Source organism: Hydra viridissima, unplaced genomic scaffold (assembly GCF_058129835.1).
Source record: "Hydra viridissima isolate aposymbiotic clone 2 unplaced genomic scaffold, HvirCarnegie_v1 scaffold_6, whole genome shotgun sequence".
Lineage (NCBI taxonomy): Eukaryota > Metazoa > Cnidaria > Hydrozoa > Anthoathecata > Hydridae > Hydra > Hydra viridissima.
In genome coordinates this window covers 16,184,301-16,256,389 of record NW_028324305.1, presented here as the reverse complement: position 1 = coordinate 16,256,389, position 72,089 = coordinate 16,184,301, and the positions used below count along the sequence as shown (strand labels likewise).

General features: G+C 33.5%; 5 protein-coding genes and 2 pseudogenes across 6 annotated transcripts in view; 2 read left to right on the top strand and 5 right to left on the bottom strand.

The window, feature by feature from the left end:
* The window catches only part of LOC149887266 (uncharacterized), a 1,287-nt gene extending 1,176 nt beyond the window's left edge, over positions 1 to 111 (bottom strand). Inside the window, exon 1 of the mRNA XM_090091498.1 lies at positions 1 to 111. This exon is cut by the window's left edge and continues 1,176 nt beyond it. Coding sequence (XP_089947624.1) covers positions 1 to 111 — 111 coding nt within the window.
* A 16,465-nt stretch (positions 112 to 16,576) lies between these two features.
* On the bottom strand, positions 16,577 to 19,107 carry LOC145188277 (uncharacterized; annotated as a pseudogene).
* A 2,513-nt stretch (positions 19,108 to 21,620) lies between these two features.
* Positions 21,621 to 23,106, bottom strand: LOC145192043 (uncharacterized). Its single transcript, XM_090089443.1, has 2 exons — positions 23,073 to 23,106; positions 21,621 to 23,001 (listed from the first exon to the last, which is right to left on the bottom strand). The coding sequence occupies exons 1-2, from the start codon at positions 23,089 to 23,091 to the stop codon at positions 21,623 to 21,625; spliced, it is 1,398 nt and encodes a 465-aa protein (XP_089945569.1). The 5' UTR covers positions 23,092 to 23,106; the 3' UTR covers positions 21,621 to 21,622.
* Positions 23,107 to 43,453: 20,347 nt separating this feature from the next.
* LOC149887265 (uncharacterized) lies at positions 43,454 to 44,615 on the bottom strand. 2 transcript variants are annotated; one of them, XM_090090998.1, is made up of 3 exons: positions 44,549 to 44,615; positions 44,087 to 44,416; positions 43,454 to 43,897 (listed from the first exon to the last, which is right to left on the bottom strand). In XM_090090998.1, exons 2-3 carry the CDS (start codon positions 44,404 to 44,406, stop codon positions 43,798 to 43,800), a joined length of 420 nt encoding a protein of 139 aa, XP_089947124.1. In that variant the 5' UTR covers positions 44,407 to 44,416; positions 44,549 to 44,615; the 3' UTR covers positions 43,454 to 43,797. The 2 variants fall into 2 exon arrangements, with proteins under 2 accessions (XP_089947124.1, XP_089947125.1); XM_090090999.1 differs by having other exon boundaries at positions 44,087 to 44,434; positions 44,549 to 44,585.
* A 4,367-nt stretch (positions 44,616 to 48,982) lies between these two features.
* On the top strand, positions 48,983 to 57,279 carry LOC145190108 (proteasome subunit beta type-3-like). Its single transcript, XM_090090406.1, has 6 exons — positions 48,983 to 49,130; positions 51,884 to 52,068; positions 55,901 to 56,008; positions 56,130 to 56,275; positions 56,662 to 56,788; positions 57,066 to 57,279. Exons 1-6 carry the CDS (start codon positions 49,128 to 49,130, stop codon positions 57,112 to 57,114), a joined length of 618 nt encoding a protein of 205 aa, XP_089946532.1. The 5' UTR covers positions 48,983 to 49,127; the 3' UTR covers positions 57,115 to 57,279.
* A 254-nt stretch (positions 57,280 to 57,533) lies between these two features.
* On the top strand, positions 57,534 to 61,590 carry LOC145190079 (uncharacterized). Its single transcript, XM_080066841.2, has 3 exons — positions 57,534 to 57,682; positions 57,992 to 58,894; positions 59,053 to 61,590. Exons 1-3 carry the CDS (start codon positions 57,613 to 57,615, stop codon positions 61,152 to 61,154), a joined length of 3,075 nt encoding a protein of 1,024 aa, XP_079922967.2. The 5' UTR covers positions 57,534 to 57,612; the 3' UTR covers positions 61,155 to 61,590.
* A 7,644-nt stretch (positions 61,591 to 69,234) lies between these two features.
* Positions 69,235 to 70,409, bottom strand: LOC149887264 (uncharacterized; annotated as a pseudogene).
* Positions 70,410 to 72,089: the final 1,680 nt, after the last annotated feature.

Below are 72,089 nucleotides of genomic sequence, written 5' to 3'. Positions count from 1 at the left end.
GGACGTGTTTAAATTGGTGCTGACCGGTTCATATTCGTGAAATTCATATCTCTCAAAATCTTCATCAATGATGTTTTCTTCTGTAATGTCTAAAACATCTAAATTTGCCATTTTTCTATATCAAAGAAAAAAAAATTTCATCTGCAAAGGCATCATGCGATTTTAAGTCCTCTTCCCAGTTTTACCAGGTCTTGGATTCGGATGGCGTTTTTCATGGACAGAGACCCTCCAAGAGAGGAATAATCGCTGCTCACCTTTGGAGGTCCGGCCATTCCGGAAATAATGTCTTTGCTTTTTTGAGTAAGCGGAACTTTTGAAACCTTTTGAGTATTAGATCCTTCATGGAAAATCTGAGAATTTTTAGGAGTTCCAGTCTTGGCATACACCTTTTCTAGCGCCTTTTTGCCTTGGTCGATAGCCACATCTTTCGCTGTCGCAATCGCCGAAGAAGTCAACTCTTTCCCTGCAGATTTGGCAGCTGTAATCGCCTCTCTTCCCAACTCGCTTTTTGCAATCTTGCCAGCCAAATTAGACGCTGCTCTTGACGCGCCCGATGCTGCTGCTCTTTTTAAAAAATGGCGCAACGTGTCCATGATTCCACTTCCTCCAACAACGTGTTTCTTAACATATCTGTTTCTGTAAATGATCATTTTTTAAATACGAGAAAAAAAATTATTTGCTCTCGATGGACTTCATTATCGATTTGTACTGGTTTTTGCTAATCACCTTTTGCCTCAACAGCTCATCGCAAATGCTCACAGCTTCATTTCTCGATCCCGTATTTCCAGCACGACAAGAAGCCACGCTCAATTCAAGCTTTTCCACCGACGCATTCGGATCGCTAGGAAGAACGATCACTCCTAAACCTTTTTTCATCTTGTATTCTTTTTCTATGCGATCTTTTTTCTTCTTGTACGCTTTTATTACTTGATCTTTAGTATAATTGTAATTCTCAATCCCACGACTATCTTTTTCTTTTTCAAGTTCCTCCCGGGCTTTTAGATAATTCTGTTTCAACAGTTTCTTTTTTTCTTTCCTTTCTTTTTCAGCAAGATTTTGATCAAGCATTTGAAGATCGTGACTAGTAGGAGCTGAAACAGGATCTTCAGCCATTTTGTGAGATTTCAGCTCATTTTCAATAGGGATGATGAGTTGATTGTATTTTTCAATCTCTGAAGCTCTTGGCTTGTTGTGTCTCGCATCAGGCTTTACAGCATCACTCTCTACTAAAATTTTCGAGTAATTAGCCACATCTTCTGCTGTCACGTCCTTTGAAACGTTTGGATTGGTCATGAGATTCCAAAGACCTTTTGTTCCTTCATACTTTTCACCTCCAACAATCATATCGTTGCCTTCAAACACCACTCCCATTTTGCCAATCATATATTGTCCATCGCTTTTGCTCAATTCAAACTTGTTCGTAAAGCTTCTTTTAAATTTTGCTCTTGTATCCAGATCAAACAAACTCCTCAAAGGATCATCACCCTCAGGAAGAATAGATGATTCTAAAAAAGGCTCGGGTTTAACCTCTTCGTTTTTAACCTCGCTTTTAACCTCGTTTTTAACCTCGTTTTTAACTTTGGATTTTATCTTTTTGAGCGTCTTCTCGTTGCTTTGAATAAGAGGTTTAAACAGCTTTCCCACATCCGTCTGAAACTTTGCATCTAAAATGTTGTCGTTGATGCTGTTCTGATAAATCCTCTTTCTTCTGTCATTAATCTCTCTCACAATTTCATCTCTTTTGTTCGCGTCTTGTATATTAAAAAAAGACATGGTTTTTAAAATACGATAGAAATTATTTTTTATATTTACGATTTTTTATAAAAATTGTTGAACGCTTTAATTGCGTCATCTCGACCTTTTTGGATCAAGTTCTCTTTAGCCAATTCATCTATTCCGTTTTTAGTTCTGGTTCGTATTTCCTCCGTCATAGTCTTAAACTTTTGAAGCTCGCCAAGAATCAACTGAAACTCTGAATCGCTTATTTTATTATCCATCAACGCTTTGGAAATGTGCTCGCTGATCGTGTTCAATTTTGACTCTGCCAGCACTTTTATCTTTTCGTGCTTCTCCGCTTTCAAAGCCATTCTTTTGTTCACTTGACCTCCGACAATCGATAAAAAACCCATTCCAATAGCCACCCCTTCACACGCAATCGCCGCTGGACTTGCAATAATTGTAGACAAAAGACCAATTCCAGTCGCACCCAATGCTATGCATAAACATTGCATCGTATTGTCCACATTCGAAATGATCCTGAAAACGCGATGATACTTTTTGCTGAGATGAACTCTCTTCATCCTCTCGTTGTCCATCTCTTTTTGGATTTCGCTTATTTTTTGAAGACGGTAAACGTGTCCATCATCCACTGGAGCTGATGGAAGAACTGGATATATTTCTTTATAACTGTTTAGATCCATTTTTTTATTAAGGAGAAATAAAAAAAATTTCTTCCCTGGATAGGACTCAAAAGAAATTCACGATGCAAAGGCTCTCTCCCTTTTTAATCACGACGTCCTTGTCACTTCTGTTATAAATTTCCATGAAGATGTTCTCTACAGACTCTGAAAAAAGCAAAAAGTGGTTGAAATAATTCAGCTTTAAATTTAGCTCATGCCTCAAATTCACCAAAGCAACACCTCTATCCACTTTAATCCCAAACATAAAAACAATCGTCTGTTTGGATAAACGGTTCAACTTAATGTCTCTTTGAGCAAATATTTCACATCTGGAACGACGACAAAGCCGTCTTGGAGGATGATCCAAATGATCGTTAAAATAAACGGTGCCTTTCAACTTGTTCTCGTCAATACAAATGATTCTTCTCATCTTTTTAACAGTAAAGGAAACTTTTTTCTCAATCTTTCTCTTCTCTCTTTTGCGATGTCCTCCTCTTCTTTTTTACATTTTTTAATGCTCATTATTTGCATAAAAATCTCAGATTTTTCATGGACATCAGGCATTCTTCATTTGTGCTGAAATTTATTTAGATCCTTTTATGCATAATAATAGGCTTGTCCGAGAAGAAGGTAAAAGCTTCCGGATTGACCGACTTGTGCGTCTCCAGAGTTGAGAGTGACGACGAGCCTTCTTCCGGCTGCGACACTGGGCATGGAGTCTGCTTCTCCGAAATTTCTGTAAAACGAAATGGTGGTGGTGGAACCGATGGAAGCATTGGATTGGTAAAGAAGTCCCGTCGATGTGTTGTTAAACGAGGTGATGTTTGATCCGTTCCACGAAGACAAGTAAAAATCTTCCAGTCCAGATGAGGAAAAAATGCATGTGCTGTCAGCGTCGTAACCAGGAAAGTAGGTGTAATTGTTGGTGTTGTAAGGAGTCCAAGGAGTAAGAACGGTGCCGTTTCCTGGAGGCAAATTTCCATCATACATTCTGACTCTGGATTCCCACCAGTTTCCAGAAGAGCCGATGATGTGCATCTTGATGTATTTGAGAAAGACTCCGTTTCCTTTCCCGTTGGTGTTCATCAAAACGTATTCGCTGCCATATGTTGTGTTTAAATATCGGAACGTCGTGCTGTGCAGCTTGTAAAGAGGGATGGAAGCAGGAATGGAAGCAAAAGTGGAAATGAACGGTTGAATCCAATACGTGATGGCTGAGGCATTTTTGTTGACCAGTTGAATGGAGACGTCGTTTCTGAAAGGCATATCCAACGTGAAATATCCTCCCAAGGAATTGGAGTTGAAAGCGTTGCATCCTTGCAAAGAGTTGACGTAAAACGATCCTCCGAGAGGGGAAAAAAGCAAATCGGTAACAAGTCCTGTTTGGTCCACTCCAATTCCGTCAGTCACTTCTGCATAATTTCCCACATTGATTTCTCCGTCTGTGAAGATTCGAATAAAAACTTGACCAGGAACATTGGTTCCAGAGATGCTGTATAAAGCCAGCCACAATCTTCTCAGCACTCCAGATTTTCCAGAAAACGAAAACACAGGAGCAGTCGTTACCGCTGCCAACGTCTGAGACTTAAAACCCAAACCCGTGAAACTGGATCCAGGAACGACACTGGTCAAACTCGATTTTTGCAACAATAAGTCGACGTAACTTTTTGTCACCCCATCTTGCGCGTTTGAAGGATCGAGCATATTGATCAGTTTGTGTGAATTCAAATCCAAGTCCGCTGTTCCCACTGATGTTCCACCGGCGTGCGTGTCCACGTAATTTTTGGTGGCTGAATCTGAGGATAAAGTGGGCTCGGCTAAATTGGTCAATTTGTGTGATGTCATGTTGACGTCTGTGTACAAAATATTGTTGTATGCCACTTTGGTGTCAACGTACGCTTTTGTCGCAGCATCGTGAGAAGTGGTCGGATCTTTCACATTGAGTAATTTGTGGTTGTTTAAATCCATGTCAGCAGTGATGGTGCTCGTTCCATCTGTTTTGATGAGCATGCTCGAGCTGACGTCCACGTAATTTTTAGTGGCAGCGTTGTGAAGATTGGTCGGCTCGTTCAAGTTGATCGCTTTGTGAAAACTCAAACCCAAGTCCGCGGTTCCCACAGTAGTTCCTCCTGACGCATGCGTGTCCACGTAATTTTTGGTGGCAGCATCGTGCGAAGTGGTCGGTTCTACCAGGTTGATGATTTTGTGAGAGTTGAAATCCAATTCTGCAATGATGGTGCTGTTTCCATCTGTCCTGACATACAGATCGCTTGAAAGAGAGGTTGAATAAGGGTTGTATAAATAACGACCCAATTCTGATCTACCAAATTTATCAATCATTTTTTATATGCCTCGGATTTTATTTTTTTGCCTTACCACAAGGTGTTAATAATGCTTTGAAAGTCGTTTCCTTCATCCCATTTTTTCAAGACGTAAAGACACAAGTGACCGCAATAAGAGGTATAACCAAACTGCACTTTTTCGCTGTTGTAATTAACAGGACTTTTTAAATAGTTTACAAGCTCAACAAGAGGTGGCTGAGCATATGAATCAAAGCTGTACTTCTTATCATTTTCTTTGTACCAGCACACCCAATGAAACCCTCCAGTGCTCGAATCACCCGTATTCACAATCCCACATTCTTTTCTTCTTGGTTTTTTCGGCAATGTGTCACTTTCAAAAACGCCTCGAAAGTTTTCTAATTTTAACTGTTTCGCAACTTTTTCCAATTGAAAGTTGGTCAAAGCCTCATTTGGCAATGTTATTCCTTCGACGTTGATCATTTTTAAATTCGTGCAAAATTTAAAAATTCGAAGAATTTCCATGGATCCTAGAGATCTAAAAAAGAATCTTTAAAATCTTACGCGTTAGCGTCGGCTCCGTTTTCCAGCAACAATTTAACAATTTCTTTGTCTTATAATTTAGAAGAAATGTGTAATGGAGTCTGACCGTTTTCATCACGCATGTTTGGGTCGGCTCCGTTTTTCAGCAACAATTTAACAATTTTTTTGTATCTTAATTTAGAAGAAATGTGTAATAGAGTCTGACCATTTTCATCACGCATGTTTGGGTCGACTCTTTGTTTCAAAAGGTCTAAAACCGAGCCGGCATATTTTTTTTTTAAGAAAATGATCATTGATTCATGTTTATATTTTTGTATTTGATAGTATGTCTCATCAAGCTCTGCTCCGTTTTCCACCAACAATTTAACCACTTCAAGATGACCTTTTTCAGAAGCTAAATGCAAAGGAGTCTTACCGTTTTCATCACGCATGTTTGAGTCGGCTCCGTTTTCCACCAACAATTTAACCACTTCAAGATCACCGTTTTTAGAGGCATAGTGTAACGACGTCCATTGATTTTTGTCATGAGCATCCACACTGGCTCCGTTTTTCACCAAAAATTCAACCACTTTAACATGGCCGTTTTGAGAGGCAATGAGTAACGGTGTCTCATCAAACCAACTAATTGCGTTAACATTGGCTCCTTTTTTCAACGACAATTTGACCACTTCAACACAACCTTCTTTAGATGCTATGTGTAATAGTTTGTCTTTTTCATTCGTCATCTTTTTATATGAAAAGAAAAATTCTTTATATCTTTTTTTATATTTCTTCATCAGATTCCATTTCACCTAAATCCAAATCACCCATAATGCTTTGAACCAAAACAGGAGCATTTTTAGTGATGACCACTTCTGGAAGCTTGACTTGAATGGACTCGATCTGTGATCCAATAAAAACGCCTTCAATTTTTAAAGACGCAATGACAAAGCACCTTTGACGAACATACTCTAATGGATCTGCCTTTACAAGCTTTTTGTTCTCCCTTTTACTAAACAAGGAAGTAATGTTCTTTTCTTTTCTATACAGCTTTCCGAAAAATATGGAAGATGAGCTTTCTGACTTTTTCTTTAAAATGGATAAATCATCAACCATTAACTTTTTAGTTTTTCCTCCTTTCTTCAACAAGGGTGCCTTAAGAATGACTTGCTCTCGAAGAAATTTTGTTATTTTTTCAGTCACCTCCATAAAATTTTCTTCTTCTGATCCCTTTTTATCGTCATGAGCAACAAAAGACATGGAATATCCAGTCAGCTCTTTTGTCTTTGGATCAAAACACTCAAACACACCCAAAGAATACAAAATGGGGGTTCTTAGAATAAAAGGACCTTTTCCATTGTCATACTCGTAATACAAAGGAATCTTTTGATACTGAATGGGTCTTGTGCCTGCGTAAATCTCCCCAGCTATTAATTTACTCTCGTCAAAATTCTCAATCGTCACGAAATTCATCTTTTTTAATGCGAAAGAAATTTTTTTAGATCATTTTTGGATCCGACGCTTTTTATTGCTCTTTGACTTTATTTATTTTTCTTCGAGCATACTCAAATACATCCTCCCGTTGCATGCCACTTTTTTCAAAACGAATCCCTCCACACTTTATTTTCAACTCCCATTCATCCATTCGACGAATAATGGTAAAATCTAAATCATTTTCGAAGCTGTAAATCTTGTAATGGTACTTTTCTTCATAAGGCGAATAATAATACGACTCCTCGTAATCATCCGTCTTAAGGTACTCATTTATAAAGGGCTCAAACAAAACCATTATCTTGTTCATTTTTTAATGGACCTGAAAATTTATTTTGTTGAGAAAATGACCAATGTCACTCGAAAGCAAACTGATCAATTCTCTGTTGTCTACCCACGAATTAAAGGAGTCTGGATATCCCAACCATTTGACCAATGATTTTTTATTCGTCTTGCGAACGATTTTTTCAATCCTGAATATATCCTGGTGCGTCTTTTGCATTTCCTGCTCATAAAAAGTACCTTGAATTTCTTCACCGTTAGCATCAGCGATTTTATACGTGGGCGGATCCGTATACTGAACTTTTGATACGGTAAAAACTTCTTCAGTCCATCTTGGCGTATACCCCTTTTCAAAATGAGACTTCTTTTTTGTGATTCGCACTTGATCACCCATAGAAAATTTTTGAGACGTTCTTTCCCTCTGTTTACCATTCAGGTTCATCCAGACCTTATTTTTATTCTTTTCATCGCTGGCTTCCACTGGTGTCATCTTGATGGAAGAGTGCTTTGTGTTGTTGTAATTTTCCACCATCTCATCCAAAACGTCAACGTATTTATTGGTATTGTTGGCTGAAAAATATTTAAACATCCTCTCTTTCATCGTTCTGTTCCATCGCTCGACGACGCAACTTTTTTCCTCGTTTTCAGTAGAGTACAATTGAACACTCAACGCTTTCACGTGCTTGTTGTAAAATTCTTTTCCTTTATCTACCCACAATTTGATGCACTTTCTTTCTTGGAATATCTTTTTCAACGCTTCAGCCACTTCAAGACCTGTTTTACTTTTTAACGGAAAAATCCATCCATACTTTGAAAACACGTCAATCACCATGAGCAAATATTTTACACCGTTGTTGAATTTTGAAAACGATTTCATATCGACCAAATCTGCAGCCCATATCTCATCAATGTCGTGCACAATCACCCTTCTTCTTTTAAAATGGTGAATGACAGGTTTATGAAGCTCCTCTGCAAGCTGGTCTGTCCATTTCAGAGGCATTTTTTTTTTTAGATCCTTCGGATCGCTTCGAATTTTTATATCCAACACTCAATCCAAATTTAGCTTTGGCTTTGATCACCGGTGTAATGAGCTTTCTCTCATTAATCTCTCTTTGAGTGGGTTTTGGAATGGAGTTCATTTCTTCAAGCATCATTTGATTAGCCACATTCCTGTTTTGTCGGTCGTTAAAATATTTATAAGCTAAATCATGGTGATACGCTGCATTGTCCACTCTGTCTACCGGCTTGCTTCACTCTTGATACATGTCCGTAGAAGTCAATCTCTTATCCAAATTAGTGCCAGGTCCTGCAAAGTTCATCCCAGGAATATGCATTTCTCCTGGAAATTTTGCCCATGGAAGCTTCACTTTGCTTGACAGCTTATTGATCGATTCGACCAAATCACCTCCTTTTGTTTCTTTAGCAATAAATTGACATTTGGTCGTTCCGCAAGAGTCGCAAGTCCCTTTCAACATAGGTCTATTGTTTTTTGTCATCTCCTTTTTCAAGTGAATGGTTTCAGTTTCTCTTTTGCATTTAACGCAGTACATTTTAAATACAAGAAAAATATTTTTTTATCTCAATATAAAATGGAAGTCATTGATTTGTCATGGAATATCGGAAAAACCAAAAGATACAACAACAAGCTTTTGCCAAGAAGCATTCGAGGAATCATCGTCGGAAAGTCCGGTTGCGGAAAAACAACCTTACTGCTCAATTTATTGCTTAGACCTGGATGGCTGGATTATAACCACTTGCAAGTCTTTGGCAAATCCCTTTTCCAACCCGAATACAAAATACTCAAAAAAGCCTTTGAGAAGAAACTACCAAAAGAACTCATTCTACAATTATTCAACATTCAAAGCCAAATTGAAGAGCTAAACTCCAGTCCTGAAGACGTCATTGATGAAATATCGAAAGAATGGGACGGAGAAACAGACATGGAATGCCAATTTTTCGTAAGTGAAGAAGACGTGCCTGAACCTGAATCCTTAAACTCAACCAAAAACAACTTGATGATCTTTGACGATTTGCAACTCACCAAACAAAACAAATGCGAAAAATATTACATCCGAGGAAGACACTCCAATGTGGACTGCTTTTACCTCTCTCAAAACTATTTCTTACTCCCAAGACAAACCATTAGAGAAAATGCCAACTTTATTTGCCTCTTTCCTCAGGACGATAAAAACATCAACCACATTTATCAAGATCACGTTTCCAGCGACATGAAAAAAGAAGAATTTAAAAAGTTTTGCAAGTATTGCTGCTCTCAACCTCACGGATTTGCTGTCATTGATTTGTCCTCCAAAAAAGACCATGGAAAGTACAGAAGCGGGTTGGACGATTTTTATTTTCCAAACGTATAAAAAACATGTCTGGATTTTATTTGCTTGCTAAATCTAAAAAAGATCTTCCCACCGTATCAAACAGCTCCATCAAAACATACTTTGAAAGACCTATCGAGCTGGATTTAAACAAACAGTACGAAATGGCTCTTGTAGGACTCGAAACCTATCGAAGCTATCCCAACATCACCTCTAGAAATAACGTTTTCAGATACAGCCCAAACGCTGGATCGAACAGTTACACCATCTACATTCAAGAAGGATCCTACGAAATCAACCAGCTCAACGAGTACCTTCAAAATGAAATGCAAAAGCAAACAGGAAACTTGTACAGAGTAGACGGAGTCACCATTACAGCAAACGAGTCTTCGTTAAAAGCCGTATTAAAATTTGGAAAGCCTACAGCAACGACAAAATACTGGGTTGATTTCAACGTCAATAACAGCATAGGTTCGCTCCTCGGATTCGATAGAAACTAATACATCTACGTCGAAAAAAAAGAAGACCCTGTCGACCCTAATAAAGTCACAAGCGTCATCGACACTTACGAGTCTGAAAACATCGTGAGAATTGAAGAAACTGCAGTCATTCGAGTCACCAACGACATTATCGGCTCGTCTTATTTAGACGGAAGAACAACAAACGACATTTACTCCTTTTACCCACAAGTTGAACCCGGAACCAAAATTGTTGAAAAACCTTTTCACTTGATTTACCTTCCCATCGTTGTCAGCAAAATTTCAAGAATGGAAACACAAATCGTTGATCAAGATGATCACTTGATCGATTTTAGAGGAGAAGACATCATTGTCAGATACCACATCAGAGAAAAAATCTCATCCACTCTACACGATCTTTTCTCCGGAAGCGCTTTCAGTCGATGAAAAAAAATTTCCTTTTCTATTAAAAATGTATCAAAAGATCAGTCTCAACATTTCGAAAGGTCAAGCCGACAAAATTAAAAAAGCGTTGCATGATAAAACTGCAACCAGTATAAAACTCACTCATCAAGACTTGAACGGCGAACATGTTCTTGCTGTCACGCAAACCCAACTCAACCAAATTGCAAAAGCCTATAAAGCTGGAAAAGGCGTCACCCTCAAACTCAGCAAAAAACAACTCATGCACAACGCAAAAGTAGAAGGTGGATTCATCGGTGCCCTTTTATCTTTACTAGGTATGATCGGAAGTACCATCGCCACAAAAGTCGTCCCTGCTATTGCCACTGGACTACTCTCTGGTGTTGGAGCATCTGCCGGTTCTGCCATGGTCGACAAAATCGCTGGACGCGGTATCGTTTACTTAAGAAAAGACGGAAAAGGACTAAAAATATCCAGATTAGGATCAGGTATATACCTAAACCATTGGAATGGAAACACTCAAGGCGATGGGCTTTACATCAAGAATAAAAAAGCATACGATCGTATTGGCTCTGAAGAAGAAGAACAATTCTCCGGTCTTGGCTTACTGCTCGGTCCCAATTCACCCTTCAATAGCATACCCATTTTAGGCTCCATTTTGTAAAGAATTCATCAAAGAAATTTTTTATCCAACAAGAATAAAGAATTTACCGTAGGATCATAGAAAATACACCTTTATCATTCCTATTTCTCCTTCAGACGAAATCATTAACGTCTCTCCCACATACACATCCAACACGCTCGAAAAAGAAACGATTTTTGAAACCCGATACAACTGATCAGACTTACGCACCAAATCCAATTTCTTATCGTCGCTGTCTTCTCCAAACTTAAAACTCTCACTAATAACACCGCTTGTCTCCATTGAAAATATCAACATCCCTTTCTCTAAACACACTCTAAATTCCGATGTCGGCTTTACCATCTTACACATTTCGCTAAACCTACTAGCCGAAACTCTTCTCTTTGACCAAAAAGAATAGCGCTCACTCAAACTCACGTTTTGAACGCTTTCCGTCGCCACCTTAATATTATACGCAAACTGGTCTAAAGTTCTCACGGCGATTTCCAAACTTCCCGCACTCAAAATCGACAAAGTCAACTAGCTTCCATTTTTCACCGTTTTAAACACCTTGCTCACATAACTCTCAACACCTACATGCAACGATTCCTCAAATTCAAACACGTACTCATCAAAACGATCTGAAAAAAGATTCACCTCAAACATTAAATTTATCGTTGTTTTTGTTCTCACACTTATACCTTCTTTACTTATTCGCAAACACACCATCCTCATATTTTTGAACAAAAGATCAAACAACGCTTTCACTTCACCTGCATTCTTTGTTCGCGCTATAAATATTTTTTAAGAAGAAAAGAAATTTTTAAATCACATCTTAAGAAAATTGAATTAACTTCTTAAAAAAATTTAGTTTATTTGAAACAATGGAAATTCTTCGAATTTTTAGGCATCTTAAAAGGTACACAAATAACATGATTATTTTTATACTTCTTATCATAAGAATTTTAAAAAAGATGCCATCTTCGATAATCAACACACCCAATATATAACGGTATCAATGTCCCAGGATCCGCAAATATATACTACTTTTGACATTTTTTTAAAAAAAGCAACAGAAAGAATTTATTAGATGGCTATAGTTATTTATAACTACATTTAACAGTTGTATATAATATTCCTTAAGATTGCTTCTTGAACAATTTTGTTTAAAACAATAAAGAACAAAGTAATAATAGAAATTGAAAAAGATAAAAAATTGTTTACTGATATTGATAATACTGGACTTTCCCATAAATTATAACTATTGGATTTCCATAAAATATAATTATGGAGGCTCCAGGGCACTAAAGAGAATTATGTAAGCTTTTCATAAAATTAAAGTTGGTGGTTTACTGTATTTTTGATAACGGTTTAGCCTGCATCTTTTTGGATCAGGATGTTTTGCTAACAAACGTAGGGCTATCCAAGAAGTGCTCTACCGCGTCCTCGCCGCGACATAAGAAAGGACCCTAGTTTGCCCGTTACTCCTTACTCTCACGAAGCAATAGCTGAAAGGAACCTGCTTTGAAACCAAGCGGGTCAAGCTCTTTTCTGAGTCGGCGGAAACGCCTTCTACGGGCACGTTCAGGCACTTGAAATTGGCATAGATAATGAGAGACACCCGCGTCTGCTTGTGCTTGGTGGTAAAACCGGACATACTTTTACCAGCCTCCGGCAACATTGTCCTCAGATGTTTCTACCCTATCCCTAGGCAGTCAATTTGGTTGGCTTTCAGAAGATCAGCTCTTGAGAACGCATGCAGACATTGATAACAAGAGTGCTTTAAGTCTTGATGTTTACTCATGTAATGACACATTCATCCTAGGTCCTTGATCCAAACATAATAAGCTTTTTTCTGGATCAGTCTTATCTACTTTGAGTAAAAGGTCAATTGCAAAGCCTTCCTGCTTGCTGAGATGGATTGAGTATAACTCACTTTTTCAATCGAAGACATTGACCGAGAGCGCCAGGTTCAGACGCTCAAGTTTTGAGAGATCGCTGACCTTCACCGGAATATCAATATCAGTAAAGTCCAACTCTCCCAGATAAGGGAATGCGGTAAAAGTAAAAGTCGGGAGTGACGAGAGCATCGGTGTTAAGCATGTCTACTACTGTTTATCTGTATTACTAACGCTAGTATATGTTTTAGGTCTTGTTAAGATTCAGTAGTAAACAATAATCGGTATTGTTCGGTATGAAAAAAAGTTTTGCCGCTTTGTTCTATTATATATTTTATTTCAAACTGAATATATTCTGAAATCGATTTCAAGGTCTGGAATACAGACCTTGAAATCGATTTCAGAATTAAGAATATCTTCTTCAACTTTCCATTTTTTAATTGTTACTCTTGAGATATTTTCTTTAATGTAAACAAGCTTTTCCACTGTTTCTGACTTTAGAAGAGTTTTTTGCAACAGACAATATTTCCAGCTTGAAAATATATATAAATATATATATATATTTGAATCTCGTTATAACAATCCTCAAATTAATTAAAATTAATTTTTAAAAACTTTCTTTTAATACAGTACAATCTCTCTAATTCGAATCTCCATAATTCGAAAACCTCCGTAATTCGATTTAATGCAAAGTCACCGTAAAATGCGTTTAAGAAAAATCAACTTTCTATAATTCGAAAATCTGTCTAATTTGAACTTTTATTTTTCCCCATTAAATTCGAATTAGAGAGATTCTACTATATAACGTTTAATAAAAATTTTAATAACTATTTTTGATAAAATGGGGAATTAATGCTTAATAAACTTTTTAATGTGACGGTAGTAGAATGAAATGCCGAAATATATCTCGGTAGTGACGGTAGTTAAATTTTTTTTTGAAAGTACGGTATTGTAAACAAAAAAATATTGTCGGTGGTAAAAACGCGGTATTTAATGAGGGTTCGAAAGTTCAGTAGCACTACCGCTATACCTTACTCCCAGATGCCACTTATACTTGGTATTGCAGTCAGTGTGGGAGTCTGCTGGATGTTTTGTGGATAGGATAGCCCACTAGAAGCATCTATTATCCATATTCTTGATAATAATTACGGAGCGATTGGAATGTAAGGAGGCGAATTTATTGAGAATTGGCATAGCCTCACTCTTGAGTTAAATAGTCTGCTTTGCATCATTTTCTATCCGACCGTCACCATTAGCACCGTCGTAGACATTCGCAAGACCATGGGCTTTCTTTTCAATTTCGGCCACGAGTATGAGCGAAACATTCCGCCCATCTTCCTCAATCTCATTTTCCATCACCTCGCCGACACGTGGTGCTTTATCATTCAGGAAAGTTTTTAAATAAAGAGAATTAAAGGCATTTCTAGTTGGCTGTCTACGTTGTTTGTGGAGTGCCATATCTATTGTTAACTGGTTTTATGGTTGTATTCAACATGTGAATATATGTAGAATATAGAATTCAGTTTGTGGGTCATACCTCTTGGTAGAACTTGTGTTTCTTGTCTTCTTCAGTGCAATACCATTAAAAAATGGTTGAAGCCGTTTATAACAAATATAGCCAGAGATTTGAAATAACAATGCGAAATCCATGAAGATTAGAGCCAGCATGATTTTTCTTTTTGGTATAATAATAATAAACAAACAATTTAGTTGCAAATTATTTTTGCCGATCCCATTTTTAAAAGTAATATCAAAGATTGCAAAAAATTTGTTAGATGGGAAATCTTTTTGTTCCACGTTTTTGTAACATTCGAGAAATAGTTGGGAATTGTTCATTTGTGCTATTTAGTAAAGCCTTAAGAACATGGTTCAAACCTGATCCAAGGCAAAGTTGAATTTGAATATTAGTTGGTATGGTTTCACACTTGATAAATTCATATTCTCGCCTCTGACGAGAAAATGCTTTAAAGCGAAATAAGTTTATATGTAAAAAAAAGGTCTTTTTTTTGTTTTTAATTTTTTTTTGAGTTTTTGTTTTAAAGGTAAGTTTGAGCAAATCAAAACATTAAGGAACCCTAAAAAAAGTAATGTTTTCACCATACACATTAAAATTTGAAAAAAAAATCAACATAGCGACAAAATAGACGAAAAGGTAAATTTTTAGGTTACAAATGCTTAAAACAGAACTATATTTAAGGTTGTTAAAGTGACTTTATAATAGAAACAATGATTTTCAGAGAACTTTAAAGGGTATTGTTTTTGTTTATTCAGAACTGTACTGCAACAGTTTCCGTTTAGTAGTAACGACCTCGATATATTCGTGGGAGGATTTACATACAATTCTCCTTTCATGTTTTTTAGAGCGCTGTTCGGTTCAAGAGTTAATATACTGCGTTTGTAATCGAATAATCATTTTTTCTGTAAAGAAATCTTTCACTAGAGTTACAGTCATAATTAAAGTCCTCCTTATAATGTGCAATTTAAAAGGATATATTGGTTGTAATAATACTTGCTGAATTCAATGATAACGGAACAGTATAAAAATAGTAAGATTTCAAAAAAGAGGAAACTGAAACTTAATCATTAGTTGTTCATTAAGAGTCTGGGTTTTAATCAAGGAGGACATTAACAGTTTTATAGGTAGCCTTACACGCCACATAAAACACAAGAAATGTTGTTTCGTGGAAATTTATAGTAAAACTATAACTGAAAGATTACAGAAAATATTGTATGGCGACATTTGGAATAATAGTGTTGTTATCGACTTCGACTAAATCGACTAAAAGTCGACTAGTCGAAAGTCGAAATTAGTCGACTTTGAAAATTCGAACAGTCGATTTAATCGACTAAGGGTATACTACTAATCGACTAAAAGTCGATTTAGTAGGGCAATTATCCTAAAAACTATATTTCAATTTTTTCACTTGATTTAATTTTATCAATCTCTAATATTATTATGATGCTGGTCAATTAGTAAAGAGATATTTTATAATTTGTTTATCTTGTAAAGATAAGTTATTTATAAAGATTGAGCCATGCGTAAGAACCAGCACTTCATTAATGTTCCCTTTTTTCTCATTATAGTAACCAGTTGATGCTTTTTAAAACAAAATTTTAAGTAATGTGTTATGGTATTCAATTAAGGATGCGAAAACATTTTACAAATCTGCCATCCCAAAAAAAGTTTAGCCGCCCCATCTGCTCCGACCTTTTCTTTATTAATAAAACTTTTTGTCAATTTTTTGCTTTAATTGTTGTGAAAAATGATAAATAATGCTCATCTGAGTTTGTTTTTTTTTAACTTTGTGATTGTAATTTCCGTTTTACTTTGTTTGATTAATCGATTTTAATTCATTTAAAAGATTAGATGGCTAGCAGTAACAGTATCGAAAACAGTCAAAATGATTAATCTCGAAAAGTGACTTTCTGGAATAACATCGAAATTGAGAATAAGATTGAAATTGTAAAAAAAGGAGTTGTATCGAAAACCCGAAAAACAGAATAATCTCGAAATTGTGAAAAAAGGAATAATATCGAAATGGGACTTTTCGGAATAATATCGAAAAAGAGAATACATCGAAGTTGTTAAAAATGGAATAGTATCGAAAATCAGAAAAGCAGAATAATCTCAAAATAGTTCAAAAGAGAATAATACGAAAAGGGACTTACCGGATTAATATCGAAATTGTAAAAAAAGGAATAGTATCGAAAATTTAAAAAACGGAATTAGATCAAAATTGTGAAAAAAGGAACAATATCGAAAACGAACTTTCCGGAATAATATCGAAATTGTGAAAAAATTACGTTATGATTGTTTTTTATCCTAGGCGGAGTAAGAGTAATTGGGAATAATTTAACACCGTTTTTATATAATAAATTTATTCTAATAAATTTGAACAATTGTGTGACATTCTAGTGTTCAAAATGTAGGCAAAGGGGAAACTTTTACTGAATCATTGAAAAGGTTCAATTATGGATGATATTGGTCCTCGGCAAGTGGGACAATGAGGTGTATTGCTTTCCTGGACTTGTTGAATGCATGGCTGACAAAACAAAAAATGTCTGCAAGGCATTACCAATGCATTTCTTTTATTGACGGTGCAAATAATGCACTTCGGTGACTCTGTTGAAGTGGAAGTTGGTAAAGGAAGATTCTCACCAAGCTCGTCCATTGAGTTTTCATCCAAAGCACTAAAATTGTTTAAATACTTCAAATAAAATTTTCCATATTTCATAGAAAAAGACAGATTATCAAACAAAGTTAAGTTGATTAATTTGGTAAAAAAGTTAAAGAAGGTTGATAAATAAAAAGTGTTTTACAAAAACTTGGAAAATTATCTTACATAGCTTTGAAGTTTTGAAAGAGATATGATACTGTTGATAGGGATCTCTCAGTTGTCCAAACTCCGTCTCGAAGGTTTTTCTTAAAACAACGCATTTTTTCAATTGCGTTATAGTCGCGTTGGTCACGGCGGACTGGCTGATTGCAGGCAAGCTGTTGAAGCTTTTGAATTGTATGCACTATTACATGCTGATTAAGCAATTCCATAAACTGCCAAAATCCTCTATGTTGATTACCCATATTTGTTTTCAGACGTCTATTGAGACCTTCTGCATTGTTATTGGTTTTGTGATTCAAGCCATAAACACTGAATCCTTCTGGGTTCACTATATTGAGCCAATACCTCTCAAAATACCTTTTAAAAGCAAGTAGTTTGCTTTTGATTTCGCCACTAAATGTTGCAATCTCAATAACTCGAGATCCCCAAGCAACCAAGATCTTGTTTGCAGGAAGGAGACAAAGTGCCATAACTTTTCGTGCCCACTTCTTTATTTGAATTTGGTGGCGGTATTCCTTTGAAGACCAAGAATTGCTAATTGCTTGGTGATTGCATTTTCAAAATGAAACTTAAAGATAAGGATTTAAAGGAGATCATTAATTGATAACAAACTATGAGAAACTTTGATAATTTGGAAACTGGGACAAAGTAATAACAAATTAATAACTTATAGCTGCAACCATTCACCATACTTTCACTCCAAGTTGTTCTTAGAGCATTCTGTACTCCTCGTTCAAAATCTGACATAATGATGGCTGGAGAAAAAATCTAAAACTTCTTTTATTTTGGAAAAACCAAGCTTATATACAGCCTCTGATTTGGATGTCATTAAAGCACATACAGCTGGAACAGATGTGCCCCAAATGTGAGGGTTATCAGAATCAAAACTCATCTGATCCTCATCTGGAATTGGATCTTCAAGCACTGCTGAATACTCAACAGAAAATATCAAGAGCTGACACCACTTGCTTTCCTCCATGCGTGGTGTCATGCTGGAAGTACAATAGTTGTAACTTTAACTTACAACTGTAAATAAAAGTGTTCTACCTTACGTTTTTAGTATATCACTTTTTTCGTCTAGGGGCTGTCCATTAATTACATCAACAAAACAGAGGAGGGTTCTGAACTTTTTTGGCAATTGTTGATAAAGGTGAGGGGAGGAGGTCAAATAAAGTTGACGTCAACTATGTTACTTTATTTTTTTTAATTTCATTACTCAAAAAAAGAAAAATTAGGCTGCGTTTGTAGCGTAGCGTCTTTATTTAGGTAGGGGGGGAGGAGTTATCAAAAATTGACGTTATTTTAGAGGAGTGGGTGGTGGGTGTCTCTGGAAATTTGACAAATCGTTAACAAGAGTGAAAGGGGGGGGGGGGGGTAAAAATTGCCAAAAGTTTGTTGACGTAATTAATGGACAGCCCCCTAGATTTTTTCTTTGAACAAGTAAAATGCATACATTTATAAATACCTGAATGTTCCATCAACAAAACACACTTTGGCCAATTTCGCCTTGTTGATAACTAGGATATGCCCAAAGAGCAATGCTACGTTGTCCTGTTCTGCAACTGATCCCAAAAAAAATGTCTCCATAGCGATGACATTCATTCAGAACTTCAGCAGCTTCTTTTGGTGATTTTGGGTTTAAGGGCTCATTTAGCCTTCTCCTTTTCTGAAGACTTGGGATAATTTGAGGAAAACGAATAGATTCAGAAACAACTGCAGGAAACTCACTCACAGTGTTTTGAAAAATTGAGTGCAGGTCTTCAAATGTTGCTTCTGCTTTTTTCTTCATGGTACTTTTAGCAAGCAGCACTTCAAAGTCTGTTTCTCTTGAACAGCAACTGTGAACAGTTGTAACCAGAAGTTTATCTTCATGAATAAAAGCTCTGCCTTTGCAGTTCATTCTAGTAAAAAAAACGACACTTAAGATGCAGTTTATCTTTATAAAGTTTATCTTTAGTGTATCCAATATCACCAGACCAAAAAACTTTTGAATTTTTTCTTTCTCCAGTCTCATTATAACTTTTTGATGAGCTCTCTAACGACATTTTGGAATATTGAGTTTCTTAAAATTTTCTTAAATTTCAAGTTTTCAATCTAATTGGTTTTCATTGCACGTGCAAATTAATTAAACTGTTTATTGTGCGTGCAAATTACACTGTTCATTTATTATTCAGAAAATCACATTTTCGATGTTAATCTTTAAAATAAGTTTTTCGATCTTATTCCGTTTTTATTGTTTTCGATATTGTTCCGCATTTGTGAATTTCAATATAAAAACTTTTCGATATTAATCTGAAACTCACATTTTCGATCTTAATCATTAAAATGGGTTTCGGTCAGTTATTTTTCGATATTAATCATTTTTTCGATCATTTATTTTTCGATACTATTTTGCTTTCCCGATTAGATGAATTAAAATCGAGTTAAAGAAGCGCTCTTTTTACTACAACAGCTTGTACTTTTATAACAGTATTACATACCATCTAGTTTTTGTGTTTACTCTCTTTAAGTTCTAGTTTTTTCATAGCGTCTAAAAGATAAATTGTCAAGCAACATTAATATATATGGTTATAAAAAAAAATTTTATTCAAATATTTTGACTAAATCGACTTTTAGTCGACTTTAAAAATTAAGGGTCTGCGTCTCGTTATTTTTTTAAATCGAGACGAGACGAGACGATCCTAAAAGCTTTGTCCCGATTAGCGACAAACATCGAGACAATTTTCAATTTTCAGTCGAAATCCGGGACGATACCGAGACGAGACGAGATGTCCCGGACAAAAAAGGAGCTTTACAATTTCCCGGAATTTACATCTTTTTAACGAGACATAACGAGACATAACGAGACATAACGAATATACTAGTTAATCTTTAATGTGAAATTTAAATGATGAATTTCTGACACAATTACCATTATTTATTTCAGCTTCTATTATTGATATTGTTATACCATCTACATAAACACAGCTTTATAAAAGTTAATGGTAGCAACTGAAATCAGGGGGAAAAAAATATTTTTGGGATAGTATTTAACTTTTTCCGCTAAAATATCGTGTAAGAAGTGGATAAATATATGTCCAATGGCTAAGTTTCTGATCATTTAATATTGTTTACCGCCGAGGTCAGTATTCACTTCTAATGCAAGAGTTTGTTTTACACTCATATTTAAGGGAAAGATTTTATCCAAAGTGTCTTCAACTTTTTTGATCAATAAAACGTTTGACTTTTTTTAAAAAGTGTACTTTTTGCAGAGAATAAAAATAGAGCATGATGTTCAATACCTAGTTATTTTATTTTTTCTCTTTTCCTTTGCTCTCCAAGGACCACCCATTGTTTATGGGGTTTTCCAGAACCAAAATGGCTACTTTTATTGGTCATAAGATTTTCTTAAAGCCATTGGTCTTCTTTTTCTATAAAAGAATCATAATTTCTACCACATTGTTTTAGTTTTTTTCTTCACTTTTGTAATAAATCTATCTAAAGTAGCATTAGTTTATGTTCTAATTTTTTTATTTTTATTTGCTAATTTCTTCAGTTTCTTCTAATTTCTTCAGTTTATTTGCTAATTTCTTCAGTTTTATTTGGTTTCCTTAAGTAAATCCTTCCAAAATGGTAATTTATGCACTCCTAATTCACGTATATTCGGGATAAGATCTAACCTTTTTGTTGTTGTTGTTGTTTTTAAAATCATTAATATATATCAGAAACATTTTTAAGTACTCTGTATCATTTTTCACTTTACACTGTTTAACATTTTATGTTATAACTTCTTTGACAATTACCACATTACGTTCCCTATAATGTTTAAGTAAATGTTACTTGTATATTATACAGGAAACATTGAAGTTGTTAAGTAATGCTATTTTTTAAAATATCTAGCACCTCTTGAATAGTAAATCATTATTCAAATTAAAACATTTAAACAAATTTCTATGTAGCATATGATGATAAAAATGTTTCTTGAAACTATATTTGATATGTTGAAACAAGTCATACAAGTAAAAAACTCAAATTCAAGATACAAGTAAAAAACTCAAATTCAAAAAATATATAAAGTTACAAGATTATCTTCAAAGTAAATATAGACTTTAACTTAGATTAAAAGTTCTCCATTTTTACCACAGTGTTATAAAATGGGTTCTAACCTTGACTTTCTGACCCGAGGAAACCCTTTTGTGGAATAATAGCCCACATTATGGGGATCATTTGGATATAAGTATTAAAATCAGATTACAACGTCCTGGCAAGTTATTGACAGGGCCGTACCGAACGACAAAGACGTGGGGGGGGGGGGTGAAAATGAAAAAAACAAATTTTACCGACAAGATTTTTTTTTTTTTTTTAGAAGCCAAATTTCAGTTTTAACCGACATAAACCATAATTTTCGAGTTTTCCGTCAAAAACCGACAGAATATAGTACAAAATACAGGTTATTCCTATAAATATGAACTAGGGAAACAAAAAGACATATTCTGAGAGTTTATCGTGTATCTAAAATGAAAGTTATGCTTTAAAATAAATATTCAAATACAAGAAAAAATCATTCTAAAATGGCTCTTTTCACAAGCAATGTTTACTATTAAAGTCCACAAGGCAGCATTGCAACTTTTTACTGTATTCAGGATGATGGTTAGGTCGTTTGTACCTTTGCCAATGCACTTGAAAGTTGTGATGCATTGCCTCTGTTGCTTGTTCTGAGTAAAGTCCGAGAGCTTGGCCGTGTTTGTCAATGAAATCTTTCACATGAAAAAATGCAGCATGAACCTTGGGTGTCACAGAAACATTTTGCAGTGCCACATAAGCCACTCTGAAAGCTTCAATTTTTTGTACATAACTTGGATCAAGAACGCATCCAAAACAGGCAGACACTACTGCATTGAATTTTCGAAATACATCAACTAATGGTATTGCAGCATAGCATGAGTGTTTCTCGACAATAGATTGAAGAAGATCAATATTTTTTAGCAGCTTCCTGCACTCATTTCCTGCAAAATGCCCTCCATGATAAGGCTGTTGTTTAATGTGCAGTGAATCAGTCCAAAGAGTTCCTTGAGGGAAAACTTTTAGTAGGGCAGCAAAGAGATGATTGAAAACACCAATAAGGAGATGCAACTCCATTGGCGGTATGAAGTCCAAAACTAATGTGCCACCAGCAAGATCAAATACAGGAGAATGAACAACATTCATGTAATCACGAGCTCTTTTGATGTTTGATCCTGCTGCATTGAAAAGTGAGACATTCTGATCAAGAGATTGGAAAGTTCTTAATTTTCCTTGATTTAAAAGGTCCTTTGCACTTGACTCACACCAGGTGCAGGGGTGTGCACTTGAGTGTGCTTGGAGACCACAAATTATATTTGCCAGTTTTAGGTCACAGGACAAAACAAAATCTTGGTCTCTCATAGTGATCAATTCGAAAATTTGAAACACATTTGAGTAGTTTTCTTGCAGGTCCTCAGAGACAGCAATAATAAGTTGCCGCTTAACTCCAGTGTCCTTGAAAAACTTGTTTGTGCAATTGAGTTTTGCTGGGGGAGTGTTAGGTTCACGATTTAATTCAATAATTCCAAGGCTTACTTTCAGGAATCCTCCCCCACCGTCAATTCCAACTTTCACAATATGATTGTTTGATGTGCTTCTCATAGAAATGAGTTCATTTTTAAGCTCTTTGAAGTCCTTGCAATGAATGACAGTCCTTCCACATCCAGCATGATCTTTAATCAATGAACTCGTGAAATGGTGAGAAAGCTGCTTACTAACTGCATCAAATTTTACAGCATAGTTTTTCTCAACAATATGTTGTGAAGTTGACTGATTAATTGTAGCAGCTAGTCTCTTGATGCCATTGTTTGAAAGCCCTGTGTTTGCCTGAACTTGAACAAGTTCTTTTATACTAATTGATGGGTTTGAAGGAAATAGTTTTCTAGCTGATGAGGAACCTAAAATAAATGCAGATATTGTTTAATTTCGAAATTTCTAAAATATCTTTTCATGAAAGTTAAACTTTTACCTGGCATTATTGGAAGCATTCTTCCACCTTGTGGTTGACTCAATCGAACAGTGCCATGTGGAGAAGAATCCTTACTTGAAACAACAAGAGCAGCAACTCTTTCAGATGCAACAGGATCCTTGGTTGCAACAGCAACAAGGTTATTTCGCAAAGTGCCCTTTGTGCAATGATGAGGTAATCCTCTTCCAATAATTGAAAAACAGTCAGAGCATCGTTTTTGGACAGTTGAAGATGGAGTATTTTGTGCTGAGCTCTGCAAAAGCTGAGTTTTCTGTTGAGCATTATTTCTCAGTTTTCCAACAGAACAAATCAAACAGTCACATTGTGTGTCTCTAGTTTGAGATCGAATTTTTAGTCTCAAAATTGTAAAGTGATGGGAGATTGATGTGTTCTCCAGAATCCTTTCTTCTTAAACAAGAACGACACTTTTCACAAATTCCAAGTGGAACTTTGTCATTACTAAAATCGATCCTCTCATTGAGTATTGTTTGGCATTTTTCTTTTAGGAAAGGTGTCAGTTCCCTCTGACATTTACTGAAGCAAAGAAAACAGACAGTTTTCCTGCAGTCTTGGTGGTTTTTTGCTGTATTCGGCATTTTTTTTGTAAAATTAGATGTGCGCAGACTACTACAAAATGCGGGTTCTGGCTCATGAGCATTTTTGCGCATGCTCATGGCTATTTTTTTTTTGCGCATGCTCATGGGTATTTTTGCGTATTTCCATTTTTGTGGATTTTCATAATGAGATGACATAATGAAAAAAAAGGTTGTGAATGACTTAATTTATTCTTTGTAGTTCAAGTATGGAAAAAGATGTTTATATTTTTCTCTTCGCGTTTCTCTAATTCTTTGCGCATGTTGATTTCTTCGGTGTAGTAAAGAGTAAATTTTATATATCTGAAAATATATAAAATAGTTTTTAATGTGAATCTAAGAGTTCAGACGGGGCAGGTTTTTTAATTATATATTTATAATGTCTTGCTAGCATTTGTTTTTGATAATTTAAATTTTGTTCTTTTTCTTCAATTCTCATTTTGCGCATTTGATCATATTTCCACGACTCTATTTTACCTTTTTTTAGTTCATTTAATTTTTCTATTTCTTTTAACAATTTTTTATACCGTAGATATGCTTTAAACTCTCTACAAACTGCTTTGGAATCTTTATCAAGATGAATACGTTTTCTGATATATTGATCATAATTTTCGGAGCTGTATGTATGGTAGCTGTTTGATTCTTTATCAAAATATTTAAAGGAGTATGTCATTTTTTATAGCAAGAAAAAATTTATTTATATCATTTTAAAAAGTTTTTTTTCTTTGTACAATTTAGATCCGTTTGCGGATCAATGGAAATTCTTCGAATTTTTACAAGAGTTTATTCATAGAATAGCGCCTAAAAAGGGAATGCTATTAAAGGGTGAGTTTGGTCCGAGAAGCAATCCAGCTCCGATAGATTCATATCCTTTTCCGCTTTTAACGTAAACTCCGTCTTTGAATGATCCTCCTTTAGGCCAGGGTGTTAAAAATAATCCGTTTCCTCTGTGCGTTCCCATTTTCATTCCATTTCCATTCTTTTTCAAATAAACGATACCTCTTCCTGCAATTTTATCAACCATAGCAGAACCTGCAGAAGATCCTACGCCTGCTAACAATCCGGTGGCAAGAGCTGGAACTACTCTTGTTGCAAGTGTACTACCCAGCATACCTAATAAAGGTAGAAGAGCTCCAATAAATCCTCCTTTCACATTTGCGTTATGCTCCAATTGGGTTTTGCTCATTTTAATGGTGACTCCAACTCCTCGATGGAGAGCGTCCAAAAGTTTTCGATGTTGATTTTGTGTTACAAGTAAAACGTCGTTTCCATTAAAATCATCTTTTGAAATACGGATGCTCACAGGTTTACCTGCTATCATTGATTTTTTTATTTTTTCAACCTGTCCCTGAGACACATTTAATTTAACACTAACATATTTGCTCATTTTTAAATGTGAGAAAAAATATTTATTTCACTTCTCGAATGAGATAACGGATTGTAATGTCCTCTCCACGAAAATCAACCAAATTTCCATTTTGATCAACAACGCGAGTGATCATTGTGGAAATTTCTGGAACCTTAACAGGGAGGAAAGTCAAATGAGTGGGTCTTTCGATGATTTTAAAACCAGGACCAACAGCTGGATAAAAAGAGTAGATGCAATTGAGCGGGGTTCCGTTGACGTAAGCAGACCCGATGACGTTGTTGAGGATTCTGATCGTGTTGATGCTTGAAATTCTAACAATATCGTCAGACTCGTATGTCGAATTGGAGTCCAATTGTCTTTTTGTAAATCCTAAAAGTGGGGCGATGCTGTTATCCACGTTCAAATCCATCAAATAATTCATTCCAAGTGTGATGCTTGATTTTAAAGTGTTTAAATTGGCTTCTATTTTTATGTTATCGGGAGAGTAGCTGATTTTATTTGCTGTGACGTAGCTGGCGCTTTGAGTCGCATAATTTTTTATTGTGTTTGAGACGGTCTTTTGCAAATAATTGTTGATGTCTTTGATGTCGTAGCTCCCGTCTGGAATGACGACGTTTTCCCAATGAGCTCCATTGTTCATGCTATACCGGAAAGAATTGTTTTTGCTGATGATGTTTGGAAAGCTGTTGTACGTCTCAAGCCCAAAAAAAGCCATTTCATAAGTTTTTCCTTTGTCAAAAACGATTTTGTCTAAAAATTCTGTTATGATTACGTTGGAATTTCCATCCACGTCGATGATTATGCTTGACATTTTTTATTATGTAACATTTTTTTTAGATCTTTTAAGATCCGTGAAAAATTCGAAGAATTTTTTTAAATCCTTTGGATTCATTGAAATCTACGATTTCTTAAATGGCTTCTTTTGGAAAATAAAAAGTGTCAAATCCGCTTCGATATTTTCCATTGTCTTTTTTTGACGACAAATCAATCACCGCAAATCCGTGAGGTTCAGACCAACAATGTTTGCAAAACTTTTCAAACTCTTTTTTTCCCATATCGCTCGAAACGTGATCTTGATAAATGTGGTTAATGTTTTTTAAGTCTTGAGGAAAGAGGCAGATAAAGTTAGCATTTTCTCTGATCGTTTGTCTTGGGAGCATGAAATAATTTTGAGCGAGGTAAAAGCAGTCGACTTTAGAGTGTCTTCCTCGGATGTAATATTTTTCACATTTGTTTTGTTTAGTCAATTGCAAATCGTCAAAGATCATTAAATTGTTTTTGGATGAGTCAAGATCTTCAGGATTAGGCACATCGTCGGCTGTTTCAAAAAATTCACACTCCATATCTTCTGTGTTATCCCATTTTTTTGAAATTTCATCAATAACGCATTCAGGGCTTACGTTAAATTCCTCAATTTTGCTTTGAATGTTAAACAAATTAAGAATAACTTCCTTTGGCAATTTCTTCTCGAACGAGTTTTTGAGTATTTTATATTCTGGTTGAAAAAGAGATTTTCCAAAAACTTGCAAATGGTTATAATCCAACCATCCAGGCCTGAGCAATAAATTGAGAAGCAACGTTGTTTTTCCACATCCGGATTTCCCAACGATGATTCCTCGAATGCTTCTCGGTAAAAGCTTGCTGTTTTTCCTTTTGCATTTATTTACATTCCATGACAAATCAATCACTTCCATTTTTAGTTTAAAAATATTTTTTTTTAAATAAAATGTACTGTGTTAAATGTAAAAGGAAAACAGAAACGGATCATTTGAGAAACGAAATCACAAAAAACAACCGGCATATGGTTAAAGGGGTTTGTAACGTTTGCGGAACGACCAAATGTAAGTTTGTTTCTTCGCATACGCATACGGCAAAAGGAGGAGACTTGGTGGAATCGATTAACAATTTTTCAAAAAAAATAAAGCTTCCATGGGCAAAATTTCCAGGAGAAATGCACATTCCAGGAATGAATTTTGCAGGACCTGGCACAAACTTGGACAAAAGACTCACATCTACCGATATGTATCAAGAGTGGAGCAAACCGGTAGATCGAGTGGACAATGCAGCATACCATCACGATTTAGCTTATAAATATTTAAACGACGTTCAAAGCAGAAATTTGGCAGATCAAATGATGCTTGAAGAAATGAACTCCATTCCAAACCCTACTCAAAAAGAGATAAACGAAAGAAAACTGATCACTCCCATCATCAAAGCCAAAGCTAAATTCGGCCTAGGTGTATCTGTTAAAAAAAAGCACCGGAGAACCTGAAATGGACGGATCAGCTTGCAAACGAGCTTCATAAACCAGTCATTCATCATTTTAAAAGAAGAAAAGTGTTTGTGAACGACATGGATGAAATATGGGCTGCAGATTTGGTTGACATGCAATCGTTTTCAAAATTCAACAACGGGGTAAAATATTTGCTCATGGTGATCGACGTGTTTTCAAAGTATGGATGGATTGTTCCGTTAAAGAGTAAAACTGGAGTTGATGTAGCTAACGCTCTAAGCAAAATATTTGAGGAGAGAAGGTGTACAAAGATGTGGGTGGATAAAGGTAAAGAGTTTTATAACAAGCATGTACAAGCTCTAGGCGTGCAATTATACTCCACTGAAAACGAGGAAAAAAGTTCTGTTGTTGAGCGATGGAACAGAACGATGAAAGAGAGAATGTTTAAATATTTTTCATCCAACAATACCAATAAATACATTGACGTATTAGATGAAATGGTTGATAACTACAACCACACAAAACACTCTTCCATTAAAATGACACCAGTGGAAGCCAGGGATAAAAAGAATAAATATAGGGTTTGGATGAACCTGAATGGAAAGACGCAAACAGAAAGAGCAGAACCAAAATTTTCAATGGGAGACAAAGTGAGGATCGTAAAAAAGAAGTCTCATTTTGAAAAGGGGTATACACCGAGATGGACTGAAGAGGTTTTTACCGTGTCAAAAGTTCAGCATACGAATCCAACCACGTATAAAATCGCTGATGCTAACGGTGAAGAAATTAAAGGTACGTTTTATGAACAAGAAATGCAAAAGACCAATCAAGACATATTTAGAATTGAAAAAGTCATTCGAAAGCAAAAGAACAGATCTTTAGTCAAATGGAAAGGATATCCAGATTCATTCAACTCGTGGGTGGATAATGAAGAATTGATACGTTTGCAAAAATAGTCGTTTTGTATGGCAAGAAAAAAATTTTTGATTTTGAGTTAAATAAAATCTTGTATATAGAAAAGAAATGAATGCGATGATTGAATTAATAAATGTGTCTGAAATTGCTATGTATAAGCGCATGAGAGATAATGATTTGCATATGTTCATGTCTAGGTATCAATTGTTGTTGAATGAATTACGTTGTAGTATGTATGAAGCAGAGAATTTAGATGATATGAATGATATCCTTAAAAAGATGAATTATTTAGAAGTAAAATTGGTTGATGATTATTTAGAAGTAAAAGATGAATATCGTTGGAATAGAGAAAATATGAAATTGAGAACAACCAAGAATAACTTAAAGTTTTGCTGTCGTAAAATGAGTGAAATAATTCAAATGATGATAAAGTTAATTCCTTAGTCAAAAGGTTAGGATAATAAAGAAGTGAAAAAAATTTTTATTTTGAGTTAAATAAAAATCTTGTATATAGAAAAGAAATGAATTTTATTACAATTGGAAATTTTGATGAGAGCAAATTATCAGTTGGAGAAATTTACGCAGCGACAAAACCAGTAGTCTATCAAAAAGTACCAGTAAAATATTCTTATCCAAGTGGAGATGGTCCTCTTGTATTACGAACACCTATATTATTTTCGTATGGTGTGTGTGAGAATAAAGATCCGGCAACACAAAAATTGACTGGGTATTCCATGTCCTTTGTTTGCTTTGATGCTAAAAAGGGTAAAACTGAAGAAGAAGCAAATTTTATTAGTACAATGGAAAAGATTACTTTGTTTATTAGAGGTGAAGTAGATAAATTGTCAGCAAAACTTAAAAAAGGAGGAAGAAAAAAGCAAATTAATTCAGACGAATTGAGTATTTTAAAATATAAGCCTGATCATCCTGAAGCAGCGCCAGTGTTTTATGCTAAAATGTATATAACTAAAAATTCGAAGAATGAAGACGAAATATTAATTACTTCTACATTTCATAGAAGGAAAACAGCTCTTGATATAAAAAATGGAGTCAAAGGAGAACGTAGTAATAAAAATTTGGTCAACTCTTCTGGACATGATTTTATCAACCAACGATGTTACGCTATTGGAGGACTTAGAATTGAGGGGGTGTATATTGGTCCTTCGATTGTGTCTATTCAAGTTAAACTGGTCGAGGCAGTCATCGTGAAAAATGCATCTTTGCCTCATAGCATCATGATGTGTGAAGACTTGGATTTAGAGGTAAAAGAATTAGACGAGGAAATGTAAAAGCACAAAAAACTGAAAATAAAACGACTTAAAACATTTTATTTTCATATTAAAAAATGCATGCCCCACACAAGTTGCTTAAAAACAGCGCCTCAGTAGAGATTCACAATTTTAATTTCCAACTGAGTCATTTAGAGGATAGAATCAAAGAGTTGGAACGAAAAAATACGAAAAACATTATTGTAACAAAGAAAAAGTTGGATTATCCCACGTATTTCAACACCAACAGACAGCACGAGATTTTTGCTCAACAAGACATTAAATTTCTTCCTTTATCTCACAAGCAGATATCGTTGTCTGTAGGTTTACAATTAGACAAAGGAATTGCTGTCGTCACTTTTATGGATAAAATAAGCAACCAATTGAATTATTTCAAAAACGATGCTATTTTTTCCGAGTCTGTGGATGACATAGTTATGACCATACACAATTATAACAACCAGGAAGTCACCGTTAAAAAAGGTGAAAAGCTTTGTAAAATAAACTACATCGATTCGAATTAAAAAAAATGTGCCTTTGTTAAAAAGATGGAGATAATCAAAAACACTGAAAAAATTTATCCAGTTCTTCCAACGGCACCATCAGATGGAGGGCATTTATATCGACTTCAAAAAATCAGTGAGATCCAAAAAGAAATAGAGGATGAAAAAGTGAAACGAATGGCTTTGAGTAAAAAATACCATCGAGCGGCAAAAATAATTCGTTTCACCGACGACGGATTGCAAACGGTATGCATTGGTTTAGGGGTTACAGGGATTGCACTTTTATCAACCGTTGTTGCCACTCCAGTTTCGATTGCGTGTGAAGGGGTTGCTGTTGTATTGGGAGCTTTATCCATTTTCGGAAATCATCAGAACAAAAAAATGATGATAAAGGCTGAAAAGCATGAAAAATTGAAAGTTCTTTCCGAGTCAAAATTGAATACGATTAGTGACCACATTTCAAAATCTCTTATGGATGGATTTGTGAGTGATTCCGAGTACGAACTCATTCTCAGCGAGCTTCAAAAATTCAAAGCCATGAGTGAAGAAATCCGAACCAAGACAAAAAGCGCCATTGACGAATTGACTAAAGAGTCGTTGATCCAAAAAGGAAGAGAAGACGCGATAAAAGCATTCTACAACCTGTTTAAGAAAAATTAGATTTCCATGAGATTCAAAGAATCAAAAAGAAATCGTAAACGTAATCGTAAACGCAATCGAGTTTTTGTTTTAAGTTTTTTTCTCCGTATTCTAAAAATGTCTTTTTTTAGAATACAAGATCCTGAAAAGCGAGATGAGATTTTGAGAGAATATAAAGCTAATAGAGAAAAGCTTTACAATGAAAGTCTCAACACCAACATTTCAGATGCAAATTATCAGACTGATTTGAGCAAGTTTTTTAAGCCTCTGATTGAAAGCAATGAAAATATAAAAAACGAACTAAAAAGCATCGCATACAAAGAGGTTGAAAATACTCCACTGGCTTTGACTTATCCAGAAAGCGATGAAAAAACTTTTGTAAAAACTTTTGGAAAAATGAATGTTGGAAATATTGCAATGAAATATTTATTCACTTACGCAACAGTTAAAAATAGTGCAGACAAAAAGTTTGGAATTCACGTAAAAGAAGAACCAGGAAAAATGTTTATCGGTAAAGAAGAAGTAACCATCGATGAAAACGACGTTATTATTGACGGAGAAAAGTATGAGGGGACGCCAGGTCTTTGGGAGTTGATCACAAAAAATGTACCTGATACAAAAAAGGTAACAGACGAGGACATGAAAAATTATGAAAAAATACTGGTTGAAACGCATGCAATGGAGAGGGAAGGGACACCAACCATACCAAAAGCTTCGGGAGGTCATAAGTGGAAAGAGATTGTTTCAGAAATTTGGAAAAAAAATTACACACTAACGAGTGGAAAAAAAGGTCGAGGAGTGATCATTCTTCCGAGTGATCCGAATGTGCTTACGCAAAGGCTTCAATTGAGCATCGCCGCAGGACATGCTGGAAATATAGCATCGAGAAACGAAGCCGTTGCCATTTGTGATGAGCTTTTGAGACAGGGGGAAATAAACAAAGAAGAATACAGAGCGATTCAAAAATACATCGAGTCGTGAGAACAGATCTAAAAAATCGTAGATTTCCATGTATTCAAAGGATTTAAAAATTTCAAAAGTGAAATTCCATTGATCTGCAAACAGATCTAAAAAAATATTTTCTCATTTTAAAAAATGCTCATTGTGAACAACAGAAGATATTTTAAAAAGAACGTCGTTGGAGGTGGAGGAATCATGGACGCGATTAAAAATTTTTTGAGGAGAATGGCAGCTTCAAACGCTTCACGATCGTCTCTTCATTTAGTGAGAAAAGCAGCCGCAAGCGAAATTGGAAGAGAAGCAATCACAGCCGCCAAATCAGCTGGAAAAGAATTAGCCTCTTCAGCTATATCCACTGCTAAAGACGTTGCCATCGACAAAGGAAAAAAAGCGCTTGAAAAAGTTTACGCCAAGACAGGAACAGTGAATCCAAACCAATTACCCACCACGATTGTAAACGAAGCGGCAAAGACTGATCCGTATATTCATCCAATGGAAGAGTTGCATAAAAAAATGTTTGGTTCTTCCATTCAAGTGAAAAAGAAAATGACGAAAAAGAACGTGGCTAGAATCCAAGATCTCGTTAAAATGGGAAGCGGGCTTTTGATTGCCTGATTTTTTTAAAACCCTTCAGGTTCATGGAAAAATCTTTGATTTTTTAACAAATCAAAAATGACATAAATTTTTTTTTCTCATTTTAAAAATGATAAACACCGATAGATTAAGAGTTGATGAAATGCCAGAGTATGACACTGGAATTGAAAAAATAAACTTTTTCGAGTACCACCCAACAGTCCTCGATTTAAATTCTTCAGGATCGATCGATTTTGAAATTGATTGTCAATCTGTGCATACAGTTCCGTCTGAGGCTTACATACTCGTTGAAGGAGTTCTCAAAAAAGCGGATGGAACTGCATACACAGCAGCAGACAACATTGCTCTGGTAAACAACGCCATCATGTATTTGTTCAGCTATGTCACCTATGATTTAGAAGGACAACAAGTGGAAAAGGTCATGTATCCAGGTCAAGGAACAACCATGCTTGGATTGTTGAAATATCCTTATGGATTTCAGCTTGCAGATGGATTGAAGCAAATGTGGTATAAAGACACTTCAGCCGCCACCGGAAATTCAGGATTTGTTGTAAGGCGAGACCACTTGTTTGCAGACACGACATCCATTGGTGCATTTTCGTTCAAGATACCATTAAAACACATTTTTGGTTTTTGCGAAACTTACGACAAAGTTGTTTATGGATTCAGACACGTCATTAAATTTGCAAAAAAAGATTACGACGACGCTATTTACAGAGCTGAGACTGTTGCCGCAGGAATGATCGACCTTAAAAAATTCAGACTTTTTATGCCTAGAATAGAGTTGGATGTTTCGAATAAATCAGAATTCTTGAAATTAATGGCAAGTAAAATTAAAATCCCAGTAGCTTATAAGTCAAACAGAGTCGAAAGACAGGTCGTTCCTGCTGGTCTTACAGAATTTACTTGGACTCTTGGAAGAATCGTAGACAAAAGCGTTCCGAGATATATCGTGTTTGGGCTTCAAACAAACAAGCAATCCAGTCAAATTTTAAATCCAGCCATTTTCAACCATTGTGATGTCAGCAATTTTTTCGTAACCGTCAATGGAATAAAATATCCATATTACGATTACGATTTGAATTTTGGAGAAAAGAGAATTACCATGGCTCATTCTGACGCGTTCTCTTTTGACGATAAATATTACGGTACAAACGAACTTGTTTGTCAATCTGGTTTGACTCTGCTTGATTATAAAAATTTGTATCCGTTGTTTTTTGTAGACATTAGCAAGCAAAAAGAAAGAGTTGTTTCTGAAACGGCGGAATTGGTGCTCAACCTCAAATTTCGAACAGCAGTACCAGAAAACACCGTTATTTTTGCAGCGATCATTTCAGACAGATTGATCACTTTCGAATCCAACGGAACCAGCATGAACGTTGTTTATTAGGTTTAAAAGACCGTCATGAGATTCTTAACAAAAATGATTTAAATAAATTTTTTTCTTTTTAAAACTAAAACATGAGATATACAAAAAGTTATCTGAAAAATTTGCTTATGGAAAATGGAATCACATTAACCTCAAACAAATTGTTACCTTTGATGATGATTGCGATTGATAATAATCTAATAAGTAAAGATTCGCTTTTGAAAGGTGTAAAAGAACACAGGGCAGTGGGTCGACCAAAAAAAGAAATAAAAATGAAAAATGAGAAAACGGAAAAAAAACCGATCGATCCAAAATACGAGAGGCTTGCTTCAATTCGAAATAAACCTGTGTCTGTGAAAACAACCAATATGGAAACCGGGGAAGTGGTTGAATACAAATCCCTTTACAAAGCAATGAAAAACACAGGACATGGATGGAGATATTTAGAACGTCGAAATGGAAAAGTGGAAGATGGAATAAAGATTGAAATTTTAAATTCGGAAAAGCTAGAAAGAAAAAGTCAGTGAGAAATTCCATGAATCCGCGTGCGGATTTAAAAAATTTTTTCAATTCTTTTTCAGAGAATTGAAAAGAAATAAAAAATATTAGAAAAAATGATTTTGAGTTAAATAAATTTCTTGCTATATTAAAAATGGAAAACAAAACGGTGAAAGAATTGCGAGAAATCGCTAAAGATCAAAAAATAAGAGGGTATTCTAAAATGAGAAAAGGTGAGCTTATAATGACTTTGCAACCTTCAAGACCTGTAGTAAAACCTCCTATTGCTCCGAAACCAGCAATCATCCCACCAAGACCTGTGGTAAAGCCTCCTATTGCTCCGAAACCAATTCATTTGCAAAAACACATCCTTGATGAACCAGTTTTAGATTTAACACCTGTCATAACACCAAAACCAGTCATTCCACCGAGACCTTCATTTTTTTCAAGTCTGAAGGCAACTGCAAAAAGTGTGGCGTCGTATGTTAAAACTAAGTTTAATGATGTTAAAGAATGGATAGAACCCTACGTTCCTGAAATAGTCAAGGAGAAGGTAAACGAATCAGCGGAACAAATCGATAAAAAGATACAGTCTATCAAATCACTTGTATTAAAAACAGTGTATAAAAAGCCCTTGCCAAAGCCTTATAAAATAAAATTCAAGTTGACTGAAAACGCGTTGGGTAGTACTGCTAGGTTATATTCTTACGAGCCTTCTTCTCAATATCAAGACATTGCATCCTTTTTTAATTTGGTAAGAGAGTCTGCCATTCAAACCATGGAAGGAGAAAGGAATACAAAAGTAAGAATTATTTTAACATGCAAAATGAAATCTGTAAGCATGATGACTGGTGAAGAAGTGACTCGTGAAGCAAGCTTTTCATCCAGCTCGGAAATTATTCTAGCAGCTACAGATGTAAGAGAGTTAATGAGCGAAATGGAAGAAAAAGTCTTGGAAAATAGTGTCAAATACAATGCTTTAGGTTCTAATAGCATCCTATCTAAGATTTTAAGAATGGATATAAACTTTATCGAATACACACCTCTCAGCGGTGGATCCCACATTGAGCTGACTGACGATCTAAAAGACAAAAAGGCAATCATCAACATGAAAAACAACGACAATCAATGCTTTAAATGGTCAGTTACCAGAGCGCTGAATATGAAAAATAAAAACAACGAAAGAATTGATGAAGACTTGATTGAAAAGTCGAAAAAGCTGAATTGGGATGGGATGGAGTTTCCTGTGAATTACCATAATATTAGCAAGTTTGAAAAAAATAATCCAGACATTAGTATCAACGTTTTTGAGTATGAAAATGAAAAACCCAACCCTTTGAAAATATCTGACTTTCTCGATCGAAAGCATAATGTTGATTTGCTGTATATTAAAAACAAAGACACAGAACATTACTGTCTCATTAATAGTTTCAGTCGATTTGCAGGCTCCTCAGCAACAAAAGGTAAAAGAAAACAACATTTTTGTAGAAGGTGTCTTCAATGTTATGATCAAGAAGAAAAGCTTCAAAATCATCGAGAAGATTGTTATAAAAACGCGCCAATGAGAATTGAACTTCCTAGAAAGGGTTCAACTCTACAGTTTAAAGGCATCGGAAAGTCAATGAGGGTTCCATTTATCGTATATGCTGACTTTGAAAGCTTTATCAAGCCGATAGACTCGTGCGTTCCCAACTCAAACCAGTCTTACACAAAAAAGTTTCAAAGACACATTCCAAATTCCTTTTCCTATTACATCAAATGTTTTGATGAAACCGTTTTAGAGCACGATCCAGTCATTTCCGTATCGTCAAACGAGAACCAAGACGTGGCTCAATTTTTTGTTGAAAATTTGGAAAGCACAATAAAAGAACTTTTTGGAAAAATCGAGAAAAAAAAGATGGTTTTTACAAAAGAGGACAAAAATAATTTCAAATCCGCAACAGTTTGCCACATTTGCAATAAAAAACTCAAAGACGACAAAGTACGCGATCACTGTCATTTTACTGGAAAATATCGTGGAGCGGCTCACGACGAATGCAATAAAAAATTTCAACTTCCAAAATTCATTCCTGTTGTCTTTCATAATTTGTCTGGTTACGACACTCATTTGTTCATCAAGAAATTAGGTGGAAAGATCACCTGTATACCCAACAATGAAGAAAAATATATCAGCTTCTCGAAAAAAATCAAAGTGGGAGAGTACATTGGGAAAGATGGAAAACCAAAAAACAAAAAAATTGAATTGAGGTTCATCGACAGCTTTAAATTCCTTTCCTCCAGTTTGGATACTTTGTCTAAAAATTTAAAGCCAGAGCAGTTTAAAAGCCTTTCATTACATTTTGAAGGTGAAAAATTTAATTTGCTTTGTAAAAAAGGTGTGTACCCTTACGATTGGGTGGACGGATTCGATAAATTTCAAGAAACGCAATTACCTCCAAAAGAATCGTTTTTCTCAAAACTTAGATACGAGGGAATAAGCGATGAAGAATACGCGCATGCGCAAAAGGTTTGGAACACGTTTCAATGCAAAACATTTAGAGATTATCACGATTTGTACAACGTGTCGGATGTGCTAATACTGGCAGATGTCTTTGAAACTTTTAGAGACACTTGTATGAAACATTACAGTCTTGATCCTGCTTGGTATTACACCTCTCCTGGTTTGGCTTGGGATGCTATGTTAAAGAAAACTGAAGTTGTAATAGATCTTATAACCGATATTGATATGCTCAACATGATTAGAAAAGGAATACGCGGTGGAATCTGCATGATCTCCAATCGACATGGAACTGCTAACAACAAATACATGAGTGATGATTATAAACCTTCAGAACCTTCGAAGTTTCTTCAATATTTAGACGCCAATAATCTTTATGGATATGCTATGAGCAAACCTCTTCCAGTTAGAGGATTTAGTTGGATGAGTGAGGATGAACTTTTAAATTGGAAATCCATGCCTTGCATTCTCGAAGTCGATTTAGATTATCCTGAAAGTCTTCACGATTTACACAATGATTACCCTTTAGCTCCTGAAAGAATGCTCGTTGGAAAAGTGGAAAAGTTAGTTCCCAATTTAAACAACAAGGAAAAATATGTCATTCACCATGAAAACCTAAAACTCTATGAACGAATGGGGTTGATCACTACTAAAATTCATCGAGGTATCACCTTTGAAGAAGAACCTTTCATGAAAAAGTACATTGATCTCAACACCGATAAGAGAAAAGAAGCTACAAACGAATCTGATAAAGAATTTTTCAAACTCATGAACAACTCTGTCTTTGGGAAAACCATGGAGAATATTCTAAAACGCGTTGATGTTAGACTCGTTACTACGAGAAAAGAAGCTATAAAATTATCTAAAAAAATTAAATATAAACGAAACACCATTTTTGATGAAAACTTAATCGCGGTTCACATGGAAAAGGCAGTTGTTTTTTACGACAAACCTGTTTTCTTGGGAATGAGCATCCTAGACATCAGCAAAACACTCATGTATGAACATCACTACGACTACATGAAACCTAAATATGGGGATAAGCTGAAATTACTCATGACTGATACTGACTCACTCTTTTATGAAATAGAAACGGAAGACTTTTACAAAGACATTGCTGATGGCGTTGAAAGCAAGTTTGACACGAGCGACTTTCCTAAAGATCATCCTGCCATTCAAAACTTTGCATTTGACGTTGGGTTTAAAAATAAAAAGGTTATCGGTAAGTTTAAGGATGAAGCAGGTGGTAAGCAAATTAAAGAGTTTGTTGGGCTTCGTCCTAAGCTCTACTCTTATGAAGTCTTTAATGAAAAAAAAGAACACAAAAAATGCAAAGGAATTCAGAAATGTGTGGTTGAAAAGCACATCACTCATCAAGATTATAAAGATTGCTTAATGACAAAAGAAAATCAGCTCAGAAAAATGAACGTCTTACGATCTCATCATCACGATGTCTACACCGAAGAAATCAACAAAGTCGCACTCAGCTCTAACGATGACAAAAGGATCATTTTGGAAGATGGAATACACACGTTGGCTTATGGACACTACAAGTTGAAAAAATCGGTAGAGACAGAGGTAGAACATGAGCCAGAGGAAGAACACGGTGTAGAGGTAGAACCAGAACCAATGACAGAGGTAGAACACGGTGTAGAGGTAGAACCAGAACCAATGACAGAGGCAAAAAGGTTGATCGCAGAGTGCAGAAAGATAATCGAGGAAAACAAAGAAATTTCAGGTAAGTCAAAAAGGTTGATCGAAGAGTGCAGAGGTATAATCGCAGAGACAAAAAGGTAAGTGACAAAAATGAAGAATTTTTCACGGATCTGAAAGATTTAAAAATTCGAAGAATTTCCATGAATCCGCGTGCGGATTTAAAAAAAATAACAAAATAAAAAATGAGAAACAAAAAAATAAATGTGGAGGGAATTGTTTTACCAAACGAGGCTTTATCCACTATTCAGTTGATGGAAGCAGCAAAAAAACTAAAAATAAAAAACTTTCGAGGAGTTTTTGTCAGAGACGCGTTGCCAAAAAAGCCAAGAAAAAAAGAATGTGGAATTGTCAACACGGGTGATTCGAGCACAGATGGGTTTCATTGGGTATGTTGGTTCAAAGACGGAGACAAAAAATACAGCTTTGACTCTTACGCTCAACCACCTCTCGTCGAGCTCGTTGACTATTTGAAAAGTCCTGTCTATTACAACAGTGAAAGGGTACAATTTGGAAACACGTCTTATTGTGGTCACTTGTGTCTTTACGTCTTGAAAAAATGCGAAGAGGGAGACAACTTTCAAGACGTTGTCAATACCCTTTGGTGAATTTTTTAAAAGTTTTACTCATTTAAAAAAATTTTTCACCATTAAAAAATGATTGACAAATTCAACAGAAACGAATTCAGTGCTTATTTTGATAATCTTGCATCAGACTCAGCCAGCAACGTTTATATTAAAACGGACGGATCGAGCACCATCACTGCAGATTTGGATTACAACTCTCATAAAATCATAAACCTGGGTGAACCCACCAACGCACACGATGCTGCTACAAAATATAACGTAGACAATCACGTGACAGGTGGTACTGGAACTGTAGTGGGAACTGCAGATTTGGATTTAAATTTTCACAAGGTGATCAATTTGAACGAACCGACTAATCTTCATGACGCCGCCACAAAAAATTACGTTGATGTGAGTTCGAGCCAGTGTGTTAAAACGGATGGATCTAGCACCATCACAGGGATCATCGACATGAACTCTCACAAGTTGATCAACGTTTCTGATCCTACCGCTTTAAAAGACGCAGCGACAAAAGGGTATGTAGACACCAAGGTCTCTTACAACACTATTTCATACACTGACATTAACATGACAGCTCATAAACTAACTAATTTAGCAGAACCTACATCAGCTTCGGATTCGGCTACGAAAAATTATGTAGACACGCATGCTTCAAGTGGAACGACTGTTGGAAATGCAGATTTGGATTTGAATTCGCATAAATTAATTAATGTGACTGATCCAGTCAACGCGCAAGATGGAGCGACAAAGAATTATGTAGACTTGCTGTTACAAAAATCGAGTTTAACCAGTGTCATTCCAGGATCTAGTTTTACCAGTTTGGGATTAAAGTCTCAGACGGTAGCCGCATTAACCACTTCGCCAGTGTTTGCGTTTTCCGGAAAATCCGGAGTGTTGAGAAGACTGTGGTTGGCTTTATACAGCACCTCTGGAACGAATATTCCAGGTCAAGTTTTCATTCGAATCTTCACTGATGGAGAAATCAATGTAGGGAATTATGCAGAAACCACGGAAGGAGTTGGAGTGGATCAAACAGGACTTGCTACCGATTTGCTTTTTTCACCATTGGGAGGAGCTTTTTACGCCAACTCTTTGCAGGGATGCAACATGTTTAACACCACTTCCTTGGGAGGATATTTCACATTGGACATGCCTTTCAGAAACGACATCTCCATTCAACTGGTGAACAAAAATGCAACAGCCATCACGTATTGGATTCAACCGTTCATTTCCACACTTGCTTCTATTCCTGCTACCATCCCTCTTTACAAGCTGTACTGCAGAACGTTTCGATATTTGAATACCACTTACGGCAGCGAATACGTTTTGCTGAACACCAGCGGAAAAGGAAATGGTGTCTCGTTGAAATACATCAGGATGCACGTCATTGGAGCCTCTGGAAACTGGTGGGAGTCCAGAGTCAGAATGTACGACGGAAATCTACCTCCAGGTAACGGCACTGTTCTCACTCCTTGGACACCGTACAACACCAACAATTACACGTATTTTCCAGGATATGACGGTGACAGCACATGCATCTTCTCCTCCTCAGGATTGGAAGATTTTTATTTGTCCTCATGGAATGGAGCAAATTTGACTTCATTCAACAACAAATCGACTGGACTGCTGTATCAATCCACTTCATCCATCGGCTCTACATCTACCATCTCTTTTTACAGAAATTTCGGAGAAGCAGATTCTATGCCTACTGTCGCAGCTAGTAGAAGACTCGTTGTCACGCTCAACTCTGGTGATGCTCAAGTCGGTCAATCCGGAAGCTTTTACCTTCTTCTAGGACAAGCCTATTATTACGCTTAAAAAAAAAAAATCACTTGCGAAATTCTATGGATCTATTATACAGATGAAATAAAAAAATGAAAATGACTTAAATAAATTCTTCTTGCTATAAAAAGATGAGTATTACAGAACAAGAAGAATTTGAGGAATTCCTTTACAGTGAACTACCGGAAATAATTAATCCCACTTTTGATCCAGAATTACACAGAATGGCCATACAATTCCACGATGATCAACACAAAATCAACATGCGCAAAGAATTAGAGAAACGCGAAGAGAAAAATATAAACATCTTTTTCCATACTTGAACTACAAAGAATAAATTAAGTCATTCACAACCTTTTTTTTCATTATGTCATCTCATTATGAAAATCCACAAAAATGGAAATACGCAAAAATACCCATGAGCATGCGCAAAAAAAAAATAGCCATGAGCATGCGCAAAAATGCTCATGAGCCAGAACCCGCATTTTGTAGTAGTGCGCAGTTTTGCTCTCGTGAATAAAGTAAATAAATCATGCCTTTTCCCGAAATTTTTATTTTCCCAAAATTTTCCCGAAATTCAAAAACTGTCTTATTTTCACAGTTAAAAATAATTTTTATGAAAAGTTAAACAGAAAAACAGAAGAATAAAAAAATATTATATTTGTTTGGTAATAAAGGAAGCTTATCTTCTTGATATCTTTTAATTTTTCAATTTTTTTTTTATGTTTTCATAAAACATAATGCTCTTTATGCTACAGTATGTTTGTTTACTTGAATTTAAAATTATATCTTTTTGTAAAAATGCAAAACAAGCTGTCATTTCGAATGTGTGTAATCAATAAATTCAGAAAATTTAAACATCAATAACTTTCCAGGACGTTGTAATCTGATTTTAATACTTATATCCAAGTGATCCCCATAGTGTGGGCTATCATTCCACAAAAGGGTTTTCTCGGGTCAGAAAGTCAAGGTTAGAACCCATTTTATAACACTGTGTTACAAAATAAAAATCTCTCATTTTTTAGATTTCTTTGAAAATAATTTTAAATTTTTAATTTCTTTTAATCATAAATTGTAAAATATAAGTTTTATTAAAAAACTGTTTTTACTTTTTAAATAAATGATCATTCTAATTTAATATTATTTAAAAAAGAGCACTATATTTACCAAAAAACTGTGAGGGTTTTAGTGCCATTTTTTTGCTGTTTTGAGTCACTGTGCGTCATTTCTGGCTGGCAAAACAAGCTTGGTTGGCAAAAAATTTTCTTCACTTCGAAAGCGCGAGTAAGATATCTAGTTAATATTAAGGGTCTGCGTCTCGTTATTTTTTTCCAGGAAACTTCTCGTCTCGTTACGCTTTTCCCGGTTCATTTCAAGAAAACGATTCCGAGACGCAGACCCTTAGTTAATATAATTGATCTGTCTCGTAACGTTTCATTATTATCCGGGACACAGTTTTTAAATTCCGAGAAAAAAATTATGTCCCGATTTATAACTTTATTCCGGGATAATTGTTTCCTTTGTCTCGTTATTTTTTTCCGGGAAATTTCTCGTCTAGTTACGCGTTTCCCGGTTCATTTCGAGAAATCGATTCCGAGACGCAGACCCTTATTAAAAATGTTTTAGTCGATTTTAGTCGACTTTGAAAAATTCATTAATCGATTTAGTCGACAGTCGAATAATTTCAAAGTCGTAACAACACTAGTAAATAAACCATTTACTTTAAAATTGAACCGAAAAGCAAGTTTAGAGTTCGCAAAGGTTTTCAGATATTGGACGGTAGGATAGTTGGGATATTAATTTGGTCAGGTGAGTCAAAGTTTAACCTGAAAGGTTTATATGGTAAAGGAAATGTGAAAAGGTTGATAAATGAGATGGTAAAAGTTACATTTTGTAGATAGTAGATGTTCCAATAATACAATGATCGCAAAAACCGCATAAAAACTTACTGTGATGCAATGGCCTGCACAATCCATTGGCTGAAATCAATTTGAAAATTTATGGAAACAACTTTTTGAAATGCTATAGAATTGTATCAAAGTCTGACAGAAATGGTATAATAGAACAGTAGAGACAATTATTACGGTTGGATAAATCGAAGTTTAACCTGAAATATTCAGATGGTAAACAAAATGTTAAAATGACTTTTTTTCCAAGATGGTTTAAATAAAATCACTGTAATTCAATGACTTACGCAGTTTCCTAACCTAAATTCTCTTGAGAGTTTATGGAAACAATTTAGTGAAAAAGTTTGCATGGCAGGTTCAAAAAAGCTGCAGAATTGTATGTATGTATCAGGAAATTCAAACTGCCAAACCACAAATAAGAAAAGTTCAAATAATCGAGTCTATGCCTCATAAATGTACTAAGGTTATTATAAACAATAAATATGCGATCAGGTACTGATCTAATATGCCTATAATGTTATGGTTCTAAAAGTTCTTTTTTTTTTTTTGTAGTCAAAACTGATTATATATTTTTTCTTTCTGTAATTTCTTTTGTTATATTACTGTGTCAATATATGTCTTGCATAGAATAATTGCTTATGCTATATTTTATCTAAATCAATGTTTTTGCTTTTTTTAAATTTCAATATTCTTTAGTTTTAGTGGATATAAAATTGTCTATTTTTATTTTTAGTGTATATAAAATCTGTTGCTTTTTTTTAATATTTTCTCTTTCTGTTTCGAGATGTTAAAAGCCAACGGAATCAAACAATTCAATAGATTATTTTTACTCAATTACAACATTAAATCGAAAGGAATTTAAAGGATAGTCATACTTATGTTATTAAGGGCAATATGCAGCAGATTATTTACTTGAAATCAAAGCTGTCTCTTGCATAAAATTATGTAATTACCACTCAAATTCTCTCGTATTGACATCTATATACCATGAACATTTAAAAAAGTCGCAGAACTTTTACTTATTTGCTACTAATACTATTTACAAAAGCAATTTATTTAAAATTAAAAATATTTTAACAAAATCATTATTATTTTAAGCCAAAAACAATTACGAAATATTATGATGCATAAATAAGCTAATGGTGCATTAGTTAATAAAAAACGTGTTGCTAAAGGGCGCAAATAAAAATTTATTGCTGCGTGGCGTCAAAAATAATATTGTACCCACAAAAGTCTGTTAAAAATTCATCAGTAGGCATCTTCAACTCTTGTCTCACCGTATGAAGCATAAAACACAATTATTTTGACTTTCCTAAGCGCATATTGCATTTTGAGCAGTGATGAACAACATCTTTGCAACCATCAGCAAACAAAGGAATAAGGCAACACGGCCAAAATCTAAGACAGTAAATACCTTCAGTAAACAGGCTATTCGATCTATTTTAATAACACAAGAACTGTTAAAAAAATACTTAAATTTTTTTTATACCTTAATACACCTTGTAAAACCTGCTTCACGTTCTTGATCGTGTTAAGACACATGCAAACTTTTATTTTTTCAAGTTAATTTTTGTAAGCAAAACTTACCCTAATAACAAAAGGATTGTAAAAACAGTCCATGCCATACATCCTCTTTCATAAAGAACATAGTTAGAAACATTTTTATTGCAGTTGTTACATCGCATTCCACCAGAATCATTTTCAGGTTGACTTATTATTATTGTTGCAGGCTGCGTAGTTTGTGGTTGCATATACTGCGGTTGCATATATTGCGGTTGCATATATTGCTGTGGCATGTACTGTGGTGGCATATGCTGCTGTTGAATAAATTGTGGTTGCTCAAGTCCTTGAGGTGTGAATGGCAACTGGCTCATTGGTATTGACTTCGGTTCGCTGGAACTTTCCATTTCCTTTCACCTGTTTTTTTTATAGAAACTTAGAAAATGAAACAGTTAGTATTAATTCATAAATGCATGTATGCATACATACACACACATACATACATACGTTGTTTTTTTTTTTACATTAAATCATGTCAAAACTTATCACCTGTTCCTAACAATCGCACTGGTTTACTAACACTGCTTTTTAAAATTAAGATAGTTTCGTTTTAAAATCATCAAAAAGTTTTTGCTTTGAAAACCTTTTACAAAGGCTCGTTTTTTAATTGGGGGAACTTTTAATCCCTATTGAATGAGCTAGTATAGAAATAGTAATTCTTTAATAAACTGAATGAAAGTTTTAAGCTAAAAAGAAGTTTTTCTAAAATCTTTTATGTTTTCTTGAAATTAAAGGGAAATGTTAATGGATCTTAATCCCTTAAGGCACACACTCGAGTTATATCTCGAGTTAGCTCGAGCTAGGTTAATCTGCAGAATTGCGCACTCTCGTATTAATTTGAACGTCGACACTTTTTGTATAACTATAATAACCACAATCGAATCAACTCAAGTAAAAAAAAAAAAAAAGAGAAAAATCTGAGGGCTATTCACAATTATATAAAAGATAAAGTAAAACATTCATTGAAAAAAAAAAGATTTTTTTGACCTCTCTTTTGGAAAAAAATTGATCGTTAAGGGGGATATCACTTAGTAATGAAAAAAAAACTTCATATAAAATTCCGCAAACCTTTCGTAAAAAACCTCTTTTTTCTTTTGCAGAAACCGCTATTTTAGGTTAATTCAGTTTTCTTTTCCTTTGAGTTTACCATTCTTTTTCAATTCGCCACTTTCTTATGCCAAAATGTCTTTTTTTTAAAAAAATGCCAAAATGTCTTTTTTTATAAAGTTTTAGTATTTTAATCAGTTATTAATAGGGTGGCAAGACTCATCGACCTCAAGAGCCATATTAAAATCTCGCTTGAGCTGAAGAACTGCATTAAAAAAATGCAATAAGAAAATTTTTGTTAAATGATAAAGAAGACATTTTTGATTTGAAAAAAGTCACTGCTATTTACTGAGACTCACTTTTCCTAAAAGTTGTAAAAATTTAGGGTCTAATGTTTTTATAATTATTCACTTTACCTCAAAATTTCCTAATTAAAATGGAACTTCAAACTTTGCTAGTCTGCAATGAAAACTGGTTAAAGGGTTTATCAAACTTAACTGAGATTTAAATTCTTTCTTTATCTTTAGTTTACGCTGGAGCAGTAAGTTTGATAGGTAGGGGGGTATGACCCTTGGACCTTACCAAAATCTCTAATTTGTTTTGATTATATATAAACTTATGGGTGCTTAAAACAAAAACTTTGTTTAAATTTTAAAGTGCCTTCTACTAATTCCTATCAAGTGGGACCTTATTGATCCCCAACTTTTAAAGTTCTTTGATGTCTAAAGGTGATAGATGTAAATTCTGAATTTTTACTGTTTTGTCTTAGAGCTGACTTGTCCTCAACAAAAATTATCAATTTTCCACTTTAAATTTACACAGAGAAAGTAATATATAATAACGGCTATTAAAAAACTTTCTTAATCTCCAGTGCACACGGTATACACTTACAAACAGCACTTCAGTAAACTCCTAATAATTCGAACCCCGTATAGCTTGAATTTCCAGTAACTCCAAGCATTTTCGAATTTCTGTTGAGTCCTCGTTAATACATTCTCATAAAAATCACTCAATAACTCAAACACTCACTTAGTCAAACCATTTTATCACTACCGAAATCCTTTTTTTAAGAAAATTAGCTAAGACAAAAAATGTTTATTTTAATGGGAGATTTTAACTTTGACTTTTTTCTCAATTACAATACATCCAATGAGGTTTCACATTTTTTAGAATTAATGGTTTCAAATTTCTCTTTTTCCTTTTATTATACAACCGACACGCATAACCACTCAACCACTCATTCTGAGACATTAATTGATAATATTTTTTAAGTTTTTAATGTTCTGATATAAAATCAGGCATTCTTACCGCTTCAAAATCTGATCGTCTTGCTCAGCTTATAATAATGCCGCATTCCCAAATGCACACTTCATCTGAAAGTTTTGTTAGGGGCTTAAAAATCTTAAAAAAGCTGAATTTATCCAAACCATTTTGAATGTTGAATGTATGAATGGCTGTAAAAGAAAAAAATGATGCTCATGATTCCATTAAAAAAGTTGATCAAATTTTTTCAGTTTTTATTTGAAATAACATGCTCCTTCAAAAAAATTAACGAAAAATCAAATAACTAGTAACATAACAAACCTTGGTTAACAAAAAGCATTCACAAATCAATAACAATGAAAGATAAAATTTACAAAAATTTTTTTAAATCAAAAAAAAACTGTAAAAATGAAAAACTTACTTTTAACAAAGTTTATATATTGTAATATCGCAACAGTATAAGCATTCTTCTGAATTTCAGCAAAAAACAAATGTTACGCAAATTTTTTTAATCCTACATCAATAATATAAAAAACACTTGGAAAAGTAAAAGTTACTCCCCAAGAAGCTACGATAGCTTCAAAATTATCCAACTGAATTCCAAGTTCTCGATTCAACTTTCAAAATTATCTGACCAATCCTAATAGCAACTCTTTATATATACAACCAATAGCGAAAGAGGAAATCCTCGGCTATATAATTTCCACTATCATAGATGGTAAGAGCGTTTGACTGAACAGCTTTTTAACAAAACTTCTTAAATCGGTGTCTTTTCTCTTTTCTAAACTAATTTAAGTCATTGCGTTTTCTTTAGAGAATTACTATTTGCAATGACATGTGTTACATGTTGTTACATCCTTATTAACACGAGATTAGATGTTGATTGGATATTATTGATCCCCGTAGCTCATATCTGCCAATAACTTTAATTATGGAGGAAAAATTAAAACAAAATTATAGTGAAAGTTATCAATTTAGTTTTAATTTTTTGCGTATATAATTTAATTAAATAATTCAAGCGAATTGAAAAACCAAGTATTGCAACAATATACATAACATTGCCTATTATCGCAGCAAATAGAAAACTGAACACAAAATCAATTCAAAGAAAAGAACGCTGTTTCAAAGGAAATTTGTACCACTGTAGACTCATTTGGAGGTGATGGCAAGATGCCTAAACATTTTGTTGCGGACCTAAAGAAAGAGCAGCTGGTGCTTTACAAACATTCCTTTGAGTACATTTTGCTGTTTCAGTGATGATAAATATTGTACTTTAATTTTTAATCTTGTCCTGGAATTTTTTTTTGTGAAAAAAGTTAAATTTGTTAAGGGACAAGAGTACCACATTTTCTACTATTAAAGTCGCGATTTGGAAGCGCCCTGAACCCTTGAAGCACCCTTTTTAACGTACGTTTTCTTTATCATTGATAACAATATACAGTTCCTTGTTACCAAATAGTTACTAATTCAGTCTTATACACTGTATTTTAGTTTTACAGCATTCTTTTCAGTTTATATGTAGAAGGATTTTTTTAATGTTTTAATATACAGTAGCGTGCAAAATAAATGAAACTTTTGAAAAATAAATGAAATTTTTAACAACTGTTCCTATAATGTGATTACGTAGATAATTTATAATTTACTCAAAAAAAAAAAAAAAAAAGGCTTGTAACGTAAGGAGGAAATTCAAATTTTATTGAAAACATAATAGTAAAAATGTTTATTAACAAATGAAAAAATTCAAAAAAGAGATATGCGTGAAAAAAATCTATGGAGCACATTTTAAAAGAAAAACATGATACTTTAACGGACATATTGATAAGTTAGAGATATTAAAAAATTTTTTTTGTCTAAGAATAAGAAAGTTCAAATAAACTTTAACTTGTTTACGGCATTAATTGATGTCAAAATCTTAAATACATCAACTGAAACAAAATCTAACCAACTTGTACGATATGTGGAGCTACTCCCAACGATTTTATTAAAGAATTCAAAATCACAGAAACATTCAAGACCAAACCTTATACATTATAGTATAGCATTAGTACATCAAATGCTTGAATACGATTTTTTTAATGCATCGTTCACATATCATATTAATATAATTTGTGTAAAGGGCAAGTTCCTGGTACTTATAACAAAAAAATTTTGTTATGTAGAAAAAAGGAAATACTAAAAAAGGTTTTTTGAAAATTTACACCTTCACGTGGATAAACCAAAAGTGGGAGGTTATGAAAGAACCAATGACGACACGACGAGCATTTCTTGATGTAAAACTTGCCAAAATAACATATGCCGACAAAGACTTTATAAAAAACTGTAGAACTATTCTGTTATCCAAGTCTTTCCAATATCAAATTAATTTAGATAAATTTGAAAAATATTGTCTTGATACGGCGAAACAATTTTTTCTAAATATCCCTTGTATCCGATGCCTGCAACTGTACACAAAGTTTTACATGAGTATATGGCAAACAAATTTTAGAAAATACAAAAAAAAGGTTCTGAAGCCAACTGAAATTTCAAATGCGCTTTTCAAAAAATGCTTTTGGTCTGGTTTTGCCCAACATCGTCAGTGTGACTGAAAATAATGTATGTAGAGCAAAATAATATAAAGCCAGCTTTTGTGCGAACCAAATGGAGCGGTCTTTTCTAAATGACTTAGCGACATTTAGTTATTAAAACTTACTCTAGAAAAAAATCCAAATCAGCAATCAACTTCCCTAACACTTAATAGAAGATAAGCTAATTGATAAACATGGTATGTTAAATTTTAAAATTTTAAACCTAGATATGAGAGAAAATCTTTATGGAAAATTACGATTTTGTCCATCTGCCAGGCAATAACGGAATCTTGCATAATACTCGTTCCTTATCTTGTTCCAAAATTTATAACAACTTTTGATACTATTTTCTTAGTCCTCACTATTGATAATGTAATCTCCTTAAATTTCATTGAGAATTTATAAAAATTATTATTTGGCTTAGTTCTCTCAGCCTTTTTGTTTTGATGATTCGTTGAGCAACATTTCATAAACATAAATATAGTAAAATGATGTTTTCTCCTAATCACTTTCAGTTTTTAATTTAAGATTAAATTGAAAATTTAAAAAAATGTAATAATTTTACTAATGTTATGAATAGCACTAGTCTTTGGTATAAAATATTCTTATAGATTTATGCTAATCATTCATTGAGGTCATATCTTCACTTTATGAAGTCTCTTTAGCAATCTTTTATGATTGACTTTTGAAATGTTTTTTATTAAGATCCACCAGTAATATACTATTTTTTTTGAGCTTCATCAGTCTTGGAAGAGTTCTTCTGTTACTCAATTATTATCATGAAAGCGCTCACCTTGCGTTATTTTTTTCAGTTTCTGAAAACTCATTTAAGTGACGTAGTTAGCAAAACTTGATGGTCTTTCAACATCCAAATGCTTGCATGCCCCAAAACAATTCTTCTGCAATATCTGAAGAACCTCTAAGAAGTTTCAAGTTCTTAGAGATTCTGCAGATATACCCTCATAGTATTAATTATTGTAAAGAACTGGAAATACCTTTTATGTGTTTTGTTTTTTTTGGTGTCCATTGAACATTTTTTCATCTTGTTTCTAAGGCTTTGAAAGATTAAAGGTGTAGACTCTGAAAGGTTTAATATCTATGCTTGAGAGATTTTACACTTTGAGCAAATGCTTTAGCAAATTGCTTTATCAAATAATGTTTTACATGCAGTAGGAGGAGTGCATACCATAATTTCCTTTAGACGATGATCACAATGCTTCATTCCAGGTCTCTAAGAACTTCTTTAAAGAAGACCATTTTTTCAATAATATTGACAGTGTGTCATTGAAACGGATACTTCTATATTTCCCTTTATCTTTTACACATCATTGGCATTTATACATATAGCCACATTACATTCACTAACCTTTAGTCAAGAAATAATTTACATTCATGAGTGACTCAAAAATTACTCTTAAACTACTCTAAATTTCTTGGTTTGTTTTGCTTACCGTTTAGTAAAATATAATTTTAAAAGGTATGACAAAATAATTCGATTTCAAATCCTTGAAAAGTCATCAAAAAATGACATGGTTCATTTTTAGATATATGATGATCAAGTCTTAAAATTCTTCTAATTATTTGTTCAATCCTAAATGAAACTTTTTTTTAGCAAAATCACTAAATATTAAACTTGTCTATTGGTTTTGTTAACATGGTGGAACTTTTCCCCATGTTTATCACTAACAGCTCCTCAACTAGGGGGGAAAGAAGTCTAGGTGTGAGTGGAGGAATCTTGAGGGACATATTACATCCAGGTTGATGGTATTTTTGTAGAAGTACTAATGCCAATTAAATGTAGTTATCATCTCTTTTATTGCCTAAAAATCCACAAATCACTCTTTGAGAGCTTCCCATATCTCCTTTCAAATTTTATCAAATGCAGGATTCTTCTTAAGTTGACATATTTGTGGCGCAACAAAAACAACCTCTCTAACTTTTGCATCACTTATTTTTGAAAATTTCTTTCTTAAATATCTAAAAACTTGTCCTTCTTTATTCATACCTTTGAGAAAATTAAACCAAACTAAATATATAAGGGTGGAAGAAGAACATCTTTTGGATCCACAAGTAGTTCAGTAGTAACATTTTTTTGATTTAATGATGATGATTTCCTTAATTTCTTGCAGGCCAGTATTCTTTTATGTAATGTATAAGTCTTTTTTATGTGAACTGCATGGCCAATAGGAACAGAAGGAAGATAGTTTCCATTTTGCGGTAATACAGTTTTCAAGCTTAGTTTAGATGAGTCTATGAATAATCTCCATTCTGTTAGATCGTAGTTCAGATGCAACAATATGTTAATCCAAAAACAATTCAAATAACAAGATTACTTTTCCTTTCAAAAAAAAAAGAAAGCAGATTCTGCTGCTGTTTTCAGTAATGTGAAACTTTGACATCAAGTTGGAGAAAGATCTTCTGCTTTAGTCTTGACCCTAGACATTCTGTCTTTTTCTGTGACAAGTCTAGATCTTGAACAAGTCTACTTGACACAATCTGTACGGTGCATCATCTGTTAACACAAAATCAGGATCATTTTGATGTGGAAAGCTTGTTTTCCTCTTTTTTTATATTTCTTTTTCATTTCTGTTTCAATTTTTACTTGTAAATCATAACCTTGTGGTGAAGTAGGAACTTGTTAATTACCCAAAAATAGAATAGGTTGAATGGCAGATGGCAATTTGAATATTTAACTGTTCCTATTTTCTTCATTTACAAACCCACCTTAATGGGTCAAGCAGAAATATCAGTCATCTGTATGGTTTTTAGGCTCCCTCAATACTATAGGAGCAACAAAATCCCTTTTTTTTTTTTTTTTTTTTTAACCATTCTCATTGTAAAATTTTTTCTAAAAAGTCACCTTTGCTAAATATATGTGTGTGTGTGTAATTTTTTTTATTTTAAATATTTTTATTTACTATTTCATATAGTTTATTTCTGAATTCTTTAGAGTGTAATGAGCATTAATGGTTCTGCTCTTGTAGCGATGAAAGGAAAAAACTGTGTTGCAATTGCTGCAGATAGAAGATATGGAGTGGAATTTCAAACAATATCTTGTGATTTTGAAAAAATATTTAAAATGGGCGAAAAGTTGTTTCTAGGTTTATCAGGATTAGCAACAGATATACAAACTGTGTATGTAGTTTTTTTTTTTTACTATTTAGTGAATTCAACTTTATATTTGAAAAAAAAAAATAAACATTTAAATAATTTTTCTTTAATTTCTAAAAAAGCAGAATCATTTATGCTCACTCAAGCTCACAGAACATCGAAATAAAATAAATAAAACTATACATGTCACAGATAAAATTGATTTTAATATAAAATACATTTTGCCATAATGTTTAATTAAGCACGGATATTTAAGATACTCATATATCACATGACCATTATTATACTTTATGCAAACTAAATATATATGTAAATTAAATACATATACCTACAGTTAAAGGTTCTTTTAAGACATTCTACTCTTTTAAAATGATCTTGTTTTTCCAAGTATCTTACAAACAAATGAAACAAAGGTACTTTCTGCATCAACTTTGCTGACAAAGCAAAAATTTTACCTTAAACAAATCAAAGCATAAAAGAATTGTGAAACTGTTTCGATATTTTTATTTTAGTTTGTTCAGTGACTATTTAGGTTTGTAGACTTGTAGCAATTACTATTTTAATTATTATATTACATTAGTTATTATTACAAGATGTAGTAACACATAGTTTAAAGTAGTACATGTTTTTTTTTTTATAAGCATAACGCTTATAAGCATATAGAGGCTCAGATTTGGGAAAAAAATAAGCATATGTAAGCATATTCCTGAGCCTTGATAAACTATTTAAAAAATTAGAATTTTATTTAGTTAAAGATTTTAAATATATTTCTAAATTTAAACCAACAAAAACAACAAAAATCGAAGTTTATGTTTTGCAATGCAATGACTTAATGAAGTAATGAAGTCATTGTATTGCAAAACCTAAACCTCAATACTTGAACATAAAAACATAAAGTTTAGAAGTCGCTCTGAAGTGTTTTATTTCTCTCTTTTTTTTTCTCTCTCTCTCGCTTTTAATGTGTAGTTTATTTAATACCTTATTTAAAATGTTTATTTTATTTTTAAGTTTTATTTTCAGATACTGATAAAATAATAATAATAATGTCAAAGATAATAAAGAGAAAGCAGCCTACATTGGCAGCGTTTGGTTTCACAAAAAATGTTATGCACAGAGGAGAAATGAGTGCAATCCGATTGCCGTTAGAAGCTGTTGAAACTAGTGTTGAATGCAAACATTGCAAAAAATTATTTAAAAGCCAACAAGGACTAGCTTTTCATGTTAAAGTTATTCACGGAATTAGCAAACAAGATTGTAAACATTCACAATCACAAGTTCTTCAAAGAAACGAAGAACTTATCACTCTAGCAGTGAAAGATGTGCTCAATAATATAGTCAACAAAGTTGTTAGTGAAATGAAAAAAAGTGAAGAGTCTCGCCAATTAGCTGGTAAGAAACGCCACCAATATACTGCTGCCTTTAAAGCAGAAGCAATTAACGCCTATGGTTATGAGGCAAATCAAGAAACTATAGCAGAGTCGTTTGGTGTAACACAAAGTCAGATTTCGCGATGGCTTAAAAAAAAAGAAACTATTATTAAAGATGCCGAATCATCCTATCGCAGATTGTTTCTGAAGGGAAGACGTTCCACAAAATATCTTGAACTGTACGAAGCTATTTACAATGAATTTTTACAAGCCAGATCGAAAGGTCATATTGTAAACTTTTCCTGGCTTTGGAGTAAAGCTAGAAATATACAATTAAACATTGATCCAAACGTGGAAATAAAACTTCATGTTATAGTTCGATTTTTACAAAAAAAAGAGTTAAAAATGAGATCGAAACAAAGAAACAAAAGGAAACATAAGAAAGAAATGGAACCATTATTACAGAAATGGCATGCCACATTCAGAGAAAAGTGTATCAGAACAGGTTCTAAAGATCCAAGTTACGACAAAAAATGGGGACGGTACCAACCTGGACAAAGGCTCAATGTTGACCAGAGCCCACTTCCCTTTGTTGTTCATGGTAAGAAAACTTATGAGTATGTACCCAAGGGTCAAGGTGCAACACATAATACATGGATCTCACAACCCGGCTCAGGATTGGAAAAAAGGCAATGTTCCCTTCAAATTATGTTTCGCCCAGAAGGAGAGCAACCAAAGCTAGCCATCATTTTTAGAGGTCAAGGAAAACGCATTTCAAAAGACGAAAAGTTAGCATGGCACAAAGATATTCACGTTTACTTCCAGCAAAATGCTTGGTTAGACCAAAACGTCTGTAAGCACTGGTGTGATAAAACACTTCTTTCATTTGTAAAAGAACAAAAGCTTGATAAATTTGTTCTTTTGCTGGACAACTTGAAGGGACAGATGCAGGAGGATTTTAAAGATGCTGTGGCTGCTGCTAAAGGACTTCTCTGGTACGGTCTACCAAGTGCCACTGACCTTTGGCAACCAGTTGACGCAGGATATGCTGCCACTCTGAAAAGACTTATTGCCATTGAACATCAAAAATGGCTCGATAGAGATAATCATTCTGATAGATGGTTCAGTAATGAAATGCCCTACACTGCAAAAGAGAGACGAATTTTGATTACACATTGGGCAGGGGAAGCATGGAAAGCTTTAAACACTTCAAAGTATGACAAGCAAAGGAAGAAATGTTGGACGATGACTGGATGTTTAATGACTTCTGATGGCTCAGAAGATTCGCTAGTTAAACCAGAGGGCCTTGATTGTTATAAAGTTCCCCCACCATCCATCATTGATCCTGGAAGTGATCAACCCATAGGAAATCAGGGTGATATTCAACCAGTGGAGGTAGATGATGCTATAAATGAAAGTGCCAACGAAATTCTTCCAGATGACACCTTTATTGGTCCGGACGAGAAGGAATGCGAAGTTCATATCTTTGATTTTATTGATAACATTTGTATATAGTATATATGTTTTATTTTTTATTATCATACTATAACATTAATTCAGCTACATTAAAACCAAAGCAAATACAGAGCATAAGTCAACTTTTTATTTTTCTTATACCCATTAACCTTAAGTAACGCGTACACTTTAAGAAAGTATTGAAATAAGCATATTTTATTAGAAATATGCTTAAGCTTTAGCATATTTTTGAGCCTCTTTTAACTTTTTGCTTAAGCATACCCGAGCCTGTTTCAAAAATTTCATATGCTTATAAAAAAAAAAACATGTAATGCGTATTTTAAACTTCTTATAGAAATACCTATAAAAGTAGATATTTCTATCAAAGGTTCAAAATAAATATTGTTTTAAAAAAAATATTGCCTCTATTTTCTCATTTTAAAGTATACAAGGTGTTACTTAGTAAAGGTATATACTTAGTAAGGAATATACTTAGTAAAATCTAAGAGTTTTTTGTTTATTTTACTGTATTAATCAAAAACATTTAAAAAAATATAGTAAAAAACAAAGATAGAAGTTTTTACCAAGCATTTAATAAATTAGTTTAAAAAACTCAAGAAGAAATGCTTTTGAATGCTATGTTTTTTGAAAGATTAATAAGGTATATATCATAAAAGTTTTACAATTTGATAAAACTGAATTCTTTTTTTTTTTTTAAGCACTATTGAAATACACTTAGTTAATCCAAATATCAACTAGATGATAAAAGATTTGCTCGTTCTGTAGTTTTTGTTTTATATATTGTGCTCAAAGTTTACTATGTGATTCAATGATCTTTAGGCTCCCTCCATTCTATAGGAGCAGCAAAATCCCATTTTTTTCTTTTTTAACCTTTCTCATAGTAAAATGTTACAATTCTCATAGTAAAGTTCTACAAAGTCACCTTTGCTAAATATGCAAATGAATAGATCTTAATTTACAGATAGCTTAAATTGTATTAATGTTTATGATATCTAAAGCAATGTTTCATTTAGATCAAATATAGCAAAATTCCGCACAAATTTATACGAACTTCGTGAAAATAGAAAAGTATCTCCCAAGGCTTTCATGACCATTATGTCAAATATTTTGTACGGACGAAGGTACTAATTTACTTTGAGTTCATAAATAATATCTGCAAAAGGCATGAACCTTTTTTTTTTTTTTAGATTTCTGTTCAATCAAAACAGATTATTTTCTTTGTAAAATGTTTAATTTTTTAAGGTTTGGTCCTTATTTTGTTGAGCCGCTAATTGCTGGACTTCATCCGAAAACTAACGAGCCTTACATAGCGTCATGTGACCTTATCGGTTGTCCGATGGAACCAGAAGATTTTGTTGTGGCAGGCACTTGCGGGGATCAACTTTATGGTACATATTCTTGCATCATCGTAATGTCAATTTACTTAAACATAAAATTTATTAAAAATGGGCTAATAATGCTTTAAGTTTTTCTATAGGAAATTTTAGTTAAAGTTGTTGCCATGGTTTGTGTAAATCAGTTTATTCATCATGCGATGCGTAGGGTTAATATGGATGTTAGAGACTTTGATGTTGTATCTTGCAGTAACTTAACAAGCAAATGATTTACCCATTACCTTTATGTATAGTGCGTACTATTTTTAAAGTAGTTTTTAAGCTGATAGAATGAAAAAGAGTCACAAGAGTTGCAGATTTGTGTTCATATAAAACTTTTTCTATAAATGTTTGCAGTTTCATTTTTTTTCGGATTCAGTTTGTAAAAGTGTGATATTTAGGTATGTGTGAATCTCTTTGGGAACCTGACCTAGATCCTGATTCCTTATTCGAGGTGATTTCGCAAGCTTTGCTTAATGCACAAGATCGCGATTGTCTCTCAGGCTGGGGAGCTGTCGTGCATATAATGTAAGTACACTATGTATGGCCGAGCATGTAACATTACAGAAAAATAATATCAAAGATGAATAAAATGTTAAACAGGTGGAATGATAATGAATATAAAGAAAAAAACGAATTATATAAGCGTAAGATAGAAAAACTAATTAGTAAAGATTACTTCTGCTAATAATAAACAAAAATGATGAACCTAGGAAATTTATAATATGATGACTGTTAGTAAACATGATTCAACTTTTTTTGTGTAAATGATTTGAAATAAACTTTATTAATTTTTTTTCTTTAGCGAAAAAGATAAAATTACCACAAAAACATTAAAAGCACGAATGGACTAGCTGTCGATGGAATATGAAGCTGGAAAGGAATTAACTACAATTCTCGATTGCACTTCTAATGGTGAAGCTCAAGTTAACAGGGAATACAAAATTAATTCGGATTAACGTTTAGATTTATCATTTAGATTTATCGTTGTTTAATGTATTAAATTTCTTCATTATTTACTTGTAATTGCGTTTTTGTTCGCGAAGATTGCAAGCGTTTAATATTTCTGAGAGGGAACTGTTTATGCCTGGTTTAAAAATAAAAACCACCTTCGGCAAAGAAATTTGCGGTGAACTTTGGGCGTGTAGACTAAAATGTTGTTTTCGTCCAAAAATTTCAAGCTAGCGCTTTATAAAACATAACAAATATGTTATCGCTCTAAGTGTCTCTCAGCACGTTATGCAGAAAATCATCGATGCCGAAAAATCACACTGAGGGACTATGCTACACCCGTTACTTCAGCATAGTTGAAGGCCGATTATTTTTAAAAATATCGAAATGGTCGCGCTAATATGAAAGTAATGAAGCTGACAAAAGTTTTGACTTTTTTTACTGGTATTTTTGGTGCGCTATGCGTAGCAGGTAAATATCGTTTCTTTCCATAAAAAAAGCAACAAATATTTCCAAAACTGTTTAAAAATACTTTTTATTAAAAAAGCACTGATTTGGAAGCACAATGCATCATTGTGTTTTAAAACTTACATTGTTTTTGGTGAGCTTTTTCTGTTTTCTTCAAGAAGTTCATTCGAAAACTCTTTTTGGCAATAGCAGGAGTATAAGTTGTAAATGCCCCCCTATAGCATACTACCTTACGCTTTCTCAGCGTTAACCCGTGAGTGAATAGACCCTTGATATTAAATTTTCGTTATTACATATTTCATTATTTTCTAGTTAACCATTCTGAGATGAATAATATAGTACGTTACAAACATCATCATCGTCACCAAAGCACAGACAAAGGTTTCATTCACAATCGACAGAGTCATCACCACCACCACCGTCACCGCCATCACAAACTTCAGCAAGCACAACGAAGAGACAGTCTGGGATTTCTCAAAACCTTCACCGAAGAAAACCTTCACTACAACAAGTTGTTTAAAGAAAAACTTGAAGCACACCGCCATCTCAAAGAGAAAAACTTTATTGGTAGCACTAGAGCAGAAGTTGAAAAACGGGGACCAATTTTGTGGGAAAGATATGATGCGGCTGACGATGATGACAACGTTTATGATGAAGATGAAATGGCTGAAATAAAAGAAAAAGAGAGAAAATTTATTTCCCCTGAAATCCGTGTCCACCACATTAAGGATTTCGAAGATGATGAACGAAATTTCGATGATGGAATAAGAAGTAACGACAAACGGAAATTAAAGCAAAAATCACCACAAAAAGTTCGTTCTAAAGTTGGTAATGAAATATCCAACGACGATGTTGAAACTTCGACATCTGGAGAAGAAACCGTAAAACTAGAGTCCCGAAAAACAATACCCCTTAAAAAGAAATCTGTGCCACAGCATAAAACTCAACTGGGGGTCCGCAAACATTCAATGAGCACTCATTCAAATTCTCCAATGAAAAATCTTGCACACATTCCTATACTTCCCATAATTCCTTTACCTCTTTTGTACAGCAGTGGTGACCAAGAAACATCTGCTACATCTGGTGCTGAAGATATAAAATCAAATAGTGAAGTAAGTGATTTAGGAACAGGGGAATCTGGTAACGAATATCATTTAAAAGAAAAAAAAAGAGAAAGTCAAGTCAGCGGAGATTGGGTCGATAAATTACTGGCAGGTAATTGTTTACACTGCTAACAGCTAAGTTATTAATTTTTAAGAATAATTTTGTTTAAGTGTCGAGGGTCCCAAGTCTCCAACAGATTTCAATTTATTTTTAGATATTTTAAAAATTTAAAATTAAATTTTGAAAAACATTTTTTCTGTTTTAAAAAGCTGATCAAGAGAGCAATGGCTTCGATGAAGACGATGACTTTGATGAAGAAGCAGAAGAAAATAAAAAGCTAGGGAAAAACTCAACAACATCTAATGTTCAACAAAATCCTTCGTATCAAGAACCGATCAATGTGTTACCACTGCAGCAGCAGCTTGTAAATCAACAAATACCAAACCTTCAAATACAGCAGCCTTATCTTCAGCAATCTGCGACGCAAAGCAGTTCACAATACCAACAAGTTTCACAGTTTAACGGAGAAAATCGTTTTAGTAATAGAAACGATAACATCGGTAAAAGCATTTCAGGCACGACTAGTCGATTAGCTGGAGATGATCAGAGTAGCTTAAGTAGGTTCAACAACAATAAAAACAACATTTCTTTTGAAAGTAACAAGAATGATCTAAACGGTTATTTGGCAAGCAACCAAATTGCACCTTCTTACACACTGAGTGGTCCTCACTTAGAGCAATCCTTTGTTTCTCCGCCTCTTTTGTCTAGCAATATTGTTCCTTCTCAAATGACAGGTAACATTGTTTCACCTCAACTGCCAAGCAATATTGTATTGCCTCAATTACCCAACAATGTTGGAGTGGCTCAATTGCCCAACAATATTGCATCGTCTCAAATGTCTGGTGAAATCACGTCTCCTCGAATGTCTAACAACAATATGGTGCCTCAATTGCCCAAAGAAAGCCTTTCTGATACTTTTGTCAACAATCAACCAAATTCAAATCAAGAAACTTCACTTAATCAATTAAACTCTCAACAGTATTTGTATACACCAAGCAATACAGTTCAGCAACCATATAAAGAAGCCAGCGGAGTATCTGCTAGCCCATTACCTGCCACCGGTGCTGTTCAGCTTAATACCAATTCTCCACAAACCTTTCAGCAAAAAGATGAAGGAATCGCAGATAAATCTACTTTTGTTCAATCTAACATCCCTATTATGGGCAACCAACCAAGTAGTTATTCAATAGGTCTAGGAGAAACAAAAACGGTACCTGATAACAATGTGTGGCAGTCTTACAATATGATGCCGTTTGGCAATTCATCTACAATTGAAAATGTTTATATCATACCTCAAGGTAATACTATCAACAATGATGCAACTAGCCAAAACTCATTGCAAAGTTATTCAAACAATAGAGTTGCGAGTTCAGTTGGCATAAATAACAATTATGGAGGGCTAAACGGGTATTCACCTACAATTAACTCTCCTGACCAAAACTTATGTGCTTCAAGTTGTCCATCTCATTGCGCACCAAGTTGCGATCAGGTGTGCTGCACTAAAAGTACAGTAGCTGCAGATCAAAAATCTCTTTCATCTTCGATAAAGTATCCATCACCAAAGCCTCTGTTTTCACCGGAACAACATATTGGTCGTTCGCTGCCTATTGGAGCAACTTCTGTTTTGCCCAGTAACGATGTCGCTATTTCCGATGCTAAGTCTTTAAATAGCAAACAAGGCGAAATAAAAGATTGGTTTAAAAATCCGCAAAATGAAAATTTAATGTTTATGAATACCGCTCAAAATCAGCCTTACTCGTCATTTTCACCTTCAGTAAGTCGTGTGGATAAACAGATACCTCAGTTCATCAACAATATTCCACAAGTTTCGACAGCGTCAACCTTTAGTGGCAACATTAACAATGAATACGAGAGAAACCATGCTCTTCAAAATAGTGAAGTAAATCAGCAAATCTCGTTAACTCCTTATAACAGCCAGTATCAAGCCGAACAGGCAAGTATGATGAATCAGCAGTTTTCTAATAGCATAACATTAAGCCAGCCAACAAGTTTGGAATCTTTTTTTCCTGCACAAGTTGAAAAAAAAACAACCTTCTCACTTCAACCAATGAAACAATTCTTTTTAAAAGTTCCATCTTTGTCAGTTGTCCACTTAAGAAAAGAAACTGTAAATACCAATACTAACTCCGTAAAATACCCCAACCCTGCCTGTTTTAAAGGTTGCAAAACAAACTGCCTACCCCATTGTTCAAATTACTGTTGCGGAGTCTCCTCGAAAAGAGACCGTATTGCGTCAACAAAGCGAGGCAAAGTCGAAACTCACTTAAAGAATTCAACAAAGAAAAACTAAAGAAAGCCAAAGTCAGCGCGGGTGTTGCAATGACAATTTTTAAATGTCTACGCAAGCAAAACACACGAAAACCGAAGTTTTTTAGCACTAGCTTTTTTTATAGGTGACCACAGGAATAAGAAAGGAATCAACTGAGACGAACCGGTTGATGCAACTCAAACCGGTTTATTAAATAGAGAAAAAGTTAAACTTATTCAGCAACTAGTGTAAGATAAATACAATGCACTTTTTTTTCTTCCTCTAAAAAAAAAAAAAACGCTGAGGCTAAACCTATAATGATATTGTACTCTTTAATAGACAGTGTCTAGACCTTGGAGTCAAAACCCAAATCTTTACGCTACGCATTGACTTACAAACTAAAATATTGTTAATTTTGAATTTTTATTTTAACATAAAAATGTATTTAAGATTTTTTAATAAACTTTTTTTGTTTTCAGTTCTTCACATTTATTGCACACCTAAAATTTGTGCAGTCTTATCATCTTTAATTATGTAATTGTTTTGCATAAATTTGATGTTTTGCTCACGTATATTAACATAGAAAAAACCGCTGCATTAACTGTAATCCCTTAATACACAAGATTTATATAGTGCAGTTGCAGTGCAGGTGCAGTTCTCGGGACTGTGTCCTGGAATGACCATCAGGGTTCTCCCCTCTCCTAATTTTTCCTTAAAAAATATACCCCTATACATTAGGTAGACAGGGGTAAGATCTGAAAAAGTTTTTTTCCTATTTCAAAAAATCCCCAAAAGATTAAAGAAAAATCATCCTTGTAATTCAAATAAGATAAGTACTTTATTTAGTTTTATTAAAATTTAACAAAATTATATTTTAGTTTCTCATGAAGTATTTCAACGCACTCTCATAGTTCCTAAGCTTTTTCTGCAAATGGAAAAATGTATCCTACTTGAAGAAGTACTTTCCATGACACAGTTAATGCATAGCTTAAAAAAGTTATGAATGTATAGCTTAAGAATAGAATCGAAGTTTTCATAGTCTATTATTTTTTCTAATAGAAATGTCTGCTGCTAATATCAAACAAAAGGTCAAATTTAATCAAACAAAACTTTTCAAACAGTTAATTATTGCAAATTTATCTCTCAGCTAAAAATACATCCTTTTCCTGGAAGTCCTACAGAGAAATTATTTTGTAAGCTCTCACGTCGTGTGCTTTTAACCAATTTTAAAATACCAGCCAAATATATTAAAACGAGTTATGAAATTTGTTACAGCTTCTATCATTAAGCTGAGTTCAAGTGGAGAAGAGGGGGGACTGGAAATTCATTCCTTAAATATCTCCTCGTTCTTTTCTAAATAAATCTAAGGTTTATTACCCTGTACTCCATCGAAATTCCTATAACGTTTACGCAGTTTTTAGCTACCAACAAAATCCTAATCATTTAGTTGCAACAATCCAGAATACGAGCTCATTTATCGCAGACTGTAAAAGCACAGTCTTGTCTCCAGTATAAAACATTTAATGGGATAAAGGTCCTAATTTGTATGTAAACATCTTTTTCGAAAGAAAACAAGAATTTAAATAACTTGGGATGCATTTGACGGAAAACTTGGTATTCTTAAAACAAGTAACAATAAATATTACAGAGTTTGATCAAAGGTTCAATTTTGCTTCAGGGTCTTTGAGAGAAATAAGGTAGTCTTGGCTGATTGAGGCCATTTACAGGGTAATTTTTAGATTTTCTTCTATATTTTTTTCATAACTTTTACAATAAATGTCTTGTAATGGTCTGTCGTTAAAATTTTTTTCAAAGGTTTATTTTTATTTTACACTCCATTAAAAAAATAGAACGAAACAATTTCATGTTGAAGATTAATTAAAGGAAGAAAAGAAACTTACAGAAAGAAAATTCTTATTGAAGAAAACTCTTGTTGAAGAATAAAATAAAGCAACAAAAAGTTCTCAACTAATATAGTTTATTGATTTTAATCTTTTTCAAAAAAGTTTAAATTGCCTGATACATTCCTACTTCTGACAATCGAGCAAAAAGAGAAGAGACAGCTGGTTTGCACTACTTGGAAACGGCATTTCCACAGATAATGAAGGAAATTGGAATATCTGTGGGGACATTTTAATAAGCTAAAAACAATCTAAAATTACAATAACATGTCCAACGTGTTTTAGGATCAGGGAGGAAGCCTTCGATTATCATACCCAGGCTAACCAGTGCCATCTAAAGCCGGATTAATAGAAACATCTTTTGGTCATTGAGAAGGATAGCGAAAGATAGCGAATTCCAAAAAGCTCCGTCATATGTTCAAGAAAAAAATTTCTTAGCATCCTGTTTTTCAGGTTTTCAGGTCAATTGGCCTTTGGAGCATCCTGTTTTTCAGGTTTTCAGGTCAATTGGTCTTTGGAAAATGTCAGTTGTGCTCAAAGTTCCGGCCCAGGATTGATGCTCTAATGCAGCTGATGGTGGCTACATGGATTAAATATTGTAAAAACAATTTTATCTTTAATTTTTTTCTTAAAAAAAACTCATTTGGTGGACAACTTTGAATATAAATAAAAAGTTCCGAAAAATAAAAAAAAAAATCATATATTGCAGCGCAATCGGTAAATCATTCAATAATTTTATTTAAATAATCCAAATGTAAAAGATCGAACTGTTCATTGAGAATTATTTCTTTACAATGGGTTGCGGACCAAGATGTAAAGTGCAAGATTTTTACCTGAACAGTTCGAAAAGTCCTTCACAACACCTGAAATTATTTTTTAAGGAAAATATTTTTGCACCCACATTTACAACGCTGTAAGGTGTAAAGCTTTATTATTATTTAGAAACCATTTTGAATCACTTTTAAAAACATTTTTTAAATTGAAAAACTCTGAAGGGTGATTTACTTTTCAAATCATGTGACTCTAAAACCTCTTTGTGGCGCGTCAACAATAAACTCTGATTCAACCTTCATTTTTTGTTGATTTTTTTTTTCTTTCATTTTTTTAACAACTTTTTTCGCTTCAATTCTTTTTGCCTACCATCGAACTTGCTCCAATCTAAATCTTACAAGCAGGCAGCATTCAAAGCATCTTGTTTTTTTTTTTCATTCAAAGCATCTTGTATTCATGAATCAAGTGTATTCAATCCCAGTTTAATTGTAAAATTTTTCATCGATTATGATAATGAAGTACCCGAATTGTTTTAACGCCCTAAAATTATTCCATAATTACTGCGAGCAATAAGTTTGAAGCAGGGAAATAAAGTTGGAGACGTTGCTTTAATTATTGTACTACATAAACTATTCAAATATATGACAACTTGCCCCATTTATATTTATAAAATGTCCAGATTTTAACCCGATCGAGAATATTTGGTCATATATGGATGCCAAAAAGATACCAATCAAGATAACATATGCGGAGCATCTTAAAGAAGAGTTAGAGGGAATTTCGAAATTTCGAAAGAACTCTATATAAAGTTAATCGAATCGATGTCAAAACGTGTTTGAGCCTGTTATGTTGCAAAATATTGATTTAGAATTCGTCTTTTAAATATGTAATTTTTTTTTTAGTACTTAATTGTTATCCGAATTTTTTTTTTTTTTTTTTTTTTCATTTTTTTTGGTTTTGTTTTTTTTCAGTTGAAAAAAAAAACTTTTTTTTCCTTCTGTCTGAAATAAAAAAGTTTAAAAAAATTATCTTACATCGTTGCTTTTTTATGAAAAAAGTAACCTCATATGATAAAAAAAGTTAAGCTCGCCTAAAAATTATGTGCTTAACTGCAAACATGCGGTTATAATGCTATTACAGAACAGTTTCTTGAGTACGCAAAAAAAGTGGTGGATGCTTTTGCTGTTAAAACGTTTATACCGGTTTCAGCAAATAACATGATACAAACTCACATTAGCACTGTACACATTTTTTATAATTCACTTAGCAAATTTTAAAAATGACCGAAACTAACAAAGGACTTATTGTAACGAAACACGCCATCTATTTGTTGAATTTATTGTCCTACTAAATGTTCAATAATATTCTAAAAAATTCTATGTTTTGCTAATGCTTTGCTTGTATCATGTTGGTTTCGTATAACACTTCGTATTCATTATTATTCTTAATGCGTAGCGATTTCCTAATCAAGATAACCGAACAAATTTTTCTTTTTCAAATTCCAATAAAATTATTTATTTTTTCTCGTTGGTCTCGTTTCTTATGTTAAAGAAAATAGTATATATAAACTTCGCTTTAAACAAAAAACCAGTTTACTGAAATAATAAAAAAAAGAAAAAGAAAAAAAAGAAAGAATAAAATTTAAATACATGACCGTTATATTTGAGCAAAAAACTTACGTCATTCTTACGAAAGTAAGAACTAGAAAAATTCAAATCTTAAATATAAAATGACTAAGACTTTCACTTCCATTAATGTAATTGCTTCAGTGGCTTTGTAACTTATATTAATGAGCAAAAACAACAAATTTTTCAGTTTAGAGTTATTAAAATTTGTTTTGTGTAAAACTGATCGAGATTTTCGCTCTTTCGCTAACGTAAAACAATTTAGTTCTCATTCGCTCAAGAAATTTCCGTTGGGCGACAGTCATGTAACTTGGCGGATTACCATCTTTTCCAACAAAACTGATGCGTGATACAGTTTTCTATGTAAAGCATTCATTTATTTTGAGCAAGACGAGTAATTCGGGTTAAACCTCTGCAGGCGAATAATATTTTAGAATTGCAGCAATTCGCTCAAGATTGGTTGAGTAAATGGTCCAATTCCTTTGAGTGAGGTGTTTGCCAAAGTGAAATCAGTCAAAGAAGCGAAACCTAACTAGAAGCCTTTGTTACATTCTATCGCAGTAAATATGAAATCGTTTTCGCTGATTTTTATGTTCTCAGTTAAATCTTCGTGTCTCTGTTGAGTAGAATAATAGTCTCCTAAATCAACGTTTTGGCTACGTGTAAATGATTGATATTAAATTTTTGATTGGTTAGCCTTCTCAAAACTACATGCTTATGATCGAACAATTTAGGCGCCTGAGATTTTTCATGTCCAATTGTTTTGGCTGCCTGACCATTGACCTGGGTTTTTAAATGAATTTTTAAATAGTGTGAAGGCGGCGTTTATTTAAAATAAATACAAAACTCTCTTACTCTACCTGTAGTGTTCGACTTTTATCAATTACTCCTCTTTAGTTCTTCTACTTTATACAAATATCTTTCCTTTTTTTTTCCCCTTTATTAGAAACAGCGAAACTTCTGCTAACTTTTCTTTAATTAATTTTTCTTCTGACTTTTATTTAATTCTTTACTTCTTGTGTTTTATCAAAAATTTCAAATTCTTCAATAATAAAAAACTCTACTCTAAAAATTCTTCTTAAAAATCTTTCTAAAAAACTCTAACTTCTTTGTTTTCGCTTACATTAGAAGAGGACCTTTTCATTCTTTTTTTTTTCGTTTATTTCAGAAGTCATTTCGTAACTCTATTTTTGAGCTTTTATAGTTCTCTATTATTATTTGTTTCCACGCTTTGCCTACTTGTCATTTGTTAACTTGACAGGGAAACAAGTCTCTGTGTGTACATCTTTTCGCTGTTTTAACTTATCTCCCTCCTCACACAATAGTATTTTAAATTTACTTTGCTCATTTATCTAGTTTGAAGAAGATTTTTGAATGAGCAACTGTTTTAGTTAAGAGTTGCTCAAAAATTTAGCAAATAATAACAAAAAGATCGGTTTCTCTGAAGTTTATTAAAATAAAAACTCTTTTTGGGTTAAAAACAGCAGAGCTATTGGTAGGTACGTGCGTATCTGGGTTTTTACGACACCGATTTTAAAGACAAAAACTGTGACCTTTTTTTTCACAGCGTGCTCGAAGTCGGTGTGGTAATGATGTATTTATTTGTCTTTTTTTTTTAGAATTTTATATCAGCTTAGACTTTATTAAAAAAGTAGAATGTTTTATGCTGAATTTATTATGGTTTTTTTTTACATGTAATAAATTTTTCAGTTTTTTTTTATTGCTATTTAAAATTGTGTTCCTGTTCTGGCACTGCATTGATATTGAAGGTTTGTTGGTACATATTTGAAATTTTCCAGTCAACTGTATAGATCTATTTTCTATGTGCCTGCCAAATTTCATTAAAAAAAAATTTATGACCACATAGCGTATTTTTCGACCAAGTGGAGGTACCATTTCCACCTCTTTTAGCGTTACTGTGACTGTTACACTTTATAAATCTGTTTCTGCTATTGTTACTGTTACTTTTTGTTATAAATTCTGTTGTTTTTTTTTACAGTTACCAGTGATTTTCATTCGGTTTTAAAATTTAGTTTCTGTTCCGGAGGTGCATTAATATTGAAGGCATGTTGGTACATATTTAAAATTTTACAGGCAACTGTATAGATCTATTTTCTATGTCCCTGCCAAATTTCATCAAAAAATATTCATGACCACATACCCTATTGTTCTACGCAGTGGAGGTATGTATTTCCACTTCCGTTACATAGTGTTAGGGGGAGGGGCGGTTTTTGACAGTATAGAATTCAGTATATTTGTTTTTTTTATTCGTTATAATGATATATTTTATTAGAACTGTTATTTATATATTTATCTTTCATTGAAATTAATTAGTAACGATAAAAATAAGGCGAAAACGCTGAGGCTTTTAATGTATTTAAAGATCACCTCCATAAATATATATATATATATATATATATATATATATATATATATATATATATATATATATATATATATATATATATATATATAATTATTGTAAATATTGCAAAAAAACGCGATATTTTTTTATGCATGTTTTATAAAATTTTATTATAAATTTTACTATTACGTTTTAATCATTAAAAATACTTTGCTTCTTTAATTCGAAACTTTTTTAGTTACTAATCCGGTCAAAATAAACATTTCAATTTACAATAATTCGCATAAAGCTGAAAATTGGTACATACCTTTAGGATATTATTACAAATAAAATATTAAAAGTCCCCACCGATCCCATATCTGCAAAAAAAGTTATTAAAGGTTATAGGTTAAAAAAAATAGTTTTTTCTTTTTTTCCAATTAATAATAAGTTTTATCATAATAAAGATCAAACAAAAGTATTGCATCATGAAAGTATTTAATAAAATTGCCTTAATACATTTTTATAAGAATCATTATTCCTGAGATATTGAAATGCTTGCGAAAATATATTGCGAGAAGATATTGCACGAATATATTGCGAGAAAATATATAACGAAAATATATTAATTATATGGCGATTTTATATAAAATACATTGCTAGAAAAGACATTGCAATTCTTGTGAAATTACGAAATTAATATTCATATAATATAATATAAATATTACGAAATTAATATACATATAAATAATATATATATATATATATATATATATATATATATATATATATATATATATATATATATATATATATATATATATATATATAATATTTGCATTTATTATATATTATTAAATGCATATTATGTATTATATATTCGTATTATTGTGATATATTATATATTAGCATATTCTTCGCTTTCTTCTTCTTCGAAGTCATCTTCTTTTTCAAGCTGGATATGTGAAAAAGATACATCAATTGTCTCCTCATTGATAGCATCAAAATCATCATTTATTGAATTTGATTCGACGTTGGAGCAAGACTGGCGTCGGCAATTAGTACACACCGATAAACATAATAACCCGACTTTTTTACAGCTACATTTTGCATTACAACCCTTTTTGCAATTGCAGAAGATGGTGTTGAGAAGTCTTTCCGGAGCTGGTGGAAGTAAAGTGTCAATCGGCTCTAATGTATTATCTACTAATTTCCAACCCCAGTCAAATAGGTCCAGTTGATTGCCTAGCCATACTTGAACTTGATAATATACTCGATACAAGTGTTGACTTGAAGAAGCAGGTGTTGGAGGTTTATGATTATCCTCATACATCAAAGTGTCATTGTAGGATGCGCATAAACCAAAAGACGAAAAGATTTGTATAAGAAGTTTGGAACCGTCGATGGAAAAATACTGAGAGACCCAATTGGAATTTTGATTCAAAAGAGCTAGGCCTACCAACAGACATAATGCTGTGGCTGATACTTGTACAAACTAATTTTAAATGTTCTAATTTAGATCGTTTATTTTTCAAAATAGCTTGCTCTAAAAAATAAGTCAATGACTCTGGAATATCGCTGTTAATATCTTCAAACATTTGACTAGGCGAGGGATAATTGGTATTATCAAATACCAATGATTGAATGTCCTCTCGAATGATTGCTGCCGCAGTTTTTAAAATTCGAAATCGTTCTTCTTCTTTATTTTGGCTTTTCTTCTCATACCAAGCTTGGTTAAGAATATTGCTTAGATTGTCAAAAAAACAGATAAACGTTAATTTTCCCGGTTTTTCAGTGATAATAATTTTATTACCAAACTTCAACTTTAATCGTGTCTTAATTGTTCTGTTATCTAAATGTGGATTTTTGCAAATATTTTTTAGTTCTTCTAATGAAAACTGGCAGTCATCGCTATTTTCAATTTATTTAAATATTTCTTCCATCGCAACATTTGTAGATTCATCTTGAGGACGACCGATTTTACACCCATTGGTTGGTCTCAAGAAAGAATTATAACAGGTATTATGATATTTAGCCTCAGCAGCAACTAAATCAAATTCATATTCAATGCGTGCAGTAACCTTTTTTGCTTCCTCGTCAAAACGATTCCATGCTACCTTCAGAATTGGTTCTTTAAATTCAAGTCGCAACTTTATGAATTTTACGCCGAACTTTCTTCGCTTTCTTCTTCTCGGCCTCCTCGTTTGCTTCATCGCCGCAAAATAAGCAACATCTTTTTAAACAAAAAAGTGATTCACGTACGCGCGCTCTGGTACGAGATGGACTATTTTCAGATGTGCTGACTTGATCTATGTCTTGCTGTCTTTTTATTGCAACAATAGTACTCTTCCGAGTATACTTTTTACGGCACACCACATGAATCGTTACAGACTTCAGATCTTTCAGGTATTCATAAAACCCGTCACTTCTTTTAACACTTGTATGAATCAAAGTCTTCATTTTACGTACAACAACAACAGTTTCACTTGCTATTAAAAGTTTACTACATGTAAAACATAGTTGCGACATTTTAATAAAAGTATTAAACGGTTCCAATCGTTATAAAAAATACTGCTCGATACTCTTAACTGCAATGGAACGTTCAACGCTAAAAGTATTTCATCGTTCGTAACTTTGTTCCAAGAATTTTAGGAAGTCAGACGAGAAAAATCAGTTGAAAAAATTAGTTGAAAAAAGCATTTTTCATTGTTCTTATACAAGTTCAAAGAAAAGCCGACGAAACAGTTTATTCAAAAATGCGTTAAGATGCTGTTCGCTTTTGTTTGATCTATTTTTATGATTAAAACTTTCCTTTCTTTTTTTTTTAAAAAAAACAAATTTTTTTTAAAATCTTAAACCTTGAATAACTTTTTTTGCAGATATGGGATCGATGGGGACTTTTAATACTTTATTTGTAATAATGTGCTCAAGGTATGTACAAATTTTCAGCTCTATGCGAATTATTGCAAATCTACCACTATTTTTTTGTCTATTTTGACCGGATTATACGTTTTTTAATCGTTTTGCACATTTCACTATGCAAAATCATGCGCAAATTAACAATGATTCTATTACAAAGCTGCCGTTAGCCGAACGCGAGTTTTACACGAAAGTTGCATTTTTCTTAAGCAATGCTTCATAAAAAGAATGTTACTTAAATGAGCACAACTTTTTTTGTAATGATTCTTTTTCATAAAGTTTTCACCATTTTATTACAAATTCAGAGCTCTTTCGAACCATATACAAAACTTGAATAAATAAATGGTTTGAAAATTTTACACACGTACCTACTATTGGCGAGACAAGTTTACGTTGATTGGCGAGACAAGTTTACGTTGATTATAAATTTATTTTTTAAAACTTATTATGAAAGTAAGTAACGGTTTTAATCGAAGAGCAAGTTTGCGCATGCGTGTTAAAGGGTTGAAACAAGGAAGCATTAGGTATGGGAGGTATTGCAATCTTTTCCTAGAATCGTATGTGTTTGCGTATAAATTTATAAATGACTTTAAATGCGTTACTTTTCTTTAAAAACCGTTGAACCAAAGGCCGATGCATAGATAATTTTCTCAATTTAAAGGAAAAAAGGAATATTAAAAAAAATAAATTATTCTGTCACTCAAACTTAATTACTGTCTTATGCTTGCATAATTATCGCGTGTATCTAATAACCACGGAGAAAAACACAGTTTGTCACATTTTTAAGTTAACGTTCATCTAATTGCTTACACAGGCCAACAAAGAATGTTTTAAAAAACTTTTGAAAAACCAAATCTTTGTGTATTTTCGGGTGCTGAAATCCTATTTGTTAATTTTTTTATTACCAATAATGCTCTCACTATGTATAACCGATTATATATTTCAAAATGACGAAAATTTGATACCTAAAAATTATAAAATCACACTTTTTTTTCATTTGAGCACAACTTTTCGTTTTGATGAGTCTATAAAAAGTCTCCAATCTTCTTTCTTGTTTTCAATATTTCAATGTTTCAAATTCATTCATTAGACTGTCAATATCGTGAAAGTAAAGCAAATCTTTTTCCTGCTCGAAAAATTAAACGAGCTGTTAATCTCTTGTTCTTTAATGGTAAACAGATGCTCCGAACTCCAAAAAATGTTTAAAACAAGTGTAGTTTTAAATTTTCTGGAGAACATTGGAACTCATTTGTACTCTGTTTACTTTCACTAAATTCCCAAAAGGACTGTTAGCGTCATCAATAGACTGAGGTTGCTTAGGAAATCCTTGTCCATGCTTTACCGGCCATCAATAGATGAGGTTGATTAAAAACCCTGGTCCATGTTTTACGGGCTGATCAGCTGAACTACGTTTTGG

Excerpts from the sequence above, each read along its gene's own strand:
- LOC149887265 (XM_090090998.1), bottom strand. The coding sequence starts at position 44,406 with ATGGAAAGTTCCAGCGAACCGAAGTCAATACCAATGAGCCAGTTGCCA. Across the intron at positions 43,898-44,086 it reads ACAATCCTTTTGTTATTAGG|ATTTTGGCCGTGTTGCCTTA; the intron begins GTAAGTTTTGCT and ends TTACTGTCTTAG.
- LOC145190108 (XM_090090406.1), top strand. Across the intron at positions 52,069-55,900 it reads GCAACAGATATACAAACTGT|ATCAAATATAGCAAAATTCC; the intron begins GTATGTAGTTTT and ends TGTTTCATTTAG. Across the intron at positions 56,276-56,661 it reads TTGCGGGGATCAACTTTATG|GTATGTGTGAATCTCTTTGG; the intron begins GTACATATTCTT and ends TGTGATATTTAG.
- LOC145190079 (XM_080066841.2), top strand. The coding sequence starts at position 57,613 with ATGAAAGTAATGAAGCTGACAAAAGTTTTGACTTTTTTTACTGGTATT. Across the intron at positions 57,683-57,991 it reads TGGTGCGCTATGCGTAGCAG|TTAACCATTCTGAGATGAAT; the intron begins GTAAATATCGTT and ends ATTATTTTCTAG. Across the intron at positions 58,895-59,052 it reads GGTCGATAAATTACTGGCAG|CTGATCAAGAGAGCAATGGC; the intron begins GTAATTGTTTAC and ends TGTTTTAAAAAG.